The following is a 72,089-nucleotide window of genomic DNA, read 5'->3' on the forward strand; positions in this document are numbered from 1 at the left end:
ATGCTCAAGAATTACAATATCAGTCCAAAAGTTCAAAAATCTCCTAACAAAGGCTACGGCCTTCATATTTATACAAAATGAAGATCAAGATGGCTTCCTCCATTCGTGGAGCTTGGTTGTCCAACTGAAAGTCAAACTGCTGTAAAACTGTTGATCCTGTAGAACGTGTTGGCTGCCTTTAAGCTCGGTGGGGAGAGCTGTTAGAGCTCGGAGTTAAGGTGAAAATCACGAGGAGGGTCATCAAGACTGTGGACAACCTCCTTATGAACCTACAATGTCACCTTTGTTGTCTCCTTGTCTCCTTTTGCGTGGTCTTTTGCTCTCTTTAATGCCAAGAACCTGAAATCATCATGTATTAGTCACATAGATATAATGTCTGCCCTTCTTCCTACAAACAACACGAATATACTAAGAAATGAATGCATAAGTGGTAAAAGATGAATGGTTGAACAAGGTAAGTAGGCAATATGAGCCCAAATTGTACCAAAAATTGGGGCTCATCACATAGCATGTTGCAGGAGAGAGAAAACCGCTTTTTCGAGCAGGTAATCTCTGTGCAAGTGGGCCACCCGAAATGGCCCTCAACCATTTGATTAGCGATCACGGATCAGACAATGAAAAAGGAACGAGCTGGTTGGATGATCAGGTTGGATATGAACCATCAGATTGAAGGTAGATCAACGGTGTGGAATACAAAGGGCTTGCGACAGCGATAAAACACGGACCCGAGAGGATTATAAGGCAGACTTTGTGTCGTTTGAAGTCCAACTTTGGTGTTTTTATCAGATTTTCTATGTTTTTTGTGTATTTCCTTTGGGAACTAAAAATGCATTGTTTTTAGAATTTGTGCCCAGCGAAGGCCAAATGGTTGGTTCCACCCGTACCTGCCAATCTTTCCACATGTTAGTTGCCTTGTGCCCCAAGCGTTTCAACAATGAGTGTTCAACGCTCGATGGGAGCCAGAGAGCCCGAACAAGGAAATGAACAGACACTGCTGTTATGCTTAAAAAGCCATCCCATAATAGAACAGAGACAAGTTAAAGTGAGAGAGAAGACAGATTGAGACAGAGAGAGATAGCGAACAAATGAATAGAGTAACATGATAGAGGGAGAGTCTGTGCACTCTTTTAGACTCGAGGTTTTCGAGTGGATCCCTATTTAATGTCACTATTGGTTGAGACGTTGTTAGAGATCACTCTTGTAATAATTTGTTCTTGAAGACATAATATAGAGGTTGACACTGATAGCTGGACCAGGAGACATAGCCAGGAAGTCTGGTGAACTCCTTTATTATTTTGGTTGTGTTGATGTGTGTGTCTATTATGTTTTCTGACTATTAATTGTCTATATTATTTGCAATCTTTTCGATCCGTTTCACTAAGTAATATAGGCATTTTCCTACACATGAGTCTATAAGACCTTTTGTTCTTGGTTTAGTATCCATATTAGGTCACTCATGGAGGCACTCAATACAATGGGGACCATTGCTTTCTAAGAGGGGAGGACTAATCCAAGTGTATATTGGTGGCCACACACCTATTCCACTTGGACCCCCACCATTGTTTCTTTCAGTTTCCTTAATTGTAGCACAATTTACTATTATTGGCAATTTTTTGGGTCATGAACCTTTGGAGTCGTTTTGATGCCCTGAACGATGTTTTTTTTAACGAGAAAACTTATACAATTTATAATGGGTTTGTAGTTAAAGGTTGTATTCCTCAGATAGATCTTTCTAGCGAGGTATCGTACACGTCAAATGGAGATCGTATGCCAAAGTTACGACCCCGGGAATTTGATGTACCAATTTACCCCAATGGGGCCCGCAAACTTTTGGTGCTTCATATCATAGGGTTAGGTTTTTGGATGTTTAGGGTTTTCCAATGTTTCTAAATAATAAATAGGCCTTTGAGCCTCATTGTAACATAGTTTAGAAGGCATGTATCCGCCACATATCTTCTAAGAGATAAGCTGCCATCGCCTGAACTAGTTTATTTCCATTCTACATGTAACAATTTTCAATACTTTGTTATTAATGAATTAAATTTTTGTTTTCATTGTAGCTCTATATTTATAGTTATGTTTGTATTTAATTTCATTCTTTCATAAATCCATATCAATACAACCATCACATAATCTAACTGACATTACTTTTTCCACTTTTGCAGGGTTTTTAATCCATCTTATTTTCTAGATTAAAGCTTCCATTCAACCATGGTACGTTGTTTCCTTAAATTCTCATTTTCCTCCTTCAATTTATTAATTTTTTGCATAAGGAAGTCAATTTCATACTTACCTGATAAAGTGACATCTCCTTGTTCCTTTTTTATCTCCTCCTCTTTTTGTTTTTCCTCGAGTTCCTTTAATTCAAGTGGAACAACATGAACTTCAAGTGTCAAGGTATGCTTTTTTACAAATTATTCTTCTTTCTCTTAATTTTACTATCCCTTAGACTCCTTTGTTTCTATTGTATCAATAGATTCCTTAGATATTTGGGAAGATGATGGTGTAACAATTACCCTCACTCTCTTCTTAGGATTATTTCCACCCTATGGCTTCTTCAATTTCATCTTTTTCACCGCAATTTGTACAGAAGTATTTTTTTAATTCTTCCTTAGATTCCATAAGAATTTCTATTTTAGGAACCCCTGCTTCAACTAACACTATTCCAGGTGCCCCTATTTCAACAACCTCTGTCTCAGGCCCTTCTTTCTTAATAAATCATCCATAATAACTGTCCCCATATTTTCCACTAAATATATCCACAGGTTCTTTAGTGCATGCTCTTTTTCCTTCAACAGATGTACCAGCAGACGTTCTTATGGAACTCCATCTCTTAGGGTTTTTGCGACGGGGTGTAGGTGTAACCGCTCTTCTTTTTATACGAAGTATAGTTTCTCTACCTTTTCTGGGAGGTGTAACTGATCTATATTCTGGTAATGTTAAAGGACATACCTCTTTTTCTTCACTTTCTGGCTTCTTCAATTTCCTCTTTTTCACCACAGTTTGTATAGGAGTAGATTTTTCAGATACTTCCTTAGATGTCCCAATAATTTATGTTTCAGGAATCCATGCTTCAGTTGACATTGTTCCAGGTTCCCATGTTTCAGTAGTCTCTACCTTAGGCCCTTCTTCCTCAACAGGGCATCCATAAAAACTATCCTGAGATTTTCCATTAGATATATCCACTGGTTCTTTAATGCATACTCTCTTTTCCTTCAGTGGATGTACCAGCAAACCTTCTTATGGAAATCCATCCCTTACAGTTTTTGCGACATGATCTAGAAGGTGTAACGACTCTTCTTTCTCTATGAAGTATAACTACTCTAATTTATTTGGGAAGTGTAACCACTCTATCTTATAGTGTTTTTCCAGCACTTACCTCTTGTTCTTCACTTTCACTTTCTCTATTTTTGTGGTTGGTGCATGTGACTTTACCAATAAACTAGTCGTTGTGCTTCCCTGTTGTTGTAGTAAACAAATTATGATTAACTTGATGGGTGCATGGTTGGTTAAGTAGGTCTTTGGATGTTTTTCCATAAGCACGGACTCTGCCATATGTTGTAAATACTTTAGCAAATAATAGGGAAAATTTATCAATTGTCCATTATGAAGATGTGTCAATAACTAAAAATGTTAATTGAATACTATCCCAAAACGTCCCTCACAAGTAATGAACTTTTGAATAAATAAAGCCACATTTCCCCAAGGGTGAGGAAGGGATGTGTTGGTATCATCCCAAGACCCCTTTTTCCTCCTCAAAAACATATCATTTGTCCATTCCTTTTCATCATATATCCCTTAGAATCCTTAAAAATTGATTATTAATAGTCTTATAGTTATTAAATTGCATAGAAATTGATTTAGGGATTTTATGTTGAAGAATTAGAAGTTTTTGATGAAATGGTTACAGGAAGTTCCAACATCCTGTAATAAGCTTATCGTTTGACATGTGGCGCAACAGTTGGGCTAGAACGAAAGGCATGGATGAAAAGCAGAATGTCCAAGCATGGACAAACACCTATCTCCCAGCCGAATCGATCCTCCTATATGTGCGGTCAACTCAGGTCAAAGCATGGCACACTGGCAGACAAAAGCAGCAACAGCAGCTCGTTCTATTTTTATTTAGTTTTTGTTCTTTTTTTAAAACACTTAGGATAGAAACATTTTGAAAAAGCTTGATGTAATAAAATCGGCAACAGCCGAATGTACATTCATTGTCGAAATGACGTGGCTGTGGATATACATATGTAAATACAGTCCGATTAATGGTTAATGTTTAATCGTTGAATCGTTCCAGAACAGAGTTTTTAAGTTTAATACTAAGACCTATTCACAGTTACGACTTGTGTGTCTCGTGCATTGATTTGGTAGCCGGTCGATTATAAGCCAGTGTACCCCTGGAACGCGGACGGGCCCTGCGTTCAATCGGTATACTGTCCATTTATTTCATTTGCATTTCGGTTATCATATGGTTGCACAGTGGTATTGATTCAATTTCGATTTCAATAGGTTTTGTATGGTTTGCATAACAGTTACAATTACTTGGGTTTTCGATTTCCATAGCTTTTGATTTCTATTGAATGTATATGGTTTGCGCTTATGGTTGGTTTGCGTTTATGGTTATGCTGAACAATCATCACTGAGATCTGGAAGTGCATCCTGTAAGGGATTCGATCCATGTGTGTCTTTTAAAAGCACCATCATAAACTCTGTTTTTGTTTCACAATTCATTTATGATCTCTATATAGTTTGATATAGTGTAAATATCATTGAATGCTGTGTGTTTACTGAACAAGGGTTTTCTGGGTAATATCTTTGTAAGGAGATTAAGATCATTGTTACAGTCATACACAGTGCTTAGGTTCAGTGTTTAATTTGGTAAATACATCTAATGACAAGCATTGTAATCAGGTATATTAGTAGAATAATCTGAGTGTTTGAATGACAGGTGACATATCCCAGCGTTCCGTAAAGAAGCCTTGTGACCTACATCATAATCACTTAGCCAACAATCCTTTATGTCTATATACTTTAGACACATGCCTCTAAGCTTACGCACCCTGGTCGATATTAAATATAGTCTAGCCTAGTACCCTAGCTAGAACACTACATTTTGGCGCCGTTGCCGGGGAGGCGTACTTAAAGGATTCAAATAAAAAGAAAAAAATTTCAATACACAAAAATAAACAAAAACATAGTTAGAAATCATGGTCATTTATGCCTAGACTTAGAGACAATCAAGGGAGATTTGTAAAAACCCCCCACCATCTAAAAACTAACCCATCATCATCAGGAGCAGACTCTCTAGGGAATACAACACCAACTGAGGAGGATATCCAAACATTGAAAGAAAGATTTTATTCAGGACAGCAACTTACTCTTGCTGAAAGGGAAACTCTATTTGCACATAAATCACAGCAGAAGCCCTTTCCTAGATCTTCCACACAAGGAAAAAGTAGTACAGTTACCGAACAATCTTCTTTTCTCCTTTTTCCAATTAGAATGGCTGAGGAAGGATCTGGATCAGTACCCCACCAAGAGGAGGAGGAGTCAACTTTTAAATTCCCTATGCAAGAACCACAGGAGGATGAGGAGATCAAAATGAAAAATATACCCCCATCCGTGCTACCCAATTTCTATGGTATGGCTTCTGAGGATCCAGACTCGTTCTTGTTCGAGTTTGACATTGTATGTCGAACTTATGGCTATACAGATGATGCTCATAGACTTAGATTGTTCCCAACCACATTAAAGGCATCAACCTTAAAATGGTTTATGGGGCTAGGTGAGCATGCCATAGTTGATTGGGATGGCATGAGGAGGATATTTCTAAGGAAATATCAGCCTTATTGCAGATCCAAAGACTCTAAAGATGATATCTTTAGAATGAGTCAGCAGGAGGATGAAACCTTAGAAGAATATTTAGAACGGTTTGTCTACAACTTGCAGAAATCTAAACACCGAACAATGCCTCCTGATCTAGTCCGCACAATATTCTTGAAAGGTATCCGGGAAGAATACATGGATGATCTCAACTTAATGGGCAAAGGTGACATTTCTGCCTTACCCTTTGAAGAAATAGCTGAACTGTGTGAAAAATATTCAAGGAGTAAAGCTAAAATGGGAAAGAGAACCTTGTCATCAAGGGTCACAAAAACTGCCTCTACAAGTGTCACCGGGTTGAAATTGGTAATCTTTTAGAAGAGTTTAAAACAGATTTGTTGAGCACTCTAGGGAACCAAATTGATACCTTAAAAGCCAAAAAGAAACAGGAAGAAGAAGATAATATCATGGCTATTTTCTGCCCCAAATGCCGCAAGAAACATGCATTAAAAGACTGCCCTCTAGAAAATATCCAAGTTTGTGCTTTCTGTACTGAGCATCGTGATATGTTTAACTGTCCTAAAGTTAAAATTTTGTAGAACTGTAATATGGCAGCCAGTACAGAGATGGAAAACGTGTATTACATGGGCGCAAAGTGACCATGGCAGCCAAGGCAAGCACCCCAAGGTATGTTTCCTAATCAAAATCTGCAATTTCCTATGAATGATCAGATGTATGCACAAAACTCATGGAATGTACCCATGCCATGGCAGCATCAAAACCAACCACAAAATCAATGGAGACCGTCTCAACAGTATTCCCAACCCTATCATCCATATCCTCAATCATACCCACCTTACTCACAACCATATCAACAGTACCAACAGCCATATCCATCACATTCTCAAACATATCAGCAGCACCCTCAGCAAGTTGTTTATCAGCCCCAACCTTCTCAACAAGCACTGCCTGCTCCTCCACCAATAAATGCACCACAACTACAATTTCCAACTAACCTACAACCTCCCAGACCCACTCAAATACCTGCTCAAACTGTCCCAAATCCGAATAATAGAGCAGAGAGGCCAGCCTATAATGTATCATACTCCACACTGCCTTTGCAAAACATTAATCTGAGGTCTGGTAGGGTGCTCCAAAAGGATTCTCCAATAACAGATCAGCAAGAAGAAAACTCAGAAAAAGACAATGAAATGACAAATAAAACAAAACCCAGCAGTGATACCAAAGATAAACAGATGCAATCACTGCATCCACCTTTTCCAGACCGATTGGTCCAAGTAAAACCACCACTGCCTCCACCACAATTTGATGTCTTGGATGAACTTAAAAATGTCTACATAAAAATCCCACTGCTGCAAGCTATAAAGGACATTCCTATCTATACCAAAGCCATCAAAGACATGTGTCTCAAGAAGCCTGCTAGGAAAAGGATTGATCCTCAGACCATTCATGTTTTAGGAAATTTAGCAGGCCTTATGACCAATACCATCTCCATGGAGAAGTATGTTGATCTTGGCATTCCCAAAGTGACCACCATCATTAACAACATACGGATTCCAAACACTTTGATAGATCTTGGAGCCGCAATCAATGTCATGACCCTTGAAACCATGAGAACACTCCAGCTCATGAATTTGCAACATACCACAATTGTTCTTGAATTAGCTGATAGGTCCAAAGTCATTCCTGAAGGGATTTTGGAAGACATCATTGTCTCACTGGAATCTTGGGAGTATCCAGTGGATTTCCTAGTCCTTCAACCCAAATCCAATTTAGGAGGACACCCTATCATCCTAGGTAGACCATGGTTAGCGACTGCTGATGCATTCATCGGATGCCGATCAGGCAACATGATCATTTCTAGAGGGACTGAAAGAAAACAACTCACCCTCTATCCATCGGCACAATCACCAGCAGTAACACATAACTTGTGGCTTGATGATAAACTTAATGATAAAGAAGAAGTACAATCTATTTTTAGCATTGACCAAATCTATGATTTCCACGAAGACAATAATGATTTGGTAGAATTATTTCTTTCTCAACCTGATGTGTCTGAAAATTTGAGAAATGAACAATATAATGCTGCAGATGTACTTTTGGCTCAAAACTTTCAAGAAACATGCACTATCCACTCTTTGCAATCTACATTTCACGACATCTTTCCAGTTCAATCCATCACCAATACACAGAGTCAGGTCATAGAGATCAGTCCAGGGAAAACTTTGAACATAGGCAACCACCTAGACTCATCTCAGCAAGAGAAATTGATTAGACTCTTGAAGAAGTACCAAAAAACATTTGCTTGGGATTACACTGACATGCATGGGATTCACCCCGACACATGCACTCACCATATCTACACAGATAGCACCATTAAACCAGTGAGGCAACCCCAGAGAAGAATGAACCCCATGCTCCAAGGCATTGTCAGAGAGGAATTGCAAAAACTTTTGAGAGTCAACTTTATATATCCTATTTCTGACAGTCAGTGGGTATCCCCATTGGTTATCGTGCCCAAGAAAAATGGTAAGTGGCGCATCTGTGTTGATTACAGACAGCTGAATAAAGCAACGCTCAAAGATTACTTCCCACTGCCATTTATTGACCAAGTGTTAGACACCCTAGCTGGCAAATCATCATTTTCTTTTCTTGATGGTTTCAGTGGCTACAACCAGATCAGGATTGCCTCTGAAGACCAGGAAAAAGCCACATTCACCTGTCCTTGGGGCACCTATGCCTACAATGTTTTGCCATTTGGACTTTGTAACGCTCCAGCTACATTTCAGCGAGCTGTGTTAGCTATTTTCGCCAATTTAATTCATGATTGTGTTGAAGTGTATATGGATGATTTTTCAGTATATGGCAATTCATTTGAACATGCATTAGAAAATCTTGAGAGAGTTTTGAAAAGATGTATTGAAGCTAACCTATCCCTCAGCAACGAAAAGTGCTTTATGATGTTAAATGAAGGGATAGTGTTGGGCCATTATATTTCTTTTCAAGGCATCCAGGTTGACCTAGCCAAGATCTAGATTATTGCTGATTTGCCTATTCCACAGAATCAGAGAGAGGTAAGAAGTTTTCTTGGGTATGCAAGCTATTACCGCAGATTCATTGAACATTTTAGCAAGATAGCTTTACCTTTGTTTAAACTTCTAACCAAAGATGTACTTTTCAACTGGACTGAGAACTGTCAACATGCATTCGAACAACTTAAAAAGAAACTATCTACCGCACCAGTCTTGAGAGGGCCTAATTGGAGTTTACCATTTCATATTTTTACCAATGCATCTGACACTGTAGTAGGTGCATCATTAGGCAAAAAAGAGGAATCTTGTACTTATGCCATTTATTTCATTAGTAAAAATCTAACACCTGCAGAGTTAAACTATACAGTTACAGAAAAGGAAACACTTGCCATCATTTATGCTGTGAATAAATTCCGACATTACATAACTGGTTATGAAGTCTTTGTACATACTGATCATTCTGCCATTCGACATCTAATGAATAAGCCAATAACTAGTGGCAGAGTTACCAGATGGTTACTATTGTTACAGGAATTTAACATCACAGTGTTAGATAGACCAGGCAAAGAGAACCAGGTGGCAGATTTTCTCTCTAGACTGCAAAATCCAGGTGAGGTTGTTCCAGTTGAAGATTCTTTTCCGGATGAAAATTTATTTGCAATTTCCATAGTAACTCCTTGGTATGCTGATTTGGCAAATTATTTGTCTACAGGAAGGACACCTCCACACTTCACTGCAAAGGAAAGGAAAAGACTAATCAAACAAAGTGCTAGATATTCATGGCTTAATGGCGATTTATTTTACACTGGTTTTGATATGATCATTAGGAGATGTGTAAGAAATGATGAGGTAATTGACATTTTAAAATCTTGCCATGATGAACCGTGTGGTGGGCATTTTGCAGCGAAGCGGACAGCCTTCAAAGTTCTTACTCTTGGATACTACTGGCCATCCATTTTCAAGGATGCCAAGAAGTATGTAAAGAGTTGTGACAGCTGCCAAAGAATGGGTAGACCAACAGCTACTGATGAGATGCCCCTTTAGCCCCAAGTTCACTTAGAGCCATTTGATAAGTGGGCTCTGGACTTCATAGGACCCATTAACCCAACCTCCAATGGTAAGAAGTACATCTTAGTATGTACTGACTATGTCACAAAGTGGGCTGAAGCAAAAGCACTGGTGAGAGCAACCGAACACACAGTAGTCAATTTCCTTTTTGAGGAGATTTTTGTGAGGTACGGAGTACCAAGGGAAATTGTAACTGATCAAGGTACTCAATTCACCTCAAAGCTCATGAAGGACATCACAGAAAAGTACCAAATAAAGCATAGGAAAAGTACCCCTTACCATCCACAGGCCAATGGGCAGGTGGAATCAACAAACAAAACTTTGGAGGGGATCATTACCAAAACTGTTGCAATGAACCGGAAAAATTGGGAAGAAAAGCTCAAAGATGCACTCTAGGCTTACAGGATTACTTGGAAAGATACCACAGGATTTACACCATACCAATTGGTGTACGGTAAGGAGTTCATGCTTCCTATTGAATTCCAAATACACACTTTTAAACTGGCTGCAGATTTACAAATTGATTTGGACCAAGCACAAAAAGAAAGAATCCAACAGTTGAACCAGCTGGATGAGATGAGGCAGCAAGCAGAACAAACCACCATCCTCATGCAAAAACACAGGAAGCAATGGCATGATTCACACATTAAGAAGAAGCACTTCAAGGAAGGTGACTGGGCTTTACTTTTTGATTCAAAATTCAAGGATCATAAAGCCAAGTTCACCACCCATTGGATGGGCCCCTATGAAATTATTCAGGCTTATGACAATGGTTCAGTCAAGCTCAAAACTATTGATGGAGAAGGTCATTTCTTCACAGTCAATGGTCATCGCCTGAAACTGTACACCAAGCCCATCAGCAAGCAAGATTTTCTCCATACACTATCTCAGCAAAGAGAGGTTGAGATACTGCAGCCCTCAGCTGCAGTATCACTGCCTTAGTTTCATTTCCTTTCAATTTCAAAGTCAAAAAGAAAAAAAAAATAATAAAAAAAAAAATTTATAAAACAAAAACTAAAAAAAAAAAAATAATAAAATCATGGGTTAGATGTGAAAACCAGCATCTGGCACAATCTAACCCCGAATTCCTACTTGAAAACCAATTCGTTGGCGGGTATGAATTCTCTTTCTTTTGTTCACTGTTTGATTTCTCAGCTGAATCATGACTTGAGGACAAGTCAAACTTTTAGTCGGGGAGAGAGGCATCAGCATTTTGTTACTTTTATCTCTCCCTTGTAAATTCTTCAAGATTTCTTATTCTATATTTTCACTGTAAATTTCCAACAGCAGCTTGTTCCAGCATTCCAGACTTCAATAAGTAAGTTGTTCTGTCATTGTTTTATCTCAGAGGGACCTGGTTATAAACATTTTGAAGGGGGACCTGTTCTGTTCAGACATTTATGCTACCAACACCAGCAGTAATGGGACCTGTTTAAGACATTCAGAAGGGACCTATTAAAGAAATTGACACTGAGGGCTACTTCAACAGAATTTCATCAAGTTTCTACAAGGATTTGGGCACCAACACTCCATCAAATGCCCAAGCTCAGTGAACCTGTAACAGTATAAGGAGCTGCATGAACATTTTCAAAAATTTTCTAAGGGACCTGTTACATTCAAATTTTCTCAAAGGGACCTGTTACATCTTCAATTTTTCTCAAAACACCTGTGCACTTAATCTTCCTCAGAGGACCTGTTACAACAAGAAAAAGAGCAGTCAAAAAAAGGGATTAGCAACTCAGCATGTCAATACAATAGCGACCAACAAAAGAGTAATGTGTTTCTGTTCTTAAACATTTAATTTCCTAGATTGATTTTTAATGTAACTTTAATGACTGTGAATTGTTATGATTAATTTCAAGGACACCTACATCAATCTCCTATCATCCCTTATCCCACCGATTCTCATCATTCCCATACATCAACTTATTCATATCTCTAAAACCCATTATCAACACATCAACCTTGTCATACATCCTACAGCCATACCAACATCCTCTATACGACCGAATACCAACTGAAAAAGGGCACGTGGTGAGTTGTGTTTTTAAATACAAAGGGAGAGACAGATGTAAAGCGGCCTATCTATTTCACTCCACACAGCCAAATCATAACTTCACCACCCAACGTACCCAATGATCCAAGGGGCTCCCCGAAATCATACCCAGCATTATAGATACGCTACCAGCGCTCTTTTGACATCCATGTAAGCGTACAACACTCCTCTGTTTTTTTAAATGAATGGATACGTTGTGAAGTGAGTACAGGGTTATCTCACCATCATTTCCACCTTCAATTCCCATAACTTTCAAAGTGGAATCAGAAGCAAGGAGCGCCGAAGGGAGTATTACCTTTTGCGTCGATTTACATAGTGAAGATTGCAAGCAGTGAGCGCCAGAAGAGGGAAGTATCACCACTCTATTTTGACTGCCATCACAGTCATATCGACCGGCCGAGCATCATATTGAAGACTAAGGAAGCGATACCCCAGGTAACCAACTCGAAATTTCTTTGTTAAAATTGTAAGAGTATAGACAGAGAAGGGTTAGAGGCACGACCCTCTGCCACCACCATGACTAATAGGGTTGAGCCGAGTGTGTTCGACAGTTCACAATACCATGAGGATTGCATTGAAATTCTCAGAGAAATACAGTGGTTACCATTTCTAGAAAAATTTCATGGAAGTAATGAGGAAGTTACCAAGCAATTTGCTTTCACCTTCAATGGAGAAAAAACCCTGATAGGTAACTTCTCCTTCAGGGTTTCAGAGGACACTATAGCTCAGGCAATAGGGATTAGTCCGGAAGGGGAGAAGTATTTTAAAACCAAGCAATTTAAAGAGAAATCATGGACACAGTTCATGTCTAGATCTAAAGTCTCCTCAGTAAACTGGAAGAAGGGTGTTCCAAGAAGTTGGTTGATGCATCCTTGGGATGAGATGGTTTACATCCTTCAAAAATTCATAACCTGTGAAGGTCGGTACAGTATTGTTTATCTATACCACATCAAACTACTCCTCCACTTGAAGAAACAATGTGTCATCAGTATACCATATTTTCTGCTACAAAGCTTAACCAAGATGTCCAAGACTATCCAGAAGCAGAAGGGGAATGAAGACAAGAGCTTGTATCATTTTGGCTTAATTAAAATCCTCATTGAACATGAATTGCAAAGAAGAGGGAAACCATGGAAAGAATTCCTAGCTGTCAATCAAATCAGAGATGAGGAAGAAAAAGAAGAAGTGCAAGAGGACTCAGGGTTTATGAAGGACATTGATGAAGAAATTCCAGTATCCAAAGCCAGCAAAGCACCTTTACCTGTGGGCAGCATAAGGACCAGGAACATGAAAAAGGAAGATGCTAAGAGGGCCGAGAAAGATAAAATTTTTACCACTTACTCACGAAGAACAAGGAGGACACCATGAGCCCAGCTACAAGAAGACCAGTTTGAATCTAATGCACCTACACAAATGGATGTTGAGAGTGGTGACCATTCATTACCAGCACCAGAAGTTGATATGGAGGTAGAGAGCAATAACAAACAGGAAAAATGTTCACCACCTCCCATTAAAAGACAGAAGAAATTAGAAAAACAAATTGAAGAATTGAAGGAAGAGCTCATGGAGGCTAACATGTTGGAAAAAGTTATTAAGAGAGAAAATGAAATGCTCTGGGCGCAAAGCAAAGAAACTCAGAAGAAGAATGAAAAGTTAAAGGAAAGAATCAGTGAATTGGAGGCCGAGCAAACTGAGATTTCTAACTGGGCCACTAAGTGGTACAATCAGAAGAAGACCCTCAAAGAAAAATACAAAAAGTTAAAGCAGGAGCTCAAGGGACAGAAAGATAACCAGGTGAAAAAGAATGTGGACACCTTGCTCAAGGTAGCAGAGATCCATGCAGGGACAGAGTTCAAGGGAAGCACTTTGGGGATAGCATGAGGACATGCTAAATCCTTAAGTCGGGGAGAGATGTTGGTATCATCCCAAGACCCCTTTTTCCTCCTCAAAAACATATCATTTGTCCATTCCTTTTCATCATATATCCCTTAGAATCCTTGAAAATTGATTATTAATAGTCTTATAGTTATTAAATTGCATAGAAATTGATTTAGGGATTTTATGTTGAAGAATTAGAAGTTTTTGATGAAATGGTTACAGGAAGTTCCAACATCCTGTAATAAGCTTATCGTTTGACATGTGGCGCAACAGTTGGGCTAGAACGAAAGGCATGGATGAAAAGCAGAATGTCCAAGCATGGACAAACACCTATCTCCCAGCCGAATCGATCCTCCTATATGCGCGGTCAACTCAGGTCAAAGCATGGCACACTGGCAGACAAAAGCAGCAACAGCAACTCGTTCTATTTTTATTTAGTTTTTGTTCTTTTTTGAAAACACTTAGGATAGAAACATTTTGAAAAAGCTTGATGTAATAAAAGCGGCAACAGCCGAATGTACATTCATTGTCGAAATGACATGGTTGTGGATATACATATGTAAATACAGTCTGGTTAATGGTTAATGTTTAATCGTTGAATCGTTCCAGAACAGAGTTTTTAAGTTTAATACTAAGACCTATTCACAGTTACGAATTGTGTGTCTCGTGCATTGATTTGGTAGCCGGTCGATTATAAGCCAGTGTGTTATAGACAATTTTGTGCCTTACAGCAACAGGTATGAATTGTCAATAATCCAAGGGATCCAAAGTTCCCTAAACATGATGTTCCTACCCCTAGAGGAACAAGGTCAGCAAACCAACAACTCTCAGATCAGTTCTCCACCTGAAAACACTCAAAAACAAGCAATCCTGAAATCAAAGCAGGTGCTCCACTAGGCTTCTGCGCTGAAACACAACTCCTCCATGGTGTACCTGCGTTGCAAAGCAGGTAGAACAAAGGCCACCTGCGTTGAGCGAGATTGGACAAGTGGCACACTGAGTCATTGCTCCAAAAATGACACTTGGATCAGGGATTTCGCCTTGTGATGAGTCAGAGGCTCTGTTTCTCCAAGTGGAAGCAAAGTTCTCCAAGTGGACTCAAGAACTGAAGATCAACTGAAGAGAGAGAGGACACAAGGCAGCTTCACATCAGTTGCAAGCTGACTCATCCCTTCTCAATTCATCTATATATTGAGCTCTCTCCTATGAGCTCAGGAGGCTGGAATTTTGTGCAAAGTAATTATATGCTGTTGGTTTCACTATAGAGTTATTGGGTGATTGCTTGAAGGAGGTGAAGAGGAGAAATTCCTTCTGCTGGGAGATGTTGCTGGATTGGAGCCTTCAATGGTTGTAACACTCTCAGAACCTTTACTTCTTCATTAATAAAAGCTATTGAGGTTCTTCTATATGCTCTTGTTTCAATGATATATTGTGATAATTGTATATTTGATTTACACTAATCCCTGAATCAGTTATGATTGCATGTTGCTTGTAGTTTCCTTCTTTGCTATTTTGCAGGATCTCATTGTAGCTGGGCCAGCAATAGAGCAAGGAGCTGGGAACAAGCAGCCATAGAGAAGAGTTTGGATTCGACACTAAGCGCAAGGCAACGGTTAGTGCATTCTTTCATTCTCTTTTGCTTTCATAAAGAAGTAAACCTTCAGTAGTTTCCTTTACAGTTGTTGCTGAGGTACTATCACCCTTAGAGTGGGATAGGGTCATCCGAATCGGATACTTTTCCCTACAACACAGTGTACCCCTGGAACGCGGACGGACCCTGCGTTCAATCGGTATACTGTCCATTTATTTCATTTGCATTTCGGTTATCGTATGGTTGCACAGTGGTATTGATTCAATTTCGATTTCAATAGGTTTTGTGTGGTTTGCATAACAGTTACAATTACTTGGGTTTCGATTTCCATAGCTTTTGATTTCCATTGAATGTATATGGTTTGCGCTTATGGTTGGTTTGCGTTTATGGTTATGCTGAACAGTCATCACTGAGATCTGGAAGTGCGTCCTGTAAGGGATTCGATCCCTGTGTGTCTTTTAAAAGCACCATCATAAACTATGTTTTTGTTTCACAATTCATTTATGATCTCTATATAGTTTGATATAGTGTAAATATCATTGAATGCTGTGTGTTTACTGAACAAGGGTTTTCTGGGTAATATCTTTGTAAGGAGATTAAGATCGTTGTTACAGTCATACACAGTGCTTAGGTTCAATGTTTAATTTGGTAAATACATCTAATGAAAAGCATTGTAATCAAGTATATTAGTAGGATAATCTGAGTGTTTGAATGATAGGTGACATATCCCAGCCTTCCGTAAAGAAGCCTTGTGACCTACATCATAATCACTTAGCCAACAATCCTTTATGTCTATATACTTTAGACGCATGCCTCTAAGCTTACGCACCCTGGTCGATATTAAATATAGTTTAGCCTAGTACCCTAGCTAGAACGCTACAGGATGTTCTATCAATACCTAACCCCTTTCTTTTTACTTCCTCTCCTTGCTATAAAAATGGTGCCCTAACTGTTGGAATTTTTATTTTCCAGGACAACCAACAAGCCCGTATCTGAGGTAAACCTATCACCCTAGAAATTTTTTCCTTTATAACAGAAATTTTGAATCCTCTAAACTCTAAATGTTGCTCCTGGAGAGCCTGTGCAAATTCCATAGCAATTTTTTCACTGAAACCCTGCAGCTTCTCAAAGTAGACTAACCACCCTACATTCCTAAATATTTGTAGGGCTTGTGGATAGTGCAACAACGCATCAATGGAGTCTAGTTCATGACATATTTCCGCTCCTCCCATGGTTGTTTTAGTGATTTTTACTACTCAAAATTGCTCAAAGACTATTACAAGATGACACTTCATACATACAAACACTTGGGTAGAGAAAATCAGTCAAATGAAATTTAGCAGTGGGTAGGGAATAATTAAGGTTACCCTTTCAATGAATTTAGGATTCTCATTATAAATGATAACTACCAACAATGATTTCCAATTAGTCACATTGATTTTCATAAATGACAGCAGGCGTAACGATGGTAATGGGTAATTACTGATTTAGGATAAGTGTATTGAGCCTCAGCCAAATGGTAATTACCAAATTTGGATACATTCATACCGTAGTGTAAGATACATACAGTACACTCCTCCCCCAAAATTAAATACACAAGTTTTCCTTGTCATTTGTAATAGAAAAATTCATATCCAATCCCAAGCGAGGAGAAAAATGGGATGTTACAGAGGAATCTAAAATGGATGATAAAAACAATGCCATAACCAGGAGCAAAATTGGATGCTACACAAGAAGATATACATGAAGCTACATCATGAGATAAAGAAGAGGTTAAACTGGGTGTGTTAGTTGGCGCTAAATTTGATGCAATTTAGCACTGACTATAGTGTCGATTGTCTATGATAAAAAAAAAAAAAAAAATTAAAAAAAATAAAAAAACACTAAAATTAGTGTCATCCTCATAAATAGCACCGATTTTTCAAAAAATATGATAAAAATACACTAAAACACTCAGTGGAAACAAAAAAGGGAGCTAAAGTGGAAGCTAATCATAGGGATTTGTGGTAGTGATATAATATTTTATTCATAATCCACATGGCCACATTAAAATATTTTTTTGTTATTAATATATTGTTAAACACTTCATCTATATATAACTATTTTGTTTGAAATATTTTATTAAATGTTTATATTGAAATTATGTTATATATAATCTATTGAAATATTTTTAAATATTCATTTTTTCTTTCATATTAAAAATTAAATAAATAAAATAATTAAACTTTAGTTTTTACTTATAATATTATGATGATAATAACAATATTTAATTTTCCCTAATGGGGGTGGAAGAGAAACTAACAATAGAGCCAGGCAGGTGGGGGTGTTTTCCACCTCACTGACTCTCGAGGGTAGAGTGTGATGCAAAACATTGGCTTGATCAAGACATTTTCTTAGTCGAGCTACATTCTTCAATCGAGACATTGATTTTCTTAACCTGTTAGTAGTTCGATCAAGGCTTTATTAAACCCGTGATCAAGCTTTTCGAATTTTACATAAAGCTCTCAATTGAGTTTTCAAGGGCCTAAAAACAAAGTTTTAGCTCCCCTCTATAGATTTCTCTGCTACACCATCTTGTAGCATGGCAGACTTAAGGAAATATTTGTCCTTAGATTGTAGAGTTGATCACGTTGGATTCGTGAAGGAATCCTCTATCCAATGGCATATGATTTTGACATTTTTGAATTCATATGTTATTTCTCATCTAATTTCTTTTAAAATTTACACTTGAAATTTTTTTGGACAATTTCAAAGGGGTTGAATGAAAATTCAATAACCTAAAATACACAAAATGGAAATATTTCAAAAATATGCATTCACTTCATTTATGAGTCCTCTTAAAATGGGTACCCTTAGTTTTTGAGTTTATTTAAATAGGAGAAAAAAAATCATGCACAAGAACATGTGTTTGAAAAATGAAATTCAAATATTAATTTGCCAACTTTGAAAAATAATAGAAAATATAATTTTGCATAAAAAAATCAAGCTTCAATATGCATTGATTAGTTCTCTCTGTGTAGATCATGCTCACACACACACACACATTTTAGACCAAGTTATTTCACACGAACTCGTGCATACCTATTAAGATGTACAAAAAATTGGAAGGAAAAGCATTTAATATAATGCCACTAATATATTTTGAAAAAAATATCATTATGATAATAACATAATTCCCCACAATAATTTTTTTTACTCCAAATCAAAAATCACAAAGCTTATATTAATTTTGAGGACTTCAATTCAATAAAAGAGAAATTTTGAATTTCCATTACCACCTTTGGTCCAAAAGTGTAACCCATCTTCATAGATTCACCCAGTATTAAAGAGAGGGGTGGCATGTCCTACTCCGCCATATACGATACATGTGATGGGTTTATTACTTGAACGAATGAATCCTCAAGTTCTATCACCTTCAATCTCAGTTCCTATACTACAAGCAGGTTATTGTCCCATGTGAGGCGCATACCCTGGATGCAACTGGGACGATCAAGCACCCTTGCAAGCTTGAATTAATGGAATTGTGTCATTGATCGACATAAAGTTTGGGTGGTGGAATTGGAAGAATTCTGCTAGAATTGGAATATCAAATTCTATTTTAAGTTCATTCCCTATAATGGTGGTATCTTTCCGTTTCTTAGGGCACAAAGGAATGGTGGTTGCACTGGAGATGAAGAGGATGTTAGTTCCCTGGCTTAAGGGTAGCACAAGGTAATTGGGTATTTTCCAAATATGGTTGGCAGAATCAGGGAGTGCAACACTTCGGCTCTAGTTCTTGGACGTGGCTTGCTTCAAATCTTCCTTAAAGACTTAGTAAGGTAATTTGGGGATCCTGGCTCCATGTTTATTTCTTTCAGTTTAGGGTTGCTAATGTACTGTTATGGGTTATTTTATTCAATTTATAGTGGGGAATGTGGATACTTTGGTTGGTCTAAGCTTGGGGACCATGTTATTCTAGGAATCATCTTCATCTCTGGGGCCAAAAGGTATTCAAAAACAGTTTTTTCACAGAATATTTGAGGCCTAGGTTTTTATGATCTTGCCCCCCTTTATTCCTTTTTTATTTGAGTGCTATTGTAGCTTAGGATATTTTGAGCTCTAGGCATGGGGAAGGTGGATTGAGTCTAGCTCTTTTAATTTTTCTGCATCACTTATAGATGCCCAAGAGGCCGATATTAGTTTGTCATCTCGGGAATTGGCTCTATTTTCATCTTAGGGATTTTGGGGTATTGCTGTTAAATCAGGTCATATTGCATTAGTGTGGGTGTAGTCGACGTGGGGCTAGGGAATGTGGCCAGCCTATACGGTCTCATACTAAGATTCTAGCTTAGGTGGTATACACTGCATACAATGCAATAACCTCTCCAGGCACACAAGCAGAGATTTAGTGTTTAGAAAGACATATATGTCAAGATATATAAGCCTTCTCTAATATTGAATTTATGGATGAAGTTTCTCGTTTGCTCCCTAAAACTGGGCATACCAGGGGCCAAGAGAAACCAGTACATGCATGTTATTACTTTTCACTAGCAACTAAAGACTCTACTAGGGTGAGTATTAAAATAAAAGCATGAGGACAGAAATGATTTAGTTTCATTCCTTAACGGCATCCAACGAAACCAATGGAAAATGTAGGATAGTCTTGACAGCATGGAAGCTCGCTTGACTCATATGGAGAAACACATTCAATGTGAACACAAGCTTCCAATACCCCTTGGTACCAACCTAGAAGACTTGGCTCCTATCACATCTTCATGTTTATCTGTTTTGACTTGCTTATGGTTATTTTTCTAGACCTTCGGTTATATGATGTTTTATGTATTGCAATGTTTTTTGTAGAAACTTTGTTATATCACATATTGATCAACAAATCTGATTAGAGTGAGGCTGTATAATTTTATATAAGTGCTATAAAAATGTAATATATTAATCAATAAAAAAATTTAACTTTAAAAATAGAAATATAAACATAATTTTAAGAAAATATTTATATTTATTAACATTTCACTTTTAAACTCAAATTTTCAAATTGAATGAAATATCATTTTCTATTAGTATTACTATATTTACTCAAATAACAAAATAAACGTGATTTGCAATATTTTTGTTTTTAAATAAAACACAAAAATGTATATATATAATAAATTTAGAAAAAAATGATAACTAATGTAGATTATTCAAGTTTAAATCTATCACTATAATTTTTAAGTTAGTTTTATTAACCCATAAAATAGTATCCAGCAAGAAACTAATAATTTAGATAGAGTGGAGACAACTAAAAAAATATCATTATAATATTTCCAAGCTTAGACTGTCATCCATAATGTTTAGAGAGAAAATTTTCTGGAGAAATTATATCAAATAATTTATTGGAAACAATATTTTGAAATCTCCACTGTGCTTCATCATCAGAGCAAAAGTAGAGCATATGATCTAACATTAACATAATATATATAGGTGGAGATGCTTCAAAAAATATATTTGATGTGATTTCTCTGGAAAATTTTCTCTCTGATCATTATAATAATTATGATTAGAATATCACTCAACACATTTAATTATATCAAAAATTAAAATAAGATTTTATAGATCCTAGATTAATATGGATCTAAACTATGTGTATCAATACATTAATAAAATATTTTGATAATACGTTTTTATTTTTAATTATTTTATATAATATATACGTAATTGATATTAATATATCTTATTAAACATATTGATTGAAATATTTTATTTGTATGAACATATATATAATATTTTATATAAAATATTTATTCATTATTCATATATCTACACATTTTATATATATAATTTTATATTAAAAAATAAATTAATTAAACCTTAATTTTTCTTATATTATTAAGATAATAATAATAATTCATTTACGAATTTTATTTATTTTTCTTAATATTTCATGAATGAAGTATCCCTCAATTTTTTTGGGTTAGTATTGGTATATGCGTTCACATAAAGATCCCATAGTATTTTAATTTTTTAAGTTTTAAAAGTCAAATTTTATTATATCTAAATATTTAAAAATGTGATTTTTAATATTTTTATTAAATAAAATGCAAAAAAGAGTATACATAATAGGAAAAATTATACCTATTCTAAATTAGTTAAGAACCCCACAAGCCCGTGTCTAGCCAAAAAGAGACTAATGATTTAGAATGGAGGTACCTATAAAGTAAAATATCTTTATAATTAAAATATCATTCAATCATATTCCAAGTTTAAATTTACCCATAAGCCAACGTCTAGCAAAAAAAACTAATGATTTAGAATAAATCAAAAGTTGAGATGAGACCTGAGGTAGGTTAATATATAGAATTTTGTTAGGCGTGTATTATGTAACATTTTAATAAAATGTTTTAATGATATATTTGTCAATTTATATATTAGTTGATATTTAAATATTTTATTAGATATATAAATTGAAATATTTTATTTATAATTTATATGATATATTGAAATATTATTTTTTATTAATATATTTTTAAATAAGTAAAATTAATATCAAACAATTTTTATAAATATTTTATTAAATGTTTATATTGAAATTATATTATATATAATTTATTGAAATGTTTTTAAATATTGGTTTGTTGTTTGATATTAAAAATCAAATAAATTATATTTTTTTTTTTTTAATTTACTAGTTAATTTTTTTAATATTTAATTATTTTTTTCTTTATATTAAGTTGATATAAGCTTATTTTATTTAAAATAATTTATTTAACACTAAATATATTAATATATAAGATTGATATTGAAAGATATTTTTTAATATGATATCTAAATATTTTATTTAATGTACTTATTAAAATATTTTTAAAAATAAAATAATTATAAATTTTGTATTAAATATATAAGAAGTTGATAGTGAGATATATTTGTTAACATGGACATTTCAATATTTTATTTATAACTCGCATTAAAATTATATATATATTTTAGAAAGTAAGAAAAGTATATATTTTTCATATATACATATATATATATATATATATATATATATATATATATTACTTTTATGTATTGTATTGTGATTCTACATTTTCATGAATATAAATATATATATTTGTATTAAGAAAATTATATATATATATATATATATATATTATTTCTTTTTATAAAGTTGATAATAAATTATATGTCTTAATATAAGCATTTGAAATATATAACATATTTTATTTCTATGTATAAAGTTAGATATAAAATTATATTGCTTAATATAAAAATTTAAAATATTTTATTTATGTTTAGGAGTGGTATATATATAGAGAGAGAATTTTATATAAATTGTATAAAACCACATCTCAAGCTATACAAGGAATTACACATCTTTTTCATAGCCTGGATCTGTCTTAATTCAGATCTACCGAGTGCAAAGAGGTATCAAATCTCTTGAGGTGCATACCTGTGTGTGAAAAGATACTTGATCCCTTTGGGAGCTTGGTAGATGCCAGAGTCAAAGTTAAGTTGGATCTAAGTTTGTCTTCCCCCCTTTAAATAGGTTATTTTGCACGTGAATACAATGGGTAAATAGCATGGGTGAATACGATAGGTCAATACCATGGGTGAATACAATCAATACGTAATTTTTATTTTAATGTATGGTTATTTTTAATTTTATTTTTGTGTATTTATTTTTTACATAACATACACTAACACTTTTAATTAAAATTAATTAATGTGTATTAACAATACTGTTAATTGGGGGGGCTCGAGCAAGAGGGCCAATTTTTGGTCTTGATGAAAAATGGTTTCACATTTTTCGTGGGGAATTGGAATAGCCACTAACAACCAAGTGGTGTTTCTAGCCCTATGGAAGTGATTGGAGATGGAAAAGGACTGTAAAATCTCCAAAATAAATGTCTTTGGGGACTTGATGCTTGTCATACAACAATTTACCAAATCCAAGAAGGCCATTAGCAATGCACCTGCGACCCTAAGTCAAAGGATCCTTGCCTCAATCTCTCATTTTAAGCAGGTGAATTTCTATCTCGACGTCTAAACTCAAATGTCGATGAGCTTGCTAAAAAGGGTGCTAACATGATCAAAGGATAAATAGAATTAAATTAGAGATGATATTTCTCTTCAATCCCTTGACATGCTAGGTAATCTAAGTCTTAACATGATATTGTTGGAGAGAGATTTACGTCCCACTCTCCAGTCTCGGAATATATTGTGCATGTCGAGGAGAAATAAAGTATATGATATAGTAGAATGGGCTCAACACCATTATTTTTTCTACTTGGACCTACCTCTCCTCCAATCTCGGAGTATCAAGGTTCACCCCAAGTGTCCAAAGATAGTGTACAGGTGGCCTCTCTTTCCAACACCCTTCCTTCTTAGAGGTCTTGTCTATTTATTTTGCATGAGCTCTGGGTCATTACAGTTTCACTTGGCAGAGGTGCTCAGTACAATTTTCCTAAGAATGAAGTTAATTAGCATCCCTTCAACATCACCCCTCTCCTTAGGTGAATTTTCTATTGAGATTTGGGTCTTATCGTTGTAGGATGGCTCGTGCGAGAGCTCGAGCATCCTCTATATATTAATCCTATCAAGCTTGTTGTTTTCATCATGGTATACTATAGTTGTCATGTGCGTCTTGGTTCGTCCCTCTCCCCTCCAATTGTTTCACTGGATTGAGTTCATTGAAGTGAATATTTTAGTTCTGGACTGTAGCGTCATGGGTCCTCAATTTAGAATGGTAGGAAATTCTAACTCTAGGGGAATAATGATGCATCATCTATAATTGACAGGTTGTTGGATTCCTTCCAGGCTTTTCTTGTCTCAATTCAAAACATCAGAAAAATTTTGATTTTAAAAAGTTAATATTGAATTTATATGTCAAAATCTATAATTCAATCAAAATCCTTTGTAATTCAAAAAAGATTCATGTGTGACTAGGCACCAGCAAAATTTTTAATAATATAATATACCTACCTTAAACGTGAATGATGCCCAATTAACCAAAAACTACATTAAGTATTAAAAATAAAATTAATATCTTGTTTTATAAAAGTTATAATATCGAGAATATTTTTAATAAAGGGTAAATCATAGGTTGAGTGTGTTTTTAATGACATGTAACTAATTTTAATTTTAAATTTACTTTTTTAACTTTAATTTTATTACATCTTGTTTTTTTCAGGAGGAAATATCGAGACAAATCCACCCGAAGGGATCACATCTTTTCGTCTTATTAGCAAAGCCTAACCCCAAGAGCAATGAGGAGAATTGACCCTGTGACCTCCCATTAGCAAGGTGTTTTATCAACGTAACTCGACCAATTAAACTAACCCTCGGGGCTTCTTTATGTGTGTGTGTGGTTATTTTGAGAAAAATACAGTTATTTGGGCAATTTGAAATTTAATTTAAATTTTAAATTTACTTTTTTAATTTAAATTTGGATAAATTAAATTTAAATTTTATCAAATCTTGTGCTAATAAATTAATTTAAATATAAAATATATATATAGGTATTTTGATAAACGTCACATTTATTTGGGTAATTTTGATAAAAGTAGAACAATAAAAATGATATATTACAAAATTGTCTACATGACATTATTTTATTAATTGCATTTTTTTTAGGTGGTTATTTTTTAGTTGAAATGTGCTGGAAGACATGGTTGAGAGGCAAAGGTGCTCCTTCCATCTCTTCTTGGAGGCAAAACTGTTCTCCCATCATGCCAAAATGGAAGACTCTTTGGACAATACGAGGAAGGAAATTCGCTTGCTTTGTTCTTGAGTGGCTGCATTAGAAGTCTCCTCATCCATTATTGCAAGAGCGACTCATTAGATCAATTTTGAGGTCTAAAATGGGCCTAAAAACAAAAATGTACAACCAAAATCAACATTATAAGAACCAATAGGATTCAATATGATGGTGTCAACCATGAGGGATGATTCACCATATTTGGAGTAAGAAAGTAAAAAGCTTAAAAAATTAAAAAATTACTTTTTTCAACTCATATTTTCAACTTATCTCCCTACTGTTTTACTCAAATTTCAAGAAGGATAACTCGTTGGATGCATAATTTTATCCATCATCCAAGGAGTACCCATGTTGCACACTTTCGATGGACCCTGCTACATGAAAAATGAGAAATACATGAAAACAATGTGATTGCAATCACATTTTCTTCATGTATTTCTCATTTTTCGTGTAGCAAGGTCCATCAAAGTATGCAACATGGGTACTCCTTGGATGAGGAATTAAATTTTGCATCCAACAAGTGTTCATGCTCGAAATTTGAGTAAAATTGTAGGGAGATAAATTGAAAATACGAGTTGAAAAAATATTTTTTCCTTTTTTTCCATGTAATCTAATTATATTTTATTATTTCCACTGTTGTTTTATAATATTCCTTAAGAGACCAATTTTAGACCTAAAAAATTCTCTAATGCATGGAGGTATTGGTTCTGGGGCTCATGCAGAATGCAAAACGACTCATTGTCCTAGAGGGCCCTAAGAGGGTAGTCATAGTTCTGAGTGAACTTTGCTCTTTGTCCTAGAGATAAGTTTGATTATGCAGTCGATTACAATTAACTCTATCTGTATGTTATTTTTTTGTAAATGCATCTTCTTGCTTGGATCTTTTTGCATATTATATAGTGGTTATATTTTCTGTATGAATGGGTTTGTCATCTCAAAGGCTAGTAAACTCTATGTTTACTATGATGAAGATCTATTTTTTGTATCAAATACCAGATGTAAGGGTTCTGGGCCCTCTCCCATCTTTTATTAATATAAATATCCCTACTCATTCCATTGAAATAATAATAATAATTATTATTATTATTATTTTAATTAAAATTAATCAATGTGTGCGTTTATTTTATTTTTTATTATAATGAAAAAATAAATAAATTTTAAAAAGGATACGTGTTGATTAGGATTGAACATAGAAGGAATTACACATCCTTTATTGTAACAGCCACTGATTGATTTTCCATGTAATATATATATATGACCAAGGTCATGGGACACATATTCCAAGCTGAATGGTGGGTAAAACATCCTAGTGGGTGTTCATTTCGGTTTATTATGGCTATGAAAATTGGCAAAGGCATTGGAAAAGGATTTGAAAATGAAAAGTGGCAATAATGGGCATTTAATTAAGAAAATAGAGGAAATAAGGAGAAATGGAAGGTGAAAGGTCGCAAGTTGCATGTGAGGAGGCAATTGAAGGAAAAATAGAGGAAATTGAGGAAAAAAGAGGCCTCAATGATAAAAAGGCTTTTGAGGATCGGTTCATATCCTTTTGAAAATTTTGGGTTGGAGCTCTCTCTCTCTCTATTCTCTCACTCTCATACTCTTGCACACTTAGAGCATTCTTGGAGCACTCTAGCATTGGAGGAAGGAAGAAAAAGGAAGGATAAGAAAGTAAAGGAAAGTAAGGATCAAAAAAGGAAGAGTTGGATCAAGTGGCTACCTCGAGATTATTTGCAGGTATGGAGTTGCATGTATGATTTCCTTGCTATTTTTGGCATGCATAAGATATGCATGTGTGTATTTGGTTCTCTTGTTTTTATTGGCATGGGTTTTTCCAGCTGGGGCAATCTTTTTAACCTTCCCTTTCCATTTCTGAATAGTCATTGTGTGATGGGGTTCTTTCATTTGTCTTAGCTTTGGATTACTGAAGGTTTTGGAATCGAGTGAGGTGGTCTCAGGAAAATTCACAAGGGCCTATGAATCCGTTGACCGATTTTGGTGAGATTTCAGTAAAGCTTGAGGGTCAAGATGGGAAAATTCCTCAAGGTATTGGTGAAGAAATCCAGAGGCATCCAATCTTGTTTGGGCCTAGGAATCCCTTGACCAATTTTAGTGGGATTGCAGTAAAACCTGGTAGTGTATGTTTTTGTTTAGGCCTAGGAATCCCTTGATCAGTAATGGTGGGATTGCAGTAAAGCCTGATTGTGTAGGTCTTTGTTTTAGGCCTAGGAGTCCCTAGATTGGTTTTGGTGGGATTGTAGTAAAGCTTGAGGAAGCCCTATTTGTTTTGTTCGGAATCCCACATTCATGCTTTGAATATGGCACTAGCGTAATTGGCTAAAAGAAATATATGGTTCAACCCAATCTATGGTCGGGTGGTACATGGAAGTCCCTAACTTGGTTGTCTTTTGCATATGTTAATAAGATATATTTTCCTCTTATATTTCATGAGTATTTACACTTTTTATTATGTGGTTTTGATGATTGTTCTATCATTGTTATTATTATGGTTATATGTTGGTTATAAGCATGATTTCATGACATATTATAGTTATAGTCTTATCTGTTTCGATTGGTAAATGAATGGTTATTGAATGCATAACCTGATAGATGTTATTGCAACTATTATGAGAGGGTATTAGACCTTCTTGATGATTTGCAGATAAGTATGAGACCCCTATGTTCAGATATGCATTTATGACCTGGAGATTACATGTTCATAATATATTTGATGAAATTTTTGTCATGGTTAGGCCAGGTTAGGTGAAGTTCTTAACTAAGTTTTGCATTAATGGATTTTTTCTTGTGTCATTCATTGTTCTGGAAATTTCTATCAATTTTTGGGCAAAGGTTTGGATACTAGCCTTGAAAAAGTTCATGCTCAAAACTGGGAAATCTAGGTTGCAGTTGTTGGGAGGTAGGGTTATCCATGCGCCTAGAGGGTTACAGTCGTTGGCTTGCCTTATTATGCAAGTGACTATGAGTCCAAATCACTGAAAAAGAAATTTAACTCAGGGTTTGGGCACCTAGAGTGGTTGTTTAGCTATTGGGGGTCTTGTAGCTCCTAAGGAAGCTTAGTAAAGTTTTTTAGTTTATCATTTCCACTTCCTTAATTGTACTTAGGAGGTTGAGTCATGTCATAGTAGCCCTCAACTCATGTTTACCCCGATAAGCCGATGAAAGTGGGTAAATGTGGGAGGGGTGGTTACATTTCTACTAGGTTGTAGAATACAACTGTAGAAATTCTACAAATTCTCTACAAGTCTAGCTTTGATACCATGTAGAAAATCTGACTGTAGGATAACCCGATAATGCAATATAACCAAAGAAAAATACTATAACCTACTTCACAATTTGTGAAAGCTTAAAGATCGAGCTGAATCAGAGCTGAACAATATAACCAGAAGAAGAAGAATCAATCATCAATACACATGAAAATAATTTGTGGAAAGCGTGAGCTAAAAACCCCACTATTTGTATTATCATACAAGGTGGAAATACATAGGAACTATACAAAGCCTTAGCTCTCACACCTAGCTAGTTCTCAGTACAATCCTCACAGATGCTCACAGGCAATCAAAGCTTCTCTCAAGCCTTCTCCTCTGCCCTCCAAGCTCCTATTTCCTTGCGTTTTTCCTAGTGGATGATTCTCCTCCACCCAATGGAACACTTCTCTCACACACTGCTCTAACACACTGCCAGAACTGTGCAATCCTCAAGGAACCTTATTCCTTCTGCATCCATTAGTTTCCTTTATAAGAGAAATCATGCAACTGATAGTACACTGTCCTTGACTTTAATCTCAATTAGGTCTTTCTCAAAATAGACATGCATGAGTTTCTGATGAGGGAATCTTCAGTTATCTGGAGTACACTAGTTGAGTGCATGCATGCATCAACTGACTGATAACTCACCATTAGTTCCTCAAACAGTTTGGAACTAATTTAACTAGACTTAACTCAGTAAACTGAGTTAACTAATTACAACTCAAATATAACTCAATCTTATCTCCTTAATTCAAGGCTTATCTCCTTAATTTAAGGGATAACTCTTGCATGACTTCAGAAAGACTTCTAACTTGAATTTCTCCAACTAATTAATCCATAATGAATTAATTAATTATTTACAAGCAGCTGGTGAGACTAAATTCGATTTTAATTCAAGGACAAATTAAAATTGGAATATTCTAGATTCTATTTTTATCATTTCTTGTTGCTATTTTCAACAATAATTTCAATCAAATTCATTTATCTTTTATCTCATATATATATATATATATATATATATATACCAACGTAGATCCATCTTAAGCACCGATCTAACATGAGTCGAGAGGGATTTCTTTAGGTGTAAACTTCTTTAGAGTGTAAAATACAATGTGTAGTTTTTCATTGTTTTAATTGTATTTTTGAATACTATATAGAGTATATATAGAACTAAAATAAAATATTTTATATAACATGTACATCGAACATTTTATCAAGGTAAATTAAAATGGTTTTTTATTAATAATATATTTTTATGTATATGTCAATATTAATTCGTATTAAAATATTTTATTAATAACCTACATTAAATATTTTATGTTTTATTATATACAACATTAAAATATTTTATTTTAACAATTTTTTTTCTATAGATAGATATATGAAGTTATCATTGACATAAATTAGTTAATATAGATCTTCAAATAGTTTATTTAAATCTCTTGTTGAAATAATTTTGAAAGTATAAGGTTTAAACATATTGCTCATATTTTTTTACTTCTAATTACTTTACAACAATATTATTATTATAGTCAACATTATTTTTCTATTTAGAACATAATTTATTTTTATTTTAAATGGACGGACGGACAGACTTACACATCCCTTCATACTAGCTATAGAATGAGTCTCTCGCCTCAATAATCAAATCTAGTTTGAATTGCTCTTTGAATGTACAGTCCTTATTGATGATTAAACATCCTTTTGAAATTAAAAGTTGAGTATTGAACATTAAAATTAAGGAATATATGAGACTCATCCAAAATAATTATATATTGCATGATAGAATGACAAAATTCAAGTTAGTTTTTTTTTAAATAATTATTATGTAAATCATGAATTTAAATTTCAAATTTATAATAAGTCAAAATTCAAGTTAGTTAATAGTGTTTTGCTATTTATTTTTTTCTTAAAATTGATTAGTTAACCATTTTTTTTTAAGATAATTATTTAATATTTTTTTTCCCTGTATAATATTTTGTTATAAATGTATTTTAATTACTTTATATTTTAATTTTAATATTTTGTTATAAATGTATTTTAATTACTTTATATTTTAATTTTTGTTTAGGTATTATTTTTAATTGAATTTGTTTTTAAAAATTATAAATTTGAATTATATTATTTGTAAAATCTTGTAGTGTATAGATTTTTCAAAGAGATGAATTTAAAAAAAAAATCATAATCTTTTTAAAAAAAATGTATTATTAATTACTCATTAAAAAGCAAAAGCATATAATAATTCAATTAAATCTACTAATAATGTGCATATAAAATAAAATAGTAGAACCTATAAACTTTCCTTTTAATAAATATTAATTTATCGATGCTTTATCACTAAAACATATAAACTTTCCTTTCAATTAAATATTAATTTATCGATGCTTAGTCATTAAATGGGTTTTCACGAGAGAAAACATATATTTAATTTATCGATGGTTAGTCATTAAATGGGTTTTAATGAGAGAAAAATGTGGGAACTAAACTTTTAGGTGCAAAATCACATGTTTGTGGTATAAAAACAGAAGTATATGTATATCTAAATGGGTTTTAATGAGAGAAAAATGTGGGAACTAAACTTTTAGGTGCAAAATTACATGTTTGTGGTATAAAAACAGAAATTATGTATATCCAACACTAAAAAAGAGATAGGTTAAGGATGGATGGATTTATTATTTAGATATTTTTTAATGTGATATATATGTATATGTATATGTATATATATGGTATAAAAGTGGAAATATATGTATATTTAACACTGAAAAAAGATAACTCATGAATGGATAAATTTGTCATTAGATAAATAGTTTTTTCAAATACATAAACGTGTAACTTTGATACTTGTATATATAGAAAGATATATATAATCAAATTTTGTAATATCAATATTTTTCATAATCTATATAATAATTTTGTTATTTGTTTATTTATTTTATCTTATTAAAAAAATTCTAAAATTAATAATATAACTATATGTTTTATTTATTTTTCTAATATTTATATATTTAAAAATAAAATAAATTTATTTAATAAATCTATAGTTTATGTTAGCATTTACCAAAATGCCACTATTAATTTGAATAATATGAAAATATTAATTTTTTAATTGGATTTTTGAATTTCTTTATTGTTATTGTTATTGTTATTCAAATAGGAAAATACTATTTTTGTTGTTGTTGTTGTTGTTGTTGTTGTTGTTGTTGTTGTTGTTGTTGTTGTTGTTGTTGTTGTTGTTGTTGTTGTTGTTGTTGTTGTTCACTGTATTAACTTGGTACTCGATACATCCAAAAACAATATCTATCTCCTATTTCTTGGAATCAAGATAGATAATCACATTACATCCATGAATAAATCTACCTGCTACTCTCAAGAATTAATATATATAATCACGTTATATAGGCAAACATGTCATAACACTAGATTCAGTTCATTTAATTGGATTTTTTATTTTTTTGATTTTTTTCCTTAAATCTGGTTCATTGTATCAATTTGATACTAGCTACATCACTAACAATATCTATCTGCAAGGAATAGAGATAGATAATAGCACTACATAGACAAACATAATCTCTTTACATAAATAAACATGTCACAACAAGAAATTAGACTTGTAGAAAATTAATTTGAATAATATGAAAATATTAATTTTTTAATTGGATTTTTGAATTTCTTTATTGTTATTGTTATTGTTATTCAAATAGGAAAATACTATTTTTGTTTTTGTTGTTGTTGTTGTTGTTGTTGTTGTTGTTGTTGTTGTTGTTCACTGTATTAACTTGGTACTCGATACATCCAAAAACAATATCTATCTCCTATTTCTTGGAATCAAGATAGATAATCACATTACATCCATGAATAAATCTACCTGCTACTCTCAAGAATTAATATATATAATCACGTTATATAGGCAAACATGTCATAACACTAGATTCAGTTCATTTAATTGGATTTTTTATTTTTTTGATTTTTTTCCTTAAATCTGGTTCATTGTATCAATTTGATACTAGCTACATCACTAACAATATCTATCTGCAAGGAATAGAGATAGATAATAGCACTACATAGACAAACATAATCTCTTTACATAAATAAACATGTCACAACAAGAAATTAGACTTGTAGAAAAAAATAAACCAAAACCTAACCATCCCACCACACGACCTTCATTTCTACATTGAAGGTCATGTGGTGGGATGGTTTGGTTTTGGTTTTTTTTTTTGTGCATTGAGGTCTAATTTCGTGTTGTGACATGTTTACTTATGTAAAGAGATTATGTTTGTCTATGTAGTGCTATTATCTATCTCTATTCCTAGCAGGTAGATATTGCTAGTGATGTAGCTAGTATCAAATTGATATAGTGAACCACATTTAAAAAAAAAATCAAAAATTCAAGAATCTAATTAAAAGAACTGAATCCTGTGTTGTGAGATGTTTGCCTATATAACGTGACTATATATCTTAATTCTTGAGAGTAGCAAGTAGATGTTGTTCATGGATGTAACGTGATTATCTATCTTGATTCTTAGAAATAGGAGGTAGATATTGTTTGTGGATGTAACTAGTACCAAGTTGATCCAGTGAACCACATTCAAATTAAAAAAAAAAAAACCAACATAAAACAAAAACACAACAACAATAATCAAGAAATTAAAAAATTTAATTAAAAAATAATATTTTCTTATTTGAATAACAATAAAAAAAATTAAAAAAATAGTGTTTTCATATTATTCAAATTAACAGTGACATTTTGGTAAATGCTAATCTAAATTACTTTTAATGTTAGATTTATTCAATAAATTTATTTTATTTTTAAATCTATAAATATTGGAAAAATAAATAAAACATATAATTATATTATTAATTTAAAAAAAAAATTATATTATTAATTTTAAAAAAATAATGTGATTAAATAAATAAATAAATAAATAACAAAATTATTATATAGATTATGAAAATATTGATATTACAAAATACAAAATTTGATAAGCTTTTTCTCCAAATCTATTTTTTATATATTTAAATTATTTAAAATTAAAATACTTAAATAAAATTTAACAAACAAATTTAACAAAATCATATTGCAAGTAATATATTCCCTATCAAATATACCCTTCTATAAATAACACATAATTCTAACAATGTCATCCTACAGAATTAAAAACCTCAACCATTCGCAACCTAGGTCAATTTTCATAATTGTCATTCATATTCCTAAGATTCATACTCAGTCTCTTCAGACACCAAATGGTTTCATTAAACAAGTCAATTATATCCATCCAATCTCCACCAACTAAATCTTTTAACATGTTAGACATTTTCTTAGTGCTTGGGATTTTATGGTGAAACCTTCCATGAATTTAATGTATAAGTTAACTTATCTCTAAATTTATATAGCATCAACTTCAATTCTATCTTCTCCACTATCACATTTCTTGTGCATGGTTTGGAATTATCTCAGTGTCATATATTGCCTTTTTCTGTTGCAATGTAAAGGAAAAACATTTTTATTCTTTGTAAATAAAACAATATTTAAAAAACAAGTAAATAAAAAACATTTGTATTCTTTATAAATAAAACAACATTAGAAAACAATTAAATGAAAAAAAACACAATTTTAAAATTATTAAAAATTTTCCAAAACCAAAAAGAAAGAAATTATTGTATTATTGGATTAAGCAATTACGTGTGTAGTAATTATTCTCTTTCATTTAGAGCATCAATATTATGTGCCATATCTTGCTTTGTTGCAGGCATCATTATGTGTATATTTTACTATTAAATTGACCTTATCACCTTAATTTGTGAATATTGACTTATCTCATTTATCTAGGGTTGTGGCATGGCTTTATAGTCACACTTTACTTTTAATATGGTTTACAAGTTTTAGTTGAGTAATTTATTCAAATATTTGACATCATTGTATGCTCCATTCAAAGAAAATCCTATGTAAAACCCATCATAGCCTTGACTATCAAATCTAAACTGAGTCCATGCATTTGTCAATGTTTTTCATACCTCCTACATTTGTTAATGTTTGTCATACCTCATTTTTGTTTATGGGGAATCATTATTTCCCTTTCTCTAACAAATTTGCCACCACCAAGAATAACATACTTGCTTTGGGAATTTGATTTTGAAGCCTAATACCTTAGCAATATTGTCATCATGTTTGACGTACTCATATGTAGTTGGGGTTTTCATCATTTATTCATGACTACATGGTGCCTTCGAACATTTGACTTTGAACACATTTATTCACATTGTGTCAATGCATACCCAATGTGTCAATTCCCATTATCATTATTGATGAACTATTTTGCATCTATTAATGTTTTCTTATGAATTGTTGAGAAAATGATTTCTCCCATGCTCAACCATAGCTCATAACCACATTGTCGGGAATTAATATGTTGTAATGATCGTATTCTACATCCAATTGACGACTAATGAACATGTACTTCTCTTTTCCATCCTCTCTATGATACATTAGTATGGGCTAATAGGGGATGCACTATCAACATATTATGAACCCTCTTCTAGTTGGTTTCCATTACTGAAATTATGTGCCCTTATTGAACCAAGGTTCCTTCATCATATAATTCTATCCAAAATCAACATTCATTTCTTGATGTATGTTGGCTTATTGGGGCCTAACCCAGGTTCGGAAGTGTTTTAACCAAACAAATCCTGCAATACTGACCCTTTCAACAAAAATCTGTGGAATGCGGATTGAAGTCTCACCTGAGGTAGTATGGGAGGGTGTTGGAACCAAGTTTCCACACCTTAGGGATGTCTTGATGAGGCCTGGAAGGATCGCGAACCAATCTACGCACTCACACTATTCTACACAGCTGTCTGGCCTTCGCGTAGCTTGGCAACGAGGCACTTCTTAGATTCTTATTATAAAGGTGATTATTATAGATCTGATCTAATTATTAAGGTATTTAATTAATCTTTCAATAGTTATAACCAGCGCATGCATCCATAAATCTTACAGATATGCATAAACTCGGAACATAAGCATAAACATATAGATCTATAAACGAATGCACAATAATTCAAAAACACTTATCTTTATTAATCTTCAATTCAGTACAATCCCATTCCACCCTACGGACTCAGCTGCAAGGGTCCGTGCACCCAGTTGCGGACTCTATCAAGCCTCTATGCACACAGCTGCGGAGCCTCTATCTCCTACTACGACCCAAGACTCGAACTTACAGACTCAGAGCGAATATTTCCTTCACAAACCCATAATACATCAGATCTTAACCAAAAGCTACCTTCTACCCTTAGAACCTCTCTCTATTTATACATTCCCATGGTCCGCGAACCATGGGCAGGCCGACTCACTTTCTATTATTTTACATTATTTTCAGGCAGACAACCCTTTGACTCGACCTATTACAGTTTGTGCTCCACGCACTTCACGAAACTTTTACAATATCATTACCCTAAATTGTGGGCTTTAAGCCCCAAAACCATTACGTGGGGCCTCTGCTACCCAACAGGCCCCCAACACAATCATCGTGACTCATCCCGAGTCACTCGTCGGTGCGGCGATATGCACTGCCAAGGCTTCATGGTCCACCATCCCTGTGAGTGACGCACTACGTTCTGCTACTCCCTCCTTGTCTCCTGCAACGCTTCTTCAAGCTCCTGCTCCATTGCCTCTACTAATTCGCTTAACCGATGATGCTCATTCTGCTTTGCTCGGTTAACACAAAGCGACCCCTTATAGGATTTTAGCTCTAGCTGAGGCACCAAAGGCAGGAATTCTTTGTGCCAAAGCAGCAAGTTTCCAATCTCTAGTTCAACATACACACTATCTAGTAAAGCTTGTGTTGCATTTTTGCAAGAAAGATGTTGTTGTCTGCGAGATCCCAATCTTCCTGGTGTGTCAAAGACGAACTGTTAACTGCAATTCCATCATTTGTTTCAAGATTCACCATCTTTCCCTTATCTTTCCTGGGTCGCCTGCCAGCCCGTGGTTTAGGCAGTGGCATCTGGACCAGTTCTACTTCGTGCTTGAGAATTTCTGGTACATCCCCTACCATTGGTGTTGAACTCGGTGCGGCATCCGCGGCTGTCGACATCACACTATCCAGAAGGTCCTACATCTCCATTGGCCATATTAAAACCCCCGGGCTTACTCCTTGAGTGTCGACGATCAACAGTTCCATACCGATTGGAAGGCACAATAGCTTACTTCTCTCGATACCATAGATCATTTGGTGGATGCCCCCCTATGATTTATAGGCGTGTTGAAATTCAAATTCAGTTGTTCCCTCCTTTTCTGGCGCATTAACATTAAATCTACGATAGATTGTTCCAGATCTGGCTCATACTTCGTATCTTAATTGCCCACCGCCCGCTCCCTTTCGCCGTAACTCAGACATCTTGTCATGAACAGTGATAGCAATAGTCACCTCTGTGTTTGTCCATGCAGCAACACAACCCCTTCTGCGCAACCGCGACCTTTGTGACATACTGATACTACGCACACCTTTGTTGTCATGCAGCTCCTTCACAGATTGCTTTATCGTCTCGCACTCTCTTTCAACTGTCTAGAGAGGTGAGACTGTACTTCGGTTGGTCAGTCAAGCAGTCGGCCCACCCGTGTAGAGCTTCAGGCGACTGCCATTTACTCTTCCTGGGAAGGGCTCTCCATTAAGCTTGTCGAGCTGGACAACGCCTCCATTTGTGACTTCTTTGACTACATATGGTCCCAACCAATGTATCCAGAGTTTTCCAGGGAATTTCTCAAACTTTTTGTCATACAGCAATACTAAATCATTTTCTTTGAATGTGCGCAACCTGATATGGCGATCATGCTAGGATTTTTCGCGCTACTTTTGTACCTGTTGATGGGATCCTGCCAGAAACTGCTCCTCCTCTAGTTCTTCCAGTTATCGGAGCCTTTCTTCCAATGCATCGCGGTCTTCCATGCCTGTCATTGCTGCTATTCATAAACTGGGTACAATGTATTCCATTGGCATGATAAATTCCATGCCATAGACTAACCGAAAAGGTGTCTAACCTGTCAATTTCTTGCACGTGGCTCGGTACGCCCATAGCGTAGTAGGTATGCATAAATCCCAATCATTTTGCTGCACATTGAAGACCTTGGTCAACACATTCTCTAAAATCTTGTTAAAAGCTTCGACAGTCCCATTCGCTTGCGGATGATACGGCGTACTTTGTTGAGGATATACCTGGAACTCCTCAGTGAGTGTGCTGATAGTTTCATTTAGGAAGTGTGTTCCGCGATCACTCATTAGAATTTTCAGGCATCCAAACCATGTCAACACATTCTTGAACAAAAATTTTGCAGCTGTAGTGTTCGTGCAGTCCTTAACCGGCTATGCTTCCACCCATCGAGTCAAGTATTTTGTCACGGTGATGATATAGCGTGCACCCATCTTTCCTTGAGGTGTGATAAGCCCTACAAAGTCGATCACCAATTTTTCAAAAGCTTGCAGCGTCATCTGTGGATTGAGCGGCATTTCATCCCTCTGTGATGGTTTCCCAATCCGTTGGCATACGTTTCAAGCCCAACAGTACGCTTTTGAGTCTTGATGTAGGGTTGGCCACCATAGTCCAACATGAAGAATCTTTTTTGCTATCGCCCTTCCCGCATAATTTCCTCCTGCAACCCCTCCATGTCCTTCCGCAAGGCCCTGTCCTCATTCAAATTCAGGTACATATTGTCGTAATTCGTCATTTCCCATTTTATAGAGGTGCCCCACAATTATAATAAAGTCTGATGCACGTATCACCAATTCTTTCTTCTGCTGAATTGAATACCCCTACGGCGCAGTCCCTGTGGTTAAGAAGTGGATTATATCCTCAAAGTGGCCATCTGTGATGCGCACTGCATAAAGTTGTGCATCAGGTAGTCCTTCCTCTAAATTTGTGGGCTCTTCACTGTTCTCAATTCGGGATAGGTGATCTGGGCCTGCATTTAGGCATCCCGACTTTACGATGACTTCGAAATCATATTCTTGAAACAATAACAACCATCTACAAATGTGCCCCCCCAACATAGGCTTATTCACTAAGTATTTCAATGTGGAATGATCAGTATACATCTTAAAGTGTCCACCGAGTAGATAGTGGTGGTATTTCTGGAGTGCGTATACCATCGCCAACCCCTCACGCTCAGTAGTGGAGTAGTTCTTTTCAGCTTTGGACAATCGTCGACTTGCAAATGCGATTGGGTGATCAATTCCTTCCGCTCCTTCTTGCGTGAGTACAGCGCCCAGTGTGATACACGACGTATCAACATGGACATGAAATTCAATGTCCCATTTCGGGAAAACCAAAATGGGGGCGGATGCCATTTTTTCCTTGAGAATCTCCAAACTCTTCTTACAATCATCATTCCAACAATATGTAGTGTCTTTTTTCAACAGTTGTTCCATTGGTGCCGTGATTTGTGCATAGCCCTTAATAAACTTGCGATAGTAGCCAGTGTGCCCCAACGTGGTGCAGATTTGTTTAACACTTCACGACACTTGCAGATTGAGTATGACAGCAATCCTCGCAGGGTCCACCATCAAGCCTTGTCTGTAAATCACATGGCTGAGAAAATTGCCGAAGGGGACGAGGAAGGTACACTTCTTAAGATTCAACGCAATTTGGTGTCGTCAGCATGTATCCAACATCAACCGTAAGCTCGCTATATGTTTCTTGACTAGCCCAAATACAGTCCAATCATCAAAGTAAACTTCCAAAAACTTATGGATGAATTCCTTGAATGCGGCCACTACTACGCGTGAAAATATTGTTGGGGCATTCTTTAACCCAAAGGGCATAACAGTGTACTGAAAACATCCCCATTTGGTCGCGAAGGTGGTCTTGCTTCTATCTTCTGGCGCGATCTTGATCTGATGGTAGCCTGAGAACCCATCCGTAAATGAGTACGCTTCCTGTCCACCAACATTCTCCAGAACTTCATCTGTAAATGGCATCGGGAATGGGTCATGAACACAGGCATCATTCAGTTTTCGGAGGTCCACGCAGATTCGAATTTCACCCTTCTATTTTTTCTCCTGCACTATCATAGGACTCACCCAGTTAGACTCTTCCACAGGTTCAATAATTCCTGCTACAAGCATTTTGTCCAATTCTTCACGAACCTTTTCCTTGTACTTTGGATTCAAATGGTAAGGACGCTGCTTAACTAGCTTTGCATCTGGTTTCAGAGTTATCTTCATCATTCCTAGGTCGCCGAGGATCCCTTTTAACTCGGTTATTTTGGTCGGGAATAAGTCTTGATATTCGCGAAGTAATTCAACAACCTTATTCACTGTGGCATCATCCCAATAGTCCCCAAGCATTGCATACTTCGGCTCCTCCTCCGTACCAATGTTCACTTGTTTCATTTTCAATGGCGTAGTGATGTCGGGGTCCTCGATCGATGGTCTGCGAACCTCGCAACTCCCCTCTGTTTCTGGAATATTGATGTTTCTGGGGTCATCATCCTCATCCTCTACCTACACATTGTAACATTCTAGGGCTTGGCTCAACTGATGAGACCATATTGGTTGCACTATTTCTTCTGGTTCAAGTGGTATTTTGAAAATGGTAGCCTTCACAACTTGCAACGCATCGTCAACAGTATCCATCCATTGGTCCTCAAATAAGAACATTAATAAAAATCCTTCACGCAAGATATCCCATTTTCCTGTACCATGTCGGAGTTCTGTCTCAGTATACCAGTTCCTTGGAATGATGTCCAGGGTATGATAAAATAAGTGAACCCACTCTGGCTGGGGTTCTTCCCCATAGGCTTTGGTCCATTTTGTGAGGTGCACGCGCGGGTCATCACGTCCATTGTATTTCTTAGTTATTCATAGCTTTGGCTTCCCAAACCTTATCTGCATCATCCTCCTATAGTCATGCCAGTCTTCAAAGGTTTCTTCATGCGTTCCCCACCAACACGCAAGCGTCGCACGTAGCACCCATTTTAATGCATCGAAACTCTGGTTCTCTGGTACTACTCTTTCAAACTTGTTCAAGAATTCATCCACCGCTGTCAACCCATCATATGTCGATAGATATCGATCCTGAGCGGTTACGCAACACAGCGACCTAGTCATCATGTTGCAGTTTAACGTTGTTACTCCATTCAACCGATTATGCCAGCGTTCGTCTTCTTCATCTAAATCCGAGGGGCAGGAATCTGCGCGTTCCCACGATATTCTTCCCTCTGCAGTCGGATTTACCCAATCCTGATTTCTTGCAGTTATCTTGTAGATACAATCCAATTCATCATCACTTCCTTCATTGCACACGGGTTCAGTGTAGCACGCTCCTTCGGTCGGATCTAGCGGAATGACTATGCGTAGGGACTTTTTCTCAAATATCATTTTTCGCTTCTTTAGGTTGATGACTCCATTCATATCTATGGCCCAGTCTATTCCTAGCAATGCGGGGTAAGGGTTGTTGTCATCCACAATTTCTATTACCTCAAAATCCGTTTGTGTGCTCACACCCTCGATGTCCACTGCTACTCCTTGCAATCTCCCCATGGGCAAGATATTTTGTTGGTTCGCCATCCGTAATTGGATCAGAGACCACTGTAATGTGGGCCTGCCCATGCGTTCCCATGTCTGTTTAGGTAGCACGTTCACGTCTGAACCTAAGTCTAGAATGACCTGATCCATCTCATAGTCGCCAATCTGTGTCGTTAATCGCATTTCCCGTCTGGTGCGCAAAGCATGTTTTCCTAGTTTCTGGACCACACGAGGTTCACCCAACCCTGCGCACCTAGTTATCAGCTCTTGTAATCCCTTAACTACCTTATTGTTGCATAGCAACTTCATGCATGTCTCTAAAAAGGTAGTTAGCATAGAGGGATCCATTTTCGGCTCAGGTTGATCCTTACTACCTGAAGTAGAGACCTCCACGAAGCTCTTCTTAGCTTCCATAAATGTCTCCTTCGCATGTTCCAAGTCAAACTCAGGCTGCTTTGTAGGGGCCTTGTGAACCCATGTGTCATCCTCGGTTTGTTTCCCCTTATCTTCCCCTATGGTTGCGCCACTTTTGAGCATCATGTTCATGTTGGGGTCTTCCTCACGTGGTTCGGACCTCATCATTTGGATGTTCTGCATCGGCGTAGGTTGTGCTACCCTTTTCTCACGTATTTGTGCTATCAGCATGGGACAATCTATCATTTCATGATCGAACTGCTCACAGTAGGGGCACGATATTCTAGTCGGATGGTACAGTCATGAGTGTAGTGCCCTGGTCCTCAATAGTTATAACAGATTAGCTGTTTGCGGCCCGTTCCTAGTCCCATTCCTCCTCATCCTCATCCTCACCCCTGGAATCTGCTGCGTACTGTTGCTGCATCTGGATCCTGACCTCGCGCCTAAATCTGCATCCTGTAGGCAGGTGTTCGATCCATCAACAATTCATAACTCCGATAGTCTCGTTCATCGTGGCCCACTGATCTACAAAAATTGCAAAATAGCTGCTGGGGGGTTTGGGTAAACTTCTACAATAGATGACAGTTGTCTGGTGTGTGCTTTCCTCCCACTTGACAGATTGTGCACCAGAGTGAGGGCACCACACTTGGTTCAGCCTGCGCCTCTGGCCTCAGCGGCATTGGCTCCCCCCTGCCAAATAGTTCGCAAATACTAGACAGTGATCCTTATCGTGGCCCTGGCTTCTACATTTTATGCACCACACTTCTTCTCATGCTTCTGGCCGAGGTGCCTTCTCCTTTTTCAAACTCTGCATCTCCAAGCATAGGTTTTGTAGTTGTGCATGGATTTGTTGAACTCCCAACCCAGGGTCTTGTATTGGAGATTCATGCAACCTCATTGCTATCTCTAATGCTTTAGCCTAGGTCAAGGTCTTCTGCTATGACAACGTTGTCCTTAGATGTGGTGTCAAAGACGCCACAAACCACATGCGGTGTTGCGCATCTGTCAGCATCATGTTAGCCTCACGGATCATACTCTTCAGTCTCTGATCCAGATCCTAAGGGGTTTCACCTGGCAGCATTGCGATCTCCTTGAACCCGATGATCGACTACGTCTCTGATTTCGGCCGACTAAACTCTTTGTTCAATGCATCGTGGATCTCTGCTATTCCAGCATTTGGATGATTGCTATAGTGCTTGATATACCACGTCAACGCGCAATCCTGCAGCGCGCTCACCAAAGTAGCCTTCTTATGTTATCATCCATAACTCCATGCACTTCCCACACTGCTCTTACTACGAACCAAAACTAATCTGGATCTTCGCTTCCTACTCCTTTGAATACAGGTAACTTGATCGCACTCGCCATGTTAAACTTCTGGTTTGGTGGAGGTGGTGTGCGCTAAGGCTATCTACAAGGTTTTGTTTTCTTGTACTACGAACTCGCACAGCTTCTGATCCAACCAATCTTCAATTTCTTTCTTCGTAAGGTTCCAGCGTTCTGACATCAGACATCCCTTAGGAAAATCCCGGTCCTGGCAATGGAACCATTTGTTGGCTTATTGGGGCCTGACCTAGGTTCAAAAGTGTTTTAGCCAAACAAATCCTGCACTACCGGCCCTTTCGGCAACAATCCGCGGAACACAGACTGAAGTCTCACCAGAGGTAGTATGGGAGGGTTCTGGAACCAGGTTTCCGCACCCTAGGGATGTCTTGATGAGGCCTGGAAGGATCGTGAACCGATCTGTACACTCGCTATTCTGCATAGTTGTCTGGCCTTTGCGTAGCTTGGCAATGAGGCACTTCTTAGAATCTTATTATAAATGTGATTATTATAGATCTGATCTAATTCTTAAGGTCTTTAATCAAGCTATCAACAGTTACAACCAACATGCGTAGTAATAAATCTTACAGATATGCATAAACTCAGAACATAAGCATAAACATATAGATCTGCGAATGAATACACAATAATTCAGAAACACTTATCTTTTATTAATCTTCAGTTCAGAACAATCCCATTCCACCCTGCACACTCAGCGACAGGGGTCCATGCACCTAGCTGCAGACTCTATCAGGCCTCCACGCACATAGCTGTGGAGCCTCTATCTCCTACTACAACCCAAGACTCGAACTTACAAACTCAGAGCGAATATTGCCTTCACAAATACATCAAATCTTAACAAAAAGCTACCTTCTAGCCTTAGAGCCTCGCTCTATTTATACATTCCCATGGTCCACGAACCATGGGCAGGCTGACTCACTTTCTATTATTTTACATTATTTTCGGGCGGACAAGCCTTTGACTCGACCCATTACAGTTCGCGCTCCGCACACTTCGCAGAACTTTTACAATATCATTACCCTAAATTGTGGGCTTTAAGCCCCAAAACTGTTATGCGGGGCCTCCGCTACCCAACAATGTATTATGACCCAACGTCAAACATATCATGTCACAAACATTCTAGTTCCATATTGTACTTGAATTTAACATTTACATAGGCATGGGGTATCCCTGCTTTGTCATAAATATTATATATTCATTACACCTTACATATTCGTTGTGCAAAAATATCTCCTTTCTATCTCTAAGGCTAGGTTCCCCTAAACAACACACTCTCACTTCCAAAGAAGAAAATATGATGTGTTTCTGTCATATTGTTTTTCTCCTAATATCACACATCAAGAGGTATATGTTAACACATTGCTTTCTTTTATTCATGCAAATGAAATGTTTTACACTAAAGACATCAATAATAAGGATATGTCAACACAATGAAGCATATAAATAATAAAATCATGAGAAATCCCTAAGTTATTTATGGAGAATTAAAGTCAAGCTATAGAGTTAACCAAAAGGATGATCGTATGGCACAACAAATCACTAGTCATGCTGATTACATGAGTGATCCTTAAATTGTGACATCGTTTCCATGAAAATTCCAACTTTGGAATGCTCAGTGAGGGAAATTCCCAACGTTTATGATAAGATGCTATAGATATAAAAATTAATTGCATGGACAAACTTGGGAAACATCTTAACTTTCCTTACATGGCATTCTACAATAAATATTTAAAATACTTACACCTTCCATGAGCTAACAAAGTTAATTGAATACAAGATTATGTTGCACAAGTATAGCTACATCTTGTGAATCCCTTGTTGCAATCATTCCATTATTCTTGGCAAAGGCATTGGCACTACTCCTTTGTATTATTCATTGTTCTTTCCATGAAAGAGTTTCTTATAGTTATCACCAAAATCAAGAAAGAGCCTCAAAGAGGAAAAACCCATCCACCCGTTGCCTTCCCTGATAAGAAACCTTGGAGATCACCTAGATAGCTCACCCCATGAGATATTCACTTAGTGAACTTGTGACATTACGCATGCATTCATGGAATATTAAATAATACCACTAATTTCACTAGCTATTGATAATTAAATCTCAAAATCATTTTTTTAAAATCCCCTCCCAATACATCTTTCCAACCAAAAATCCCCTTATGTTTACTAGATACCCTTTGTCATGCCCCTCAAAACCTATAAACCCTTCGGTACAATATACCTCCCCCTACTACCTACAATATATTTCCTTTATTTTTCACAATTTCCCTTATGAATGAACATAGTTAGATATTGGTCAATAAGGTGGAGCCCCTGTGGCTCACCCAAGATGATATTGTTTGTTATTATATTCTTTATTTTGTTCTTATTTAATTATAAAGTATTTTGGTACACACCCCCACCCGACCAACCCCGTTAGGTGCATGTTAAATGGTTTGAACGTTTTCCCAAATGGATTTAATGATATGGCATTTTATATATATATATATATATATATATATATATATATATATATATATATATATATATATATATATATATATATATATATATATATATATATAGTGTTGGTTATTTGTAGTCTTTGTCTATGGGCTCATAATGGAGGATTTTTCATCTCAAATCACCTTCTTTTGCTCCACATCAAAACCCACCTTATCTAGATGCCTATTTGAATATTTAACTTCTCCATTCTCTTTTGATTCTTATTGATTGCATGCTAAGGAATGCAATGGATTTAACTTTGGTCACTCACACAATTTATACTTTCTATTTTCTATATACACTAGAAAATCCAACATGTTCACTAAGTGCATTTGGTACACCATTGTAACATGTTCATCACACCACAAGAATGATTAGGGAGAAATAAAATTAAGAAGAGGGAGGACAAAAAGGAAAGAGAGATAAGAAAGAAGGAGGGGTAGGAGAAGAGAAGGAAGGAAGGGAGGAGGAATAAAAAGGAGAAAGAGAGGAAGAAGAGAAGGAGGAGAATGAAGGAGGGGAAGGATTAAAAAGGAATTCTAGTAAAGAGGGGAGGCAAGGGGAAGACAAAGATAAAGGAGGAGGGGGGAGGGGGGTGATAAGAAAAGGAAGATGAAAATGGGTAGAAGGAGGGAAATAAGAGGATTAAAAAGAGTAAGCTCTAACCATGGAAAATCTACCTCTAAAATATCAAATATTGCCTTTAAAAACTATAAATATGAAATTGATCCCATAAAATATTAAAAATCTAACCACAAAATTCATGCCCCCCAGTTAATCTCACAAAAAACTTTTAGGAAAATACAAAAAAATGAAAATTTTACCTTTTATCCAAATAGGGACCAAAACAATCCCCACTAGACTTGAATACTCCTCAGAATTTGTAGATGGCATGATGCCACAATATCCAAACAATTCTCTAATACAAAATGTCTACACATAATTTTCAAAATGAAGCCAAGGAAGAAAATTTAAAGTCATTTGAGCCATAAATGTATGAGCGAAGGGATGAAAAATAGAATTTGCACCTTTATTTCCTTTGTGTGTTTTTTTTTACTTCCAACATCCTTCTTATGTCCCCCTTACATTCTTTTTTCCCCTTTTAATAATATGTAATAAGAATGTAATTAGCACACTAAAAGAGTACATGGACACAAAAAAAGTAGGAGGATGCAAAATACAATGCCCAAGAAGACACAAAAGTAACCCTCGTGTATCATTTTCATCAATTTCAATAGTGAAGGACATTCAATTAGGATGTAAAATGTCATTATCATAGCAGTGGTTATTTATAAAAGATATGAATGCCATCATTATTGACCCTTAGTCAAAAATTCTAACTAAAAGTTCTTCCAACTTACGCAATCCATTTTTTAAACCAAAATCAATGACGTAAATCAAGCTACTAAAAGTAAGATGATATCTTAATTCTACTAATGTTCAGTCTGTTAGGAAAAATAATGAGAAGGGAGCAGGGGGGAGGGTGAATCGGTATTTTTAATTCACTTTTAAATTCAATTTCATATTCTGAAATATGTACGCTACTTTCATTCGTGCAACGTGTGTGTTTACACAACTTTAGTAAATACAAACCATGTATAGCTATATAACTATTTTTTTCATATGTTCCATTAGATGTTTATCTTTAACCAGTGCAACAATATTTCATTATCCATTAACTAAATAGTAATTATGAGCGGTAAGAGAACAGTAAACCATCACACATAAGCAACACAACAGTACATGAGAACATCGGATTTTAGGTGGAAACCCAATGTAGGAGAAAACCACCATTGTTGTCGTCTTTGTCTTCTTCTTTTATTATAAAGAAAATATTTGTTACATCTTGTACTAGTGCAGATTCTTATCAGCACGCAGGCACTTACCTATAGGAGGATACAACCTCCACTCATTCTCTAGTATGAAGGGAGCTACAATCCCCTGATATAGTTTATCGGCTCCTACTGGAAGGGAGCTCCTAACCCCTCATTCAAGGCTCCAGCGCTCAGCACCTCCCATGTACCATGTTTCATAATATTTCATATTGGATCCACCTACATATATATGCGGTTATCATGTGAAACACCCTCGTACAAATTGAAAAACATGTCTTATAATATATGTGTGACTAAATAGAAATAGATTCGCATATGTGTGTGATCATACTCAAGGAAACATTCGTATAGATCTTAAACTACTGAATCAGATCTTCACTGCAAATCACAACATTTGTTAAACCCAGATCTCGACATGCATCACTACATTTAGATCATACCATCATCATAGTTGTGTATCTAACATTGTTAGTTACAAATAGATCAAGCAAGTATATTCATCAGTATTCACTACACTTCCAGATCTATCATATCTTATCCATCTCCTTACTCCATGGTTAACACCTATTCTAGATAAAATCACACATGAATAATCCATTCACTTGTACACTTAACTCCATCACCTTCATCTCCTTATATAGATTTTTCCTTTGCCACTACCTCAAGCAAATCCCTTGGTAATGTCATTAATATTCGTTGATGGGATCAAATAGAAATTTCCACCACAATTACTATGGTAAATTACCATGGTAATGACCCCTGGTATCCAGTTTTCCATGGGTTGGATTATGTACGAGACTATTTTTCATAGGACCTGCGTATGTGCGTGACTCTCCTTCATAAGAACCATGTTTACTTCTCAAACTTCACATTTTTCATGCATCTTGTGACTGAGTTGCCAATTCTCTTCCATATCCTCTGTAATATATGTACCAATATTCATGATATATGCATTAGTTCCATAATCATCATATTATAACCAAGTTGACATCAAGGAAATTTTTTTCAAGTAATTTTCCATCAAGGACAACACATTAGCCATAATTTCAATAATCTCCCCCTTTGGACTTGATGGAAACCACTTTGGTGTTTGGAAACCACCTGCAAACTCCAATTCTTCTCTCCCCATTTGACATCAAGGGAAAAGGGTTGAACTAGGTTGAAAGAACTACTTCCCTTGTAGAGATTAATGCTTTAAGTTTGATCTTCTAATATGAATCATGAAATATGCATATTGGCCATGCTCCCCTTGAGCATATGTTGGACCTATTGAAATTACATGGCTAACAAATATGTGATTTCCTATGACCAATGACTCTATGTGCCCATGATTACATCAATCACCTAACATAATGGGTTTACATATTGGACTCAAATTTTATGTCGATGTCCCAAAATAATGGGATTACATACATAGCATGACTTGATCCCAATAACCCGTTCATGTCTGAATTTTACAATGATTACAACATGGGTATTTTCATAACCTTTATATAAAGAGACACACATGACATCCATAACCATAACAAGGATATCATTTATGAAGTATCTTTGTAGAAAAATCATGATAATCATTAGTAACCATCAATGCTCCAAATGTGCATCTGCAACATAATCATTTGATAGCAGCATGAACATCCTCATCATCAATAAGCAATGTAATAAAATACAGTCTAGCATCAATCTCTCCGTTGTGACCAAATATACAATGCTTCCAAGAATCACCAAGCAACTGTAGCAAAAGCATAAGATTGTGCAATAAAGTTTTGTCAACAAACTCATCCCCTTGACATGATGTCATCAAGGTTAGCACACTCTCTCCATATGTAGGAAGAGCCATAATCCACAAGAAATAATATCAACTCTTGAATCACAACACCATAGGTAGCATATGCATGCATCAAAAATATGTTGGAAATAATACTGAGAGGGGGGGTGAATCAGTATTATCAGATTAATAATTTTTCATTTCCCAATCAGATTTGTATATGCTACTTCTGTGAAGTGAGCTAGCGTGTACACGCTACTGTGATTAGTGAAACCATCGTATACCCAAAGAACTTGTGTTTTAGTTAATTTTTCATGTGATGATCTATAAACAATGCATCAGTAACTTATTAAATAGTGTAGTAAAAATAGAATAAACCATCACACATAAGCAACACACACAAACACCAAGATTTAAGGTGGAAATCCAATGTGGGTGAAAACCACCTATTGTTATCGTCTCTATCTTCTTTTAATAATAAGAAAATTTGTTTACAATCTTGTACTAGTGCAGACTCATACCAGTACGTATGCACCCATCTGTAGAAGGCTACAACCTTCTCTCATTTTCCATTTTCTACTAGAAGGGAGCTACAACCCCCTAGCTCTTGTACTAGCCAATGTGTTTACTAGTATGTAGGCAATGGCCTAAAGAAGGCTACGACCTTCTCTCTTCCACTAGGGACCACGTTTCATAAATTTTCGGACTGGATGCTCCCGATACACAACAATACACATGATGGCCTTGTTTCATCAAATTTTCATACTGGATCCATCAGAAACTTTGAAACTCAAACTGCATCAACCAACAATTAGTTAATCTGAAAAATCAGATCAATGTCACCAGAACACTGTACTGAACCCAGAAACCTGCATCATCATTCAGAACCACTTGCAACCTCAAAAATCATGCATCAGAATGTATATGCTACTTTACTGAACCCAACCTGCATGTATACACACTACTTCCTTTAATCAAACCTGTTTATACCTTCAAAACTACTGAAACATAAAACTTCTGAATCAAGTTTGTACCAATCAGCAATATACTGAACATCTACTGTCAATTTACAGAGCTTTACATAGGAAGTAGCAGAGATCACCCTTGTCACTTATACAATCAATAAATCAGATATCAAAATCCTTATGCATTCAATTTTTCATTCAGATCTAAGAAGACTTCATTGATAGACAACAGTAAAACAACAGTATTAATCAAATAGATCAGTCATCTCTAAACAACATACTTTTTCTTTTTCATACGCTACTTGGAAGAGCTGAACCAGCATGTATACGCAACTTCACCAAAGTGAACCAGCGTACAAATTTGAAAATATTAACTCATAACTTCGTTGTCATTCCAAACTTCAGACAAACCCATATCATGACATTCAAAGAATAAAACAGGTGTACACAATTAGATCTAGCCCAACCAATATCAGATCATTCAATGATAAGTCATTTCAGATCTCATGATCCTGATCCAACATTGAATTCAAGGTGCACAAAATATTTCAGATCAAATCACCAAGATAGCCCCTTAAACATAAAATATACTCTAGATAGAAGTATTCCTTAGAAACACTTTTCACTTGCACACTCTGGCCTAATGATCTTCTCCTCCTTATATAGTTTTAGGCTTTTCTCAATACCTCGGACCAAAACCACTTAGGACTGATACCTTGGACCAAATACCTCAGACCAATACCTCGGACCAAATACCTTGGACCAAAACCTTGATTTTCCAACTTGTACGTGCTTTTCCTCTTGTGAGAGTGTGTGTATATGTATACGCTCTTTTTGTTCTGTGTACCAGCGTGTATATGCCATTTTGACTAAGTGGACCTGCATATACTTCTTAAACTGCTTTACATCAACCTTTTCCTTCACCTTCTTTATTCTAATCAGTAGACCTTAGTTCCATCTTCCTGTTCTCCTATACCACTGCCTTGTTACCTTTGAATATTCTTGTTGTACTGTGAGTTGCCTTTTATCAAAACTAAATTGACCTATGAGTGAGTTTCCATTGATCCAAAATCTTTTGCTTATAGATGTGTTAAAGAATTACATGCATAAATTGTAGCTTAACATAGAAAACTTAATGTGCACATGAGAGAAGAGGAGAAACACATAAAGCATGAAAGAAGACAACAAGATTTGATAACGGAGTTCGTTTGACTTGGACTACGTCTTCGGGCCTTGCTCAATCAATGGGGAGGCCTTCATTCATTAAGTGGCATGAGAAAGAAGAGTACAAGTATCAATTACAAAAAAGGAGTTTTATACCTCCATACTGAAAAATGGTCAAAAAATTCAGAACTTTGATGGAGAAACGGATAGCGCCATTGTGTTCATGGCATCGAGAAGTGCTAAAACCATATAAAATTTGTCAAATTCTGACAAAGTGAAAATTCGTCCCTCCTGCAAAAGTCTGCCTCAAACTGCATGCATTGCCTCCTCTACCTAGGCACACTGACAAAATATGTTTAAGTATAAACTGCATGGTGGATTCTTCAATGAAACTATTATAGTGCAGTTGGTTGGAGATCTGTTTAATAGGGAGGAGGTCGGGAGGTCAAACCTCGCCTCCTCCTTTTTTTATACACCGAATTTTTTTAAGTTTCAACAAACCCTTTAATTAAGTTATGGGTTGGGTTGGGCTTGCCTTGGGTGGCCCGCCCACTATACCCACCTCCCGCTGGTTGTCATGGATTTGCATGTTGTTCGTTTCCTTTGGAGTGTGGTTGGGTCCATGCCTCAAGGGTTGGCCCATCACCCTATATTCAATGTTGTGGGCTTTTGGGAGTTCCGTGGTGTGGGGTGGCGGGATCATGGTCGCCCACCCCAGTTTTGTTTACACAGTTTTGTGGGAGGGGTCAGGGGTTGTGGCGTAGCCCTCCACCAATTTTTATGTTAATATGCAGATGGGAGTTGGGGTGGCGAGGTTGGTGGCCCGCCACCCCCCTTTTTTCATATATTTTTTTGTTTTTTTTTAAACAAATTATACAACTTTGGGAATTCGGTTTTTGACCGAAGGAGTATTTTTAATGAGGCCATAATTTTTCCTGGAATCTGGATGGATTTGGCCAGATTCCATCTGCCGAAAAGGTTCAAATTATGCCTTCATTAACCCTACCGAGTCATCAAAAGTCAACCCAACTTTGACTGCCTCTATCTCCTTCATTCGAACTCGGATTGGACTGTCTTTCACACCATTGGAATCAAGGTGACGATCAATTCAATTTGATGTCAGTTTCATCACATTTCCACCCCTTTGAATTTTGAGCTTTTTCCATGCCACTGTGTCTGGAGATCCACCTGGATCAATCCTCCCCATTAAGGAGCTTCTGGACCACCAAAAGCTTTATTAGTCAATTGGCAAGTGAGGGAATTGTTCCCTCACTCTTTCTTTTTCTAGCCATTTTGCCTTGCTAGGGTGCATCCCCTTGAAACCAACTCTAAGATATTCCACATCTCCCCATCGTGAAGTCCTAGTTCTTCTGTCAAGGATGATGTCTTTAGGTAACTCAACAAGACACTCTGGTGCAAAGTCATCAACTGTAGGAACTATGCCCACCTCTTCAGTGTCCATGATCAATGGTGGTTCATACAACTTTAAGTTCTCCACATTCACTACATAGTACCTCTGCATATATATCGGCAAATCGAGATGAAAGGCATTGTTTCCAATATTCTCCAAGATGGTGAATGGACCATACCCAATTGGTCGCAACTTCTTCCCTTCTCCCTTCATCTTGCCCTTGCTGATATGGAACCACACTTTTCCACCCACTTGAAATTGATGGTCGACTCGGTGTTTGTCATGTCGAGCCTTGTACCAAGCTTGAATTTTCTCCAACTTCTCCTACACTGGTTGGTGAATCAACTGGATCTATTGAATGAACTGTTATTCTTTGTCCCTGTCATCACGTCCACTGGAGTCATCTTCCCTTCCAAAGACCATATCAAAAGGATCATTTGGCAAGTAGCCAAAACATGTCTCAAATGGTGCACGATGCGTAGATGAGTGCACTACTCGGTTGTAGGAACGTTGCACATATGGAAGATGCTCATCCCACAACTTAGGATGTTTTCCACAATAGCCTCACAACAAGTGTACCACGGTATGGTTGACAACCTTTGTATATCCGTCAGTCTGTGGATGGAATATCATGCTTATTTTCAACTTGGTGCCCATCATCTTCAACAAGCTGGTCCAAAACTCTCCGAGAAAGCGAGAGTCTCGATCTGACACAATTGATGTGGGTAGCCCAAAATGGATCCAAACATGTTGAAAGAAAAGATAAGCAGTCTGCTCTGCAGTGATCTACTTTTTACGAGGCATTAAAATACACATCTTACTAAAACGGTCAACTACGACATACAAATAGTCGTGACTTTTCCTAGACAAAGGAAAACCTCCTACAAAATCCATCGACACACATTCCCATGGACGACTTGGAATAGGGAGTGGTGTGTAGAGCCCGAGTTTTCTATTAGAGGGCTTTGAAACAGAACACAACACACATCCCTTTACATAGCGAGTCACAATGTTCTTCATATGAGGCCAAAAACAAAATCTTTGTACATGACACAAAGTTTTTTCAATACCAAAATGACCAAACACAAGGGATGTGTGGACCTCCCGGATTACATGTACCCTTTCTCCTGTGGGTATGCATAATTTTCCAAGGTGATACAACAGTCTCCCCTGCAAGTGATAGTTGTCCACCTGTGAACCATGGGTTATTTTTGCATAAATCTCCTTAAAGTCATCATTGTTAGCATATTGTTCAGCATAACTTTCAAAAGATAATGAAGCATTACACAAAATAATAGAAGAAGAAATAGGAGGGCGAGATAGCATATCGGTCACTTTGTTTCTAGTGCCCTTCTTATACTTTATTACCAAATGAAACTGTTGAATAAAACCAATCCACCTGAAATGACAAGATTGCTGCAACTTGGTTTGGGACTGAAGATACTGCAAGGGTTGATGATTTGTATGGATGATGGTCTCCTTGCCGATCAGGTAGTGTTTCCACTTTTTCACACTCTAGACCAAGGCATATAACTCCTTGTCATAAGTGGGATATTTTATCACGGCCTGAGAGAACTTCTCTAAATGGTAACATATTGGCTTCTTTTGCTATATCAGTACAACTCCCATGGCATATGCGATGGTGTTTTTTTCGATCTCGAATGGCTGTTGGAGATCTGGTAAGGCCAAGACTGGTGCGGTGCTGATCTTTTCTTTCAATGCTTCGAAGGACTTCTACTTCTTTCCTCCCCATTGAAAGACTTGCTTTACACTTGTCAATGCATGTAAAGGTGTTGCAATAATAGAAAAATTGGCAATAAATCTCCTCCAATATTGTACTGCACCCAAAAAGCTATGAACCTTGGTTACATTAGTAGGCTTAGGCCAATTTACAATTGCTTCAACTTTAGAAGGATGAAATTTTAGCTGACCATGACCAACAATATGACCTAGTTAAACTAAAGAGGTTTTCCCAAACTCACACTTTGACAAATTTACATAGAGTTTTTCATTTCTCAATACATCAAGCACTTTCTTCACATAACATACATGTTCATTCCAACTTTTACTAAAGACAAGGATATCATCTAGATATACAAGAAAAAATTCATCAATGAAAGGCCTAAAGAGATCATTCATGACCCTCATGAAAGTGGTTGGAGCGTTTCAAAGTCCGAATGGCATCACCATCCATTCAAACAACCCCTGTTTGGTCTTGAAGGTGGTTTTCCACACATCCTAGTCTACAATTCAGACTTGGCGAGAACCACTACGCAAATCCAATTTGGTGAAATATATAACATTCTTTAACTGATCTAGTATGTCATCAATGTGGGGAAGAGTGTTGGGTTGTGTTATATTCTTTCCACGACTATCCCATGTAGTTAACCGGGGAGTTAGAAGGGAGGTGGAGCCTCCCCTTCATTGCGCCGATTGTGTAGCGGGGGGTTTACAGGGGGCTTGAGGGGTGTAGGTAACCCCACTCTATGGGGTCCGGGGTAGCGCCCTAGAAAATTTTGGTTTTGGACCCTATATTAGGTTGGGCAGACCTACTTATGGTTTTGTGCATGTTTTTCGCACATGGTTTTGGACGCGATGGTTTTCGGTCCATGGTTTTGGACGTGATGGTTTTCAGCCCATGGTATTGGATGCTTCAACATGTATAAAAATGTATTGTAACATTGAAAGGAACATAATCAAAAATCAAGCTGGTAGTCCCAGTTTTGGGATCCAGGGGAAAATCTCAGTGTCTATTTGTTTTATGTGTTTTAGAATTTGTATGCAAGTAATTTCTGTGCACGGTTAAAACCTACATTTGGTATCGGAGCAAGTTTCTCAATACATCAAGCACTTTCTTCACATGACAAACATGTTCATTCCAACTTTTACTAAAGACAAGGATATCATCTAGATATACAAGAACAAATTCATCAATGAAAGGCCTAAAGAGATCATTCATGACCCTCATGAAAGTGGCTGGAGCGTTGCACAGTTCGAATGGCATCACCATCCATTCGAACAACCCATGTTTGGTCTTGAAGGCAGTTTTCCACACATCCTTCTCTACAATTCGGACTTGGTGATAACCACTACGCAAATCCAATTTGGTGAAATAGATAGCTTTCTTTAACTGATCTAGTAAGTCATCAATGTGGGGAAGAGGGTAACAAATTTTCACTGTGATTTTGTTTAGTGCTCGATAATCCATGCACATCCTCCATGTGCCATCTTTCCTCGACACTAAGACAATCAGTGAGCCACATGGAGAAGTGCTTGGTCTGATGACCCCTTGGTTCAACAGTTCTTGCACCTACTTTTTGATCTCCTCCATCTCAGTGGTCGACATCATGTACATGCCAATATTCGGTAAAGGAGCGTCATGCTACAAATGGATCTCATGTTGGATTTCCCTCTTCGGAGGTAATCCCTTTGGTTTCTGAAACATCTCATCATAATTCCTTTTTATTCACATGATCACAACCCTGGAAAGCATCGGATAATTATGCATCTTTTCCCCTTACAACCATAAGCATGCAACCCTTACTAGAAGTCACCAACCTCTTCCTTTGTCCTACACTTACAAGGTTGGCATTGATTTTAGTTTGATGAGTTCTTACAATATATTCTACCCCATATTTTGTGATTTGGTATCTGTTTTCATGACGGAAGAAGATTGCCTTTCTATCATATAGATATGGACTCCCTAACACCATGCCATAGATATCCAATGGTATCACATCAAGTTTTACCTCATCCACTAACTTAGAAGCGATCACAAATTTAACGTTACACTACTTAGTTACATTTAGTTTTTCTTTATCATGTATCCATCCAAGTGGGTAAGGTTTTGGATGTGGTTTGGTTTCCAAGCCTAGCTTCTTTACCAAGGACTATGAAATTAAGTTTGCTTGGGATCCGGTATCAAATAGAGTTTCTATTTTTATATGATTTATGATAACTCTAACAAGAAATAGCTCAATTCTCTTTCATTCATTAGGAAGAGACTTATCTACTGAACTAGTGCCTTCATGTGATTCAGAATTAACATGAGGTGTAAGAGTACCTTTTGTTCCTGCTATTGTGATCAATGCTTCATCTCCAGAATCGAATCCAAGGTCTTGCTACACAGTTGCACTGTCTTCTGCTTGCCTTTTCCTCCATACTTCTTTGGTTTCTTTTCTGGGTATTGTTTCCAACAATGATCGTCGTCATGATCTTCCTTTTTGCAGTGATTGCAATAAGGTCTTTCTCCTTCATCTTTCTTGGTTGATGACATCTTCTTCTCCTTTCCTTTTCCTTTCACTTTGGGTTTTCCATTTGGAGGTTTGAAAGGTGGTTTCTTGAAATGATCATCTCTTTCATTTTTACCCCTGTTCTCAAGACGGATGCCTTTACACTAGCAGAGTCAATAGTAGTTGGTTCAAACAATAATAATGAATGTCTAAGGTAACTATGTAATGATCCAATATACTTAGTTACTACTTTAGGTGAGTCAAGTACAATGCCTAAATTAAGTGCTTGTTTTCTAAATTCCTCTGTAAAGCTTTGAACATCCTAACCTTTGCCTTGCCTTAATTATTGCCAATCCATTAAGGCTTTTTGTTTATAACCCAAGGGATAGAATTTTTCCTTTAATGCAGAAATGAAACTAGGCCATGAGGAAAGAAGATTACCCACACTCTTACTGCTTCACAATTTTCTCTCCCACCAAATGAGAGCGGTGCTACTCAGCCGAAGAGAGGCCAGCTAAATCTTTGCCTCGTCCTCATCGATTTGCTGAATCCTGCAGTAGATTTCAATCTGCCTAATCCAGTTATTAAGCTTTTTTGCATTACTTTCATTGTTAAACATGGGAAGATCAAATTTGACATCTAATTTAAAGAAAGGTTTCTTAGATGCATCCCTTGAATTTCTATGATGATGGTGATGAGAGGAAGAAGAACTTTCACTCATGGAAGGAGAAGGAGGGGGTTCTTCTCCACCATTTCCATGCACTGAACCTTGTTCTTCTAGATTTCTCTCTTCTTCTTTCTCCAACCTTGAAAGCAACTGACCGACATTCTCTACCATTGTATAGAAGGTTTTGCAGAAATTGCGCTCCTCTTCATGACGAGCCTCTTCATCTGCCATGTTTCTCCTTCGATGTGCACGCCTTGCTTTGGGATCAAAAGACTTTAGTTTCCCTTTGCCTCTTCGGGGCTTGTTTCTTGTTAGCATACAAACATTCAATTCACATATAAAAAATACCTTCTCTAATACCACTTAATCCAAAATCTGTTGCTTATAGATGTGTTAAAGAATTACATGCATAAATTGTAGCTTAACATAGAAAACTTAATGTGCACATGAGAGAAGAGGAGAAACACATAAAGCATGAAAGAAGACAACAAGAATTGATAACAGAGTTTGTCCAACTTCGACTACATCTCTGGGCCCTACTTGATCAATGGGGAGGCCTTCATTCATTAAGAGTACAAGCATCAGTTACAAAAAAGGATTTTTATGATGATGATGATGATGATGATGATGGTTAACGTCCACTGAGACCAAATTGGTCTATCGGACCTACAATTTTCTTAATTTTTACTTGTCTGGCTCCTCGTCTTTCTTGGCGAGATTGGTGTTGTAGCTTTCTTTCTTTTCTCTACGGTCTTCCAACTTCCTTTGTCTTGCATCTCCTTCATCTCTTCTGGTTCTTGGGACATTGGTGTCTTAGCTTCGCGATCTAATGTGTTCGTTCTTTTGAAAATAGTCGGAGAAGAAGTTTGGTTTAGGAGATCTGCTTTGCTATTAAATGAAGATTTATTTTCCGCGGTATTCAAATCCTCATAACTGTTGATTTGTTGGGGCGGGCTTTCTCCTTGCTTGTTTTGAGAGTTGTTTCCTTCTTCCTTGATTTCTTGTGACTCATTTTCTCTAGAATATTCTTCTTCTTTGATGACAGTGTAGTGTTCTTTTTGTGCTCCTTCCCACCATGTAGATCTGTGGTGGTTTTTTCTAGCAAAATTTTTTTCAGAGGCTTTTGGGCAATTTTTGGCTAGATGCCCCGTCTCAAAGCACGATCGACATCTGAAGAGGCTGAAAAATGGCCGAAAAATATAGAACTATGATGGAGAAACAGACAATGCCATTGTGTTTGTGGCGTCGCGAAGTGCTGAAACCATATAAAAATTTTCCAATTCTGACAAAGTGAAAATTCGGCCCTCCTGCAAAATTCTGCCTCAAACTGCATGCACTGCCTCCTCTACCTAGGCACACTAACAAACTGCGTTTAAGTATAAACTAGGTGGCAGATTATTCAATGAAACTGTTATAGTGCAATTGGTTGAAGATCTGTTTAATTGGGTTGGGTCGGGCTCGCATTGAGCGGCCCGCCCACCATACCCACCTCCCACCGGTCTTCATGGATTGGCATCCTATGCGTTTCCTTTGGAGTGTGGTTGGGTCTATGCCTCAAGGGCCGTCCCACCACCCTATATTCAATGTCGTGGGTTTTTGGGATTTCTATGATGTGGGGTGGCGGGGTCATGGCCACCCACCCCAGTTTTGTTTACACAGTTCTATGGGAGGGGTCGGGGGTCGTGGCCTACCCCTCCACCAATTATTATGTTAATATGCGGATGGGAGCTGGGGTGGCGGGGTTGGTGGCCTGCCACCCCCCTTTTTCATATATTTTTTGTTTTTTTAAACAAATCGTACAATTTTGTGAATTCGGTTTTGGACTGAAGGAGTATTTTTAATGAGGCCATGATTTTTCCTAGAACCTAGCCAAAGTTGTCTAGATTCCATCCACTGGAAAAGTTCAAATTATGCCTTCATCAGGGAAAATTTTAAGAACCCCCCCCTAAATTTATAAATATAATAAATGGGCGAATCTCCATGGTATATAGGAAAAATGGAAGGCGATTTTATCAATAATATAATATGTATATATAATTTTTTGGCGAATCTCTCACCAGGGCGAATATTTTACTCAATTATAAAATCTTGTAAGATCTTGGCGAGTCTTTCACTAAATAATAAAACTTTGTAAATTCCTAGTGAATCTTAGCATAGGCCCCATTTAAATAGGCTACATTCCAGGTGAATACCATGGGTCAATACCATGTGCCGTTTTGGTGAATACCATGGGTCAATACCATGTGTCATTTTTATTTTTATTAATTATAATATTAGGGTTAATAATGGTTTTTTACATGGTATTAATAACAATCTAGTCCATGGTATTTGTCCCATAGTATTTTGGCCATAGGTTTCACCTAAATATAACCCATTTTTTGAGTGTTCGTAAATATAAGGTGACTTATGGAGTAAATATAAAAAAATGTTTTATTTGTTTACCATACCTCTCGTTTATTTATATTTTTATTAATTTACCATACCTCTTTTACAAATATGGTATTTGGCCCATAAGATTCACTTAAATAAAACCTCTTTCTTGAGCCTTCATAAATAGAACGAGGGTTATGGACTAAAATAAAAAGAGGTTTTATTTATTTACGATTGTATAGTTTATTTATATTTTTATTTATTTACCATACCTTTTGAGTAAGTATAAAAAGACGTTTTATTTATTTACCATACCTCCACTTTACTTATATTTTTATTTGTTTACACCCTTACATGTATATAAGGTGACTTATGGAGTAAATATAAAAAATGTTTTATTTATTTACCATACCTCTCATTTATTTATATTTTTATTAATTTACCATACCTCTTTTATAAATATGGTATTTGGCCCATAGGATTCACTTAAATAAAACCTATTCTTGAAAATGGGCGAATGGATTCACTTAAATAAAACCTATTCTGGAAAATGGGCGAATGGAAGGTTGTAAGTCCTAATTTCAAGGGCTAAATTTACCTTTTTTACCCTCTCCCTTAAAATAAGGTGGGCTATTTGAGGTGATTTGTAAAAATGTACTATGATACAAAATATTCGCCCACTAAAAATTTAAAACCCCTTAATTTCGCCAAAGGGCGAACATTCGCCCCTAAAATTATCCTTGGCCTTCATTAATCCTCCCCATTCATCAAAAGTCAACCCAACTTTGACTGCCTCTATCTCCTTCATCCAGACTTGGATTGGAGTGTTGTTCACACCGTTAGAATCAGGGCGATGAGCACTTCGATCTGATGTCAATTTAATAACCTTTACACCACTTTGAATTTTGAGATTTTTCCATGCCATTGTGTCTGGAGATCCACCTAGATCAGCCATCAAGGACAACACTTGTATCATAATGCCAACAATCTCCCCCTTTGGACTTTATGGAAACCATGATGGTGTTTATTACTGCAAGCTATAGAAACTATTAGAAATAACAAGCAACACCAAAATAATCTCCCCCTTTGACATCAAGGGCAAAGTGTGGACCAAGTTATTCTCCCCCTTTGATATACATTATGCTATCCATGCTCCCCCTAAGTACATGCCGAGTCTACGGAGATATGTTTCAAAAGAATAACATGACTCTATAACTCAACTAAGTGAGTATGACCTCCCTATGACCAATGACTCATACATACATCAATCACGAAACCAAGTGGGGATACACCATATTGTTTATACATGACAGAAATACAACAAGTATTACATCAACCATCCCAAGCAAAGTGGGGATACAAATTACATCATATTTCCAATAGGACTCATTGAAATATAGAACATGACAGAAGAAGTCATATCACATCCTAGATCTTTACATGACTTATGCAACAAATGATATAAGTATCTGAAGCCATAGCTGAACTCAACAACCATGATGCCAACAATGTTGAATGTGAGTGAAGGCTAATGCTCCCCCTGAACCTATGCTATATGTGCATTGTTAATAAGTCATTCATCAAGTCATCTTTGTCAGTCAAATAAAAATCAATGAAAAAATCATATCATCAGACTGTAATCATCAATATCAGACAGAGCACCCATATCAGAGTCTGACCCACTTTTTTTCTATCAGAAAAAACATATACACTCTTTCAGCCACAGAAACCTATGTGTATACGCGATTATACTTCATGAAACCTATGCATAATAACCTTCCTCTAAAAACTAGATTTAACAGTAAGATGATGTAGCAACTACTCCCAGCTTTTGTCTGAGATATTCAAATGTTTCTTTGGGATGTGGTTTAGTGAATATATCAACAACCAGTTCTTTTGAGGGAACATACTCCAATTTAACATTTTGTTCAAGCACTTGTTCTCGTAGAAAATGGTACTTAATGGGTATGTTCTTGGTCTTGGAGTGCATGACAGGATTTTTCGAAATACTGATGGCACTTGTATTATCACATAGAATGGAGATGGGTGGAGTACATGTGATCTGAATGTCTTGCAGTGTTTTCATCATCCAAAGTAATTGTGTGCAGCAAGATGCAGCAACCACATATTTCACTTCAGCTTTAGATAAGGAAATCGAACTTTGTTTCTTGTTGAACCATGACACTAACCGAGAACCCATATAGAATGAACCTCCACTAGTTCTCTTTCGATCATCAACATTTCCTACCCAATTTGCATTTGTATATGCATGAAGAGTAAGGTTTGTATCTTTAGGATACCATAGTCCAAAGTCCTGAGTTCCTTGAAGATATTTGAAAATTCTTTTGACTTCCTGGAGATGTGATTCCTTTGGATTTTCTTGGAACCTTCCAACAATTCTGACTGCATGCATGATATTGGGTCTGGTACCTGTTAGATATAGCAAACTTCCAATTATATATCTGTAAGTTGGTTGGTTTACTGTTGGTGATTCATCATTAGAACTGAGACTGCATCTTGTTACCATTGGAGTACATACTGGTTTAGAATTTTCCATTCCATACTTCTTCAAGATCTGCTTGAGATATTTGGTTTGTGAAAGAAAGATACCATCTTTTGTTTATTGTACTTGTAGACCAAGAAAATAAGTAAGTTCACCAAGTAAGAACATTTCAAATTCTTGCTACATTACTGAAGCAAAATTTTGACTCATGGATTCTTCATTGCTACCAAAGATGATATCATCAACATCCCATGGATTTGAGTCACAGTAATAGTTTCAAGGTCTTGTTTTTCTTCTATGGCAAACACTTTTGACTCAAATTTGGAAAACAAAGATCTCAAAATTTTCTCAACTAAAGTAGCTTCCTTTATCTCTTCACCTAGATTCTTCATACAATTAACAATCTCATCTATACGTAAGAAGTAACTAGCAACACTCTCATCATTATGCATCTTAAGAGTTTCATATTGAATTATGAGAGTTTGAAGCTTAGCACGTTTTACTTGAGAGTCTCCTTCGTAGCTCTGAATGATTTTGTCCCATATCTCTTTGGCTGTCTTGAGCTGCATGACTTTGACAAATTTTGATTCTGGCAAACTTCCCAATAACGTATTGACAACTTTGGCATTGGTTTCATATAACTTCTTACCTACAGAGTCTGTAGGAATTGCTGCTGGAAATTGATATCCTCCTTCCACAATTTCCCAAGCATGGGCTCCAAGCAATTATAGATAGGATCTAGTTCTTATTTTCCAATATACTAAGTTGCTGACATTGAATATTGGTGGTCTGATGGATCCCATGCCTTCATGATTATTCATCTTGCAATATCTTCCTTCAAGCAATCAAGCTTCTTCTGAAGGACCTGCTCTGATACCAATTGTTGGAAATAATATTGAGAGGGGGGTGAATCAATATTATCAGATCAATAATTTTTCATTTCCCAATCAGATTTGTATATGCTACTTCTATGAAGTGAACTAGCATGTACATGCTACTGTGATTAGTGAAACCATCGTATACCCAGAGAACTTGTGATTTAGTTAATTTATCATGTGATGATCTATAACCAATGCATCAGTAACTTATTAAACAGTGCAATAAAAATAGAATAAACCATCACACATAAGCAATACACATGAGCACCAATATTTAAGGTGGAAACCTAATGTGGGTGAAAACCACTTGCTACTTTCATCTTTGTCATCTTTTAATAATAAGAAAATCTATTTACAATCACGTACTGGTGCAGACACATAACAGTACGCAGGCACCCACTTGCAGAAGGCTACAACCTTCTCTTGTTTTCCAGCTTCTACTAGAAGGGAGCTACAACTCCCTAGCTCTTGTACTTACTAGTACGTAGGCGCTGGCCTACAGAAGGCTACGACCTTCTCTCTTCCTCCAACGACCACATTTCATAAATTTTCAAACTAGATGCTCCCGGTACACAACAATACACACGATGACCTTATTTCATCAAATTTTCATACTGGACCCATCAGAAACTTTGAAACTAAAATTGCATCAACCAACAATCAGATCATTGTCACCATAACTCTGTGCTGAACCCAAAAACCTGCATCATCATTCAGAACCAGTTGCAACCTCAAAAATCATGCATCAAAGTGTATACGCTACTTTACTGAACCAACCTACATGTATACGTTACGTCCATTAATCAAACCTGCATATACCTTCAAAACTACTGAAACATAAAACTTTTGAATCAAGTCTGTACCAACCAGCAATATACTAAACATCTACTGTCAATTTATAGAGCCTTACACAGGCAGTAGAAGAGATCACCCTTCTCACTTATAGAATCAATCAATCAAATATAAAACTCCTTATACATTTAGTTTTACATTCAAATCTAAGAAGACTTCATTGACAGACAACATTAAGACAACAGTACTAATCAAATAGATCAATCATCTCGGAACAACATACTTTTTCTTTTTCATACGCTACTTGGAAGAGCCGAACCAGCGTGTATACACAACTTCACCAAAGTGAACGAGCATACATATCTGCAAATATTAACTCATAACTTCGCTGCTATTCCGGACTTCAGATGAACCCAGATCATGACATTCAAAGAATAAAAAAGGTGTACACAATTAGATCTGGCCTAACCAATATCAGATCATTCAATGATAATTCATTTCAGATCTCATGATCCTAATCCAACATTGAATTCAAGGTGCACAAAATATTTCAGATCAAATCACCAAGATAGCCCCTGCAACATAAAGTATACTTAAGATAGAATATTCCTTAGAAAGCCTTTTCACTTGCACACTCTAGCCTAATGATATTCTCCTCCTTATATAATTTTAGGCCTTTCTCAATAACTCAGACCAAAACCACTTAGGACCAATACCTTGCACCAAATACCTCGGACCAAATACCTTGGACCAAAACCTTGATTTTCCAACCTGTACGCGCTTTTCCTCTTGTGAGAGTGTGTGTATACGTATACACTCTTTTTGTTTTGTGTACCAATGTGTATACACTGTTTTGACTAAGTGGACCTACATATACTTCTTAAACTACTTTGCATCAACCTTTTCCTTCACCTTCTTTATTATGATCAGTAGACCTTAGTTCCATCTTTCTGTTCTTTTGTACCACTGCCTTGTTACCTCTAAATATTCTTGTTGTACTGTGAGTTTCCTTTTATCAAAACTAAATTGACCTATGAGTCAGTTTCCATCAAGAACAACACTTGTATCATAATGCCAACACAATCTATGTGCAAACAAAGGGTACCTCTAGCATCACAAGCCGTCGAATAGAATTTATCAGGAACACCATCAACTAACATATACATATCCTCCTTATCAAGTGTATCAAAAAGGACTAGGACACCATTAATAACTTCACCAAATGTAGCTCAAGCAGCATGTAGGTAGCATCGATAATTTAACCACATACAATCAAAGCATCATTGATATCCCATGACATAATGAAAATAGCATATATATCTTCAATAATGACAGCAACAATAACCATATAATAAGATCACAAGTAATCATAGTCATCATAATGCAAGAAGTAAAGTTCAAGAAACCATAATTCCAACTATGAACCATTAGAAACATAGAAGATTCTCCCCTCAAACCTCTACCAACTCTTCACCATCAATTCTGATATTATATCCATCTCATCAATCAAAAAAATGCACCAAAGAACCATTTCAACAACAACAATAATAAAAAGCTCATGAACCAATATCATTCTAAGCATCATATGGACATCATTACCAGACTGAAACAAACCAATGTTAGAACTAGAAAGCCAAGAATGAACTGATGAAACATATGAGAATCTCCCTCTGAATCTGTGCCACTTCCTTTTCATCATAGAGAAGCATACGTGATTGTCTAGATCAAGTATTGTGTATACATTCGACTACCTTTCATAAAAAAACGTGTACATAATATAAACTGATGATTTTTATATCCACATCTCCCCCTGAACATGTCATATCTATTCATAATCATTGTTACTTCATAAAATGAAAAATCAGTAATGTAAAGATCACCAAAATAATATCAAAGTGACATAAGGAACCAACATCAAGATACCCATGCATTTCTCCCCCTGAGATCATACACCACGGATCTTGTGGACCTGATAATCATCACCTATTCTCCATGAGGTTGTGTACCTCACATTCACTTCTGCAGTCACTGTTAGAAGTATGATTTTAAGAACAATGGACTGTAGTAGGGACAATCCTCCCTACGCCTCTGACTGATGTTCCTTCTTCTTCCAAAAATGCTTGCACTTTCTAATCATGTGCTCGAATTTGTGGAACTTATCCCATCTTCTGCTTCCATTCCAAATGCTTGACCTGCAATCAATGACCTTATTCCAAAATGAGTTAGAAGAAAAATAATATCCATGAAACCATCCTTTATGCCTAGGGACTGATCTTGATTCTAATCTGGGTGATTTCCTTCCAGATGAGTGACTTGATTCAGTTTTCTTTTGAAAAACATCATGTTGGTTCTTGTCATTGCTTTATGAATCTGAATCCCTATGGTTGTATCTAATTCTTGTCTTGATTAGAGGAGAGTGTTGTTCATTGATAATATTTTCTAGTGATTCAGACGATTTTACCCATTTGTTGATTTTCTCATAATCTTTCCTTAGAGTCACAAATTCTGATTCTAATTTTTCACAATGCTTTTCCTTTTCTTGAATTTGTTTTGCTAATATCTTTGTTCTTCTATTGGTTTCCTCCAACTTCATCCTTAACATGTTTATTTCCTTGACCATACTTCTTTCTTTAGTTTCCAATTATTTGTTTTCACTCCTAAGTCTATCAATTAAATCATTTTCTTCACAACTATCTGATTCACTAGTTGATTGATCTTCAAGAGCCATAAGTATTTGATAACAACTATTAGAATCTGAATCTAAATCTTCTTGATCATCAGATGTGCTTTGACTATCTTCATTAGAATAAAAACTTTTCTTGGAAGAAAACTTCTTTTTGGCATTTTTCTTGTCAACATCATTTCCTTTTTCTTTCTTATCATGATTTTCTTTATATGGACATTTGGATGCATAGTGACCTACTCTTCCACAAGAAAAACATTTAAAGGGAAGCTTACCTTTGAATTTACCAGTTCCCACTTGCAACTTTCTCACGAAATTCACTTCTTCCTCATTTGAAATGTAGCTTGTATCTTTAGGCTTTTCCTTTTATTTCCCTTGTATGTGGCTTTGAATGTTACTTCTCTAACACTTTATGTATCCCCTTTTTTCATTTCAAAGGTTTTCAAGATCCCATGGAGTTGTTCAATGGTGAGATACTTTAAATATTGCATTTATTCAGTGGCGGAGACTTTGGAATTGAACTTTGGGGTTAGTGATCTCAAGATATTTTCAACAACGGAAGTTTCCTTTATTTCATCACCAAGATTGTTTATTGTGTTAACAATTTTGTCTACTCTAAGGAAAATTCTTGTAATGTTTTCATCATCATGCATTCTAAGATTCTCACACTGAATTCTATATGTTTGAATTTTATCACTTTTTACCTTAGTGTCATCTTCATAGCTTTGGATAAGCTTATCCCATATTTCCTTTGTGGTGCTCAGCTGCATGACTTTCAAACACTTAGATTCAGCTAATTCTCCCAAGATAGCATTTACTACCTTTTCATTTTTCTCGTATTGCTTCTTTCCTAAATTATATGTGGGAATAGAGGCTAGATATTGATATCCACCTTCAACAATTTCCCATAGATCAGCTCCTAGTTCCTGCAAATATGATCTCATTTTGACTTTCCAAAACATAAAGTTATCTCCATTAAACAAGGGTGGCTTGTAAGAAAATATTGCTTCTTGACTATTCATTTTGATAGATCTCCCTTTAAGCGATCAAACTTCTTCTGAGGGGCTTGCTCTGATACCAATTGTTAGGAAAAATAATGAGAGGGGGGGGGTGGGGGTGGGGGTGAATCAGTATTTTTAATTCACTTTTAATTTCAATTTCATATTTATAAATTTTTACGCTATTGTCATTCATGCAACCTATGTGTGTACATGAATTTAGTAAATGCAAATCGAGTATATCTAGATAACTAAATTTTTCAATTGTTCCATCAAATGTTTATCTTTAACCAATGCATCATTATTTCATTGTCCATTAATTAAACAGTAACCATGAGAAGTAAGAGCAGAATAAATCATCACACATAAGAAACACAACAACACATGATAACACAAGGATTTTAGGTGGAAACCCAATGTGGGGTAAAACCACTGTGGATGTTGTCTTTGTATTCTTATTTTATTACAAATAAAATATTTATTACATATTGCACTAGCATAGACTCTTACCAACACATAGGCACCCACCTATAGGAGGCTACAACCTCCACTCGTTCTCCAGCACCCACTAGAAGGGAGCTACAACCGCCTGATCTTGTTTACCAGCTCCTACTGAAAGGGAGCTCCTACCCCCTCACTAAAGGCTCCAACCATCAGTGCCTCCCATGGAACATGTTTCATAATATTTCATATTGGATCCACCAGTGTATATAATCACTTATCATGTGCAACACCCACGTACATATTGAAAAACATATCTCACAATATATGTGCAACTAAACAGAAATAGATTTGTGTATGTACGCAATCATGCGGAAGGAAACTTGCGTACATATCTTAAACTATTGAATCAAATCTTCGTTGTTAAACCCATATCTAGACAGGCATCACTACATTCAAATCATACCATCATCATAGCTACAGATCTAACATTGTTAGTTAAAAACTAATCAAGTAAGTATATTCGTTAGTCTTCACTACACTTTCTGATCTATCGAATCTGAGCCATCTCCTTGCTCCCTAGCACATACCTATTCCATATCAAATCACACATGAATAATCCATTCAATTGCACACTTAAATCCTTCATCCTCATCTCCTTATATAGATTTTTCATTTGCCAATACCCCAGGAAAATCCTTTGGTAACATCGTTAGTATTCGTTGATGGGATCAAATAGACATTGCCACCACAATTACTATGGTAAATTACCATGGTAATGACCCCTGGTATCCAGTTTTCCATGGGTCGGATTATTTATGTGACTTTTTTTAATAGGACATGTGTATGTATGCAACTCTCCTTCATAGGAACCATGTATACTTCTCAAACTTCACATTTTTTATGCATCATGTGACTAAGTTTCCAATTTTCTTCCATATCCTCAGTAATATATGTGCCAATATTACTGATATCTGCATTAGTTCCATAATCATCATATTATAACCAAGTTTATATCAAGAACATCTTTGTCAAGTAGGTTTCCATCAAGGACAACACATTAGCCATAATTCCAACAATCTACCCCTTTGGACTTGATGGAAACCACCTGCAAACACTTGCAAACACACCTGAAACACCAAGTCTTATCTCCCCCTTTGACATCAAGGGAAAAGGGTTGAACTAAGTTGAATGAATTACTTCCTTTGTAGAGCTCAATACTTTAAGTCTGATTGTTTGATATGAATCATGAAATTTGCATACTAACCATGCTCCCCATGAGCATATGTTGGACCTCTTGAAATTACATGGCTAACAAATATGACATTTCCTATGACCAATGACTCTATGTGCCCATGATTACATCAATCACCCAACATAATAGATTTGCATAGTGGACCCAAATTTTACATCAATGTCCCAAAATAATGGGATTACATACATAGCATGACTTGATCCCAATAGCCCATTCATGACCAATTTTTACAATGATTACAACATGGGTCTTTTCATAACCTTTATATCAAGAGACATACATGACATCCATAACCATAAACGGGATCTCAACTATGAAGTATCTTCGTATAAAAACCATGATATTCATTAGCAACCATCATGCTCCAAATGTGCATTTGCAACATAATCATCTGATAGAAGCATGAACATCCTCATCATCAAGAAGCTATGTAATATAATACAATGCAGAATCAATCTCTCCAATGTGACCAAATATGCAATGCTTCCAAGCATCACCAAGCAATTGTAGCAGAAGCATAAGATTGTGCAATAAATTTTTGTTAGCAACTCATCCCATTGACCTCATGTCATCAAGGTTAGCACACTCTCTCCATATATAGGAAGAGACACAATCCACAAGCAACAATATCAGCTCTTGAATCACAACACTATAGGTAGCATATGCATGCATAAATAATATGTGTGCAAACAAAGGGTACCTCTAACATCATAAGCCATAGAATAGAAATTATTAGTAACATCATCAACTAACATATACATATCCTCCTTATCAAGTGTATCAAGAAAGATTAGGACACCATTAGTAACTTCACCAAATTAAACTCAAGCAACATATAGGAATCATCCATAACTTCACCACATGCAATCCAAGCATAATTGATAACCCATGACATAATGACAGTAGCATATATATCTTCAATAATGATAGCAACAATAACCATATAGCAAGATCATTGTTGGACCGCCAAATTAACATATACTTTCACTCCATTTTCACCTTTATCCTCATTTTTGTCACCTCATTTCATCACATTATCATTACATAACCCTATATTTCCATTACCATATGGGTTCATGTTTTCATTTTCCAAAGTTGTTTATTTTGTGTATTTAAAGAGAATTTAAGATTAAAAGTTAGAAAAATAACATGTATTTGCCTATACCTAAAGGTGGAATGAGTTTGGTGACATGTGTAGGTGATTTGGAAGGTTCCAAGACACTCTTATGTGGCCTCCAAGACTCAAATTCGAATTCTCTTGAAGATTTGAAGGAGATTTGGGATAGGGGTCAAGCATATCTCATGGAGAAAAATCATGGATAAAGGAATATGTGTCTCATATTGGTTGGAACCATATGAATGATTTATGGATTTAGGAGGGATTAGTGGATCTCCATTAATGAGTTAGTTGCTTATGTGTTTGTATAAATAGGGGTACCTCCTCCATTCCAAAGAGAGGACTCTTGGAGCATGTATCCTAACTTATGATGGAATAGAATAGAGTTTTCCTTCTATAGTTTTAAATATGAATTGTATTATGGAATAGAATAGAGTTTTCTTTCTATAGTTTTAAATATGAATTGTCTTAATGTAGTATATGAATTTATGGACTAGTTTGTCACTTTATTCTTAAGATAATTGAGCTCAGTCTAAAAGGATCAAAGAAACATTTTATTTCATTATAGATTTTATTTTCATTTAATTACTTATATGTTTGAAGATTTTTCATCATTAATGAATGAATTTTAGTTTAAATCTTATCAGTGTATGAAAGGACAAACAAGGGTCTAAGTTAGGCTCTCTTTCTATTTGATATGAGTAATAATTGAAATTCATTCTCTTTTTTTAGTTTCAAGTTATTTCTGAATTCTTGATTTTTTATGCTTATGAATGAATTTTTGTTGGGTTCTAATCAGCATGTGAGTGGACAACCAAGAATCTAAGTTAGGCTCTCCTTCTATTTGGTTTGAAAAATAATTAAAGTTCATTTCCTTTTCTTTATTTCAAGTTATTTTTGAGTTTATGATTTGATGCAATGGTAATGTTGTTGGAATAGAACTGTGAGGAAGGACAACCAAGACCTCCTAAGCTAGGAGTCTCTTCTCTTGCTTTCTATACATCACATGATGATGCTTTTTAGTTTCTCTTCTTAAAGAAAATATTGTGGGGAAGGACAACCAGGACCTCCTGAATTAGGAGCCTCTTCCTTCACTTACTGCATCTTGAATTAGAGACTTTTAGTTTTCTTAACTTAGAGTTAGTTGCCTACTCCTGCATATGTTTTGTTGCCATCATCACAAGCTTACGTGTATCCCTGGTTGATAATTTAATGAAAAGCAATTTAAGAAATTGAATTTCCCAACATTTTGGCATCATTTCTGGGGATGGTGCTAAGGGATTAGGCATTAGGAATTTAATTCAATACCAATATTTTTCTTTGGAAAAACTAACTCATTTTGAAAGGATAACTTGGTGACAGTAGGATCTTAGTAACATGGGGAGGTATAAATAGGTGTTTATTTTCAAAGTTTAGACAATTCATTATAGTTGCATTCATTATTAGATGCATAGTTAAAATTCATGTTAAAAAACATTTAGATGCATAAATTTCAATCAATCTTTGTACTATAAGAACTTTTGAACTAACCCATTTATGGACAAAAGATCTAGAATGATGTTCAAGCATTTGGAGGAGAACCAAGAGAATGAGGACTATATTGAAGATTGGTTTCAAAAGGTGACTAGGGGACAACATTCTTCCATTCTTCAACAAACCCTGTCACCTAATCCAAATGTGAAATTGATCTCTCATATCTTCACAAACATTCAGGCATATTTTTCTAACTTGGATATGAGCATACTAGAGATTTTGATTCGTAAATGGCTTCATTGGAAATAC

Source organism: Pinus tabuliformis, chromosome 9, assembly GCF_031772625.1.
Source record: "Pinus tabuliformis cultivar Carrire ecotype Pingquan chromosome 9, CPIR1, whole genome shotgun sequence".
Lineage (NCBI taxonomy): Eukaryota > Viridiplantae > Streptophyta > Pinopsida > Pinales > Pinaceae > Pinus > Pinus tabuliformis.